A 71841-nucleotide genomic window follows, 5' to 3' on the forward strand; every position below is an offset into this window, starting at 1 on the left:
TGCTTGGGGATCTGGGGATCTCAAGCCGTCGGAAGGCGGCTGGGGCTCCGCTCTGTTCCGCTCCCTCCTCCCCCGGCAAGCCGTACCCCCAGGGACCAGGAGCCGGCTCCACAGCCCGGCTGTGGGGACCCACGAGAAGAACCACGGGCCCGAGCCGCTGGTGGAGGGAGAGACCGAGGGTGTCTCAGGGAGTGGGGGGATGGCGATGTCCAGAGCAAGGTGCGCCGGGGGGAGGAGACGCCGTCTGGGGCCGGTCAGGCTCCCCCCGACCCCCGCGAAGGAGTGGGAATAGATGGACAGTCTACCCCCGGGGGTGGGGAAGGGGCGCTCGGGGGCGGGGCCTGATGGAGGGGGCGGGGCGGGGGCGGGGCTCATGCTTTGGAGAAGGTGCCGGCCGCGGCGGCGGCGGAGGCGGCGGCGGGGGCAGGGCCGCCGGGCTCCTCCTGCCAGCGGTTCATGCAGCGGCGCCGCGCGTTCATGAAGAAGTTGCTGACGGTGTTGAGCTCCAGGCCGAGCTGCTGCGAGATGGTGACCTGCATCTCCTTGGACGGCCGCTTGTTCTCCTTGAAGATGGCGATCAGCGTGCGGCGCTGCAGGTCCGTGAAGACCAAGCGCTGCTTCTTGGGCTGCAGCGTCCGCTCCTTCTGCTGCTCCTGCTCCTTCCGCTTGCAAGCTGGGCGGCCGGCCGGCCGAGGAGGCGGCGGCACCGGGGCGGTAGCGACACGGGGCAGACGGGGCAGGGGAGCAGGGCGGAAGGAGCGAGAGGGAGAGAAAGGGGGGGAAGAGAGAAGCAGTGAGAGACAGAGACAGATAAAGGGAGAGAATGAGAGAGAGAGGAAGAAGAGAGAGATGGAGGGGGAGGGGGAGAGGGAGAGGGAAGAAAGGAGAGAGAGAAAGAGGGGAGAGAGAAGGAGGGAGAGGGAAAGGGGGGAAGAGAAAGACGGAGACAGATAGAGGGAGGGAATGAGAGAGAGGAGGGAGAGAGAGATGAAGGGGGAAGGGGAGAGGGAGAGGGAAGGAAGGAGAGAAAGAGGGAAGGAAAATACGACGGAGGGAGAAAGAGATGGAGGAAGGAGGGAAAGAAAGACCGATGGGATAGATGGGGAGAGAAAAACAGAGACAGAAACAGAGACAGACACAGAGACAAACACAGATAAGAGTCCAAGGAGAGACAGGGATGCACAGGCAGAGACAAAAAGAAGCAACAAGAGAAAGTCATACGTAACAGAGAGGCAGAGAGATCAGGCGCCAACAGAAACAGTAGGGGACACACAGAGACGTCAAGAGTAGAGAGAGACAGAGAGAAAGAGAAACAGGAAGAAACACCAAGACAGGGAAGTAGAAGGCAACAGAAGGAATGAGAGCATAGCACAAAAGGAGAAGGGAGGGAGGGAAGGAGAGAGGGAAAGGGGGGGAGGGGAAAGAGAGATGAATGAGAGAGAAATAGAGGTGTGTAGTGGGACAGAGTCAAAGAGAATTCATAAATTGGGGAGGAAAACCAAGAAACAGAAACACAGAATAGGATACAGGATGAAGGACAGGGTTGAGGCATGTTGGGAGGGGCAATGACATGTAGGAGACAGACACAGAGAAGAGAAAGAGAACAAGGACAGTAGAGTAAACTTCCCCTCCAGGGCCCCCCATCCTTCCTCTCCTTTTGTCCCTTCCAGGTGCCCTTTCAGCATGTCAACCCCCTTCCTTGGATCAGCATGCCTTCTTCCCAGCCCCCAAGTTAGCTCTAGGGCTTACAAAGTCTAAGTGGGGAGGGGTCAGAGGGTAGGAGCTGAGATAAGTTCAGAAAAGTAGTAGTTTCCCACCTCCATCCCACACCTCTCCTGGATCCCCCTGGCTGGCTTGAAATAATGAAACCTGCAGAGAGCCTCACTTCCTCTCCTGGGCTTCTGTGGACCCTGGGAGGAGGGCCCTTCTGTGGACATGGCAGGTGAGAAGGCTGGCAGGTTGGGAAAAAGGAGACTACCTCTCCCCTCCTCAATGCCAGACACTTTCTCAGGGTTGGCTGGGGCCCAAACACATTCAAGGGAACATTCTTCTCTACTCCCTGAAAATGTCCCTCTTTCACATGGTGTAAAGCTGGAGGCTCACTGTGACCCTCAAGCCCTCAGACACACGCTGAGGCCAAACTTCTTAGCATAGGACTCAGGGTCTAATGGGACCCCTGTGAGATGGTTTAGGTGAGGCCTCTTCATTATTCCTGCCCCCAGAACCTCTCCTCCACTCCCAGCTCTCCTGAGGGAATGACCATGCAGGGACTGTATAGGATAGAGAAGACTTCCTCTGACCAGGTCTTATCATTTGTAGAATCATAAGAACTAAACTTGGGAGTCAGAAGATGGGTTTGAATCCCCCTTAGTAGTTGTATACATCCTCAGCAAGTCACTTAACTCATGTGAACCTCAGTTTCCCCAGCCATAAGATCTAGAGGTTGAAATGAAGTGACTTTTAGCTCCAAAGGTTTATGGTTCTATGATCATTCCAGAGGTGACATGTTGCAGTGGGGAGTGTGCTGGTTCGGAGTCAGAGAATATGGGTCCGAATTCCAGTTCTGTGATTTATTAGCCGTGTACAACCTTAGGGAAGTCACTTTCCCATCCCAGGGTCAGTTTCCATATCTATAAAACAGAGACTAGACTAAATGTTCTTTAAGGGCCCTTTCAGCAGGATTTCCAGATCTGACTTAAATCAATGCCTTCATTTTACAGAAGGGGAAGCTGAGGCCCAGGCAGTCTCATCAGTTGACAGAGCTGTCGAATGACCCTTGTCTAATGACTCTCAGCCCAGGCCTCTTTCAGGACCAAATCTTATTAAAAACTGGGACCTAAGATGAGTTTCCCAACATAGCCTGACTGTAGCTTCCTTTGCTACCCTCCTCCCTGGGGTAGATGTATTTCAGGGGGTGGGGGAATATTACCACACGTGGAAACACTGTCCCTAGCTGGGAGAAAAGTCTGTTTCTCATCTAGGAATGAGATATCCTGATCCTAAATCTAACCCACCCCCACTCCCAATCCCTGACCCCAAAGGTTGACTGAAACCTTGGTCTTTATCTCTTCCCCATCCCAAATGGTATCCCTTGAATTGAGGGCCAGACCTAGGACCTTCTCTCCCTACCCTGCTCTCATGAGGTCCCTTGAGTTGACTGCCAGCCAAACGTAGTACTACTCCTTTGCTGTCCCAAGTTCCCCAAACTCCATGAGGTCCCCTGAGCTAGGACCTAACATTGATACTCTTCTCTTCCTTGTCCCCATAGGTCCCCTGAACTAAGGCATAAGTCTATGATCTTCTCAAGGAGTCATTTGAATTTATAGCTAAGGATAAGTCTTCCCCCATGAAGTCCTTTGAGCTGGGACCTGGGAATGGGACCACCCCCTCTCCCCCATGGGGTCCATTGAGCTGAGAGCCACAGGATGGACACACTTTGGGAAGGTTTGGGCCTAAATCCCTTATCCCAGGGACCCACCCCTCCATGGGGGCGGGGGGGCCTTTCCTTTGAAGTGAACCTCCCCACAGGGACCAGGGGTTCAGGGAAGGGCAACAGGGAAGAGAGGGCACAGGGCAAGACCTACCCTATGGGCATCAGATGCTTGCAAAAGAAACAAACAGAAGGAATGTTGTGATTGGATTTTGGTGGTATTTATGGACTTGTGCTGCCCAGCCCACTCCTTCCCTCCCGAGTGCTTCCCCTCCTCCCTTCTCTGCCCTGCTCTTCCAGCCCCCCTCCCTCCCTCCCCCAGTTCTATAGAAATCCCTCTGTGTCCCACCCCCACCTCCCCCACTATGGTTGGACATTAAATGCAGGCACTGTCTCCACAAGGCCCCTATGAAAACACTTAGCTTCTGCCAAGGAGGGCTTTGGTTAGCCTTTCCCACTAAGAGCAGCAACACTTGTCACACCTGCTTGTACTGCTAATAATTATTAACACAATAGACTATAATCACAATAGAAAATAATAGTGGTGACTCAGATTTCTCTAATGCTTTAAGACTTACAAAAATCTTTCCTCATAACAACCTAAAGTAGGTAGTGACCCAGAGAAAAGTTACCGGTTAATACAGTGTCAGATCTGAGACTTAAAGGCGGTTTTCTGGCTGTGATATACTGGGTTGGGGGAAGAGGTGGTAAGGGATGAGGGGCTGGACTTGTCGCATCAGTAACAGGGAGATGTGAAGTGGAGGCTGTGTAGGTCATTGATGATGGCTGTTGGGAGGGGTAGAGATAGAAGTAGGAAGGATACTGGAGACAGGCCCCATCCATTCTATCATTCTTGGTGACCTTTCTGTAGATGGAGACACCTGTGGGGCCCCAGATGTCACTACCCTTGACCAGGCTGAGAACAGGAGCCATCCTGTGGTCATAGCCTTCCAAAGATCCCCTCTCCCCTGTCTGACTGCCAGCTGGAATGCTGGGCGTGCTTTCTCAGCTCAGGCAGACTTAAGAAGGTAGAGGGAGACAGGCACTGGGACACTGAGATGATGTCCATGTCATTGGCCTGGGATCCTAGCACCAGATTCCAACATGGTGATTCTTGTTCTACTATGCAGATACCATACTTCACATTCATCCTGTTCTCTCCATTTAATGGGTTACAACACTAATTTAGGTTTTTATCATCTCTAACCTAGACTACACAATAATGGCCTAACTGGTTTCCCCTTTTCAAGTTTCTTTTTTCTCTAATTCCTCCACACCTCCCCCTCCCCTCCACAGTTGCCAAGTAGCTATTTCTGAAGCACAAATCTGACCATGCCACTCCCCTGCTTTAGAATCTCTAGCTCCCTATTGCTTCTAGGATTGATTACAAACTCATTTGATTGGCACTTAAAGACCTTCACAAGTCTGGCCCTGTTCCCCCTTTCCAGCTGGTTGGTTATACACCGTTCCCTTTCATACACTCTGGACACTAACCAAACTGACCTTGTGGTTCCTCATATGCCATATTGTTAACGTCATCACTTTTGCATAGCTTACCAATAATATCTCGTTTTATCCTCACAAGGACCCTGAGCACAGGTGCTATTATCATCTTCACTTACAGATGGGGAAACTGAGGCAGGTAGCAAGTCAGTTACTTGCCAAAGTCACACAGCTAGTAAGTGTATGAGGCTGGATTTGAGCTCATGTCTCTTTTGCACATTATGTCTACCATCTCAAAGCCCTTTCACAGATTGCTTGCTAGACCTGGAATGCTTTCCCTCACCTTTGATCTCTAGCTTCCTCCAGGGCTCCTGACAAGGGCCACCTTCTCCTCACCATCACCTTTGCCATCACCACTATCACTTTCACCGTTACCATCCCCATCCTCATCACTATCATCTCTATCACCATCCTCATCATCATTCTTGTCATTACTACCACCACCATCACTACCATCATCCTCATCACTGCCACTAATGTGATACGGTGCTAAGCTGATGGGGTGCCATCCATGCCCCAGAGCCAGTGCCTGTCTCACAATATAACAATGCCATGGCATTGGTGACACTACACTGTCACTATCCCCCATAATGACCTCAGGCCATCCTGTCACAGCTCCAAATAACAAAACAGACTCCATGTCATTTGGATGCCAAAATATCATGATCTTGGATATTATGGGATGGAACTGATGTCATGACACCCAATGAATCTTTGTGGGAAGGACAGCTCATGAGGGTTAGTGGACTGTAAGTTTAACATGAATCAACAGCATAATATACCATAGCCAAGGAAGCAAATGGGATCTTGGGCTTTCCTGGGAGGTGGGACATCCCAGGACTCAGGAAGTCTGTCTTTCCTGTGCCCTGGTCAGACATCAACTAGAGTACTGTGCTTACCTCAGATGAAAGTAAAGAAGCTAAACAGGTGTCAGGGCGTTATACAGTGGAAAGTGACCACAATGGGAAGGGTTTCTAAATTATGCCATAGACCATTTGAAGCATAAGGGGATGCTTAGTATGCAGAAGGGACTTAGAGGAGCTATGATCAGGGTCCTGGAGAATCTGGAAGTGGAAAGTGGCATCAGACTTGTTCTCTTTGATCCCATGGGGAAGAAGCAGGGGCAGTGGGTTGAAGCTGCAAAAAGGGAGGTTTAGATGTGATGGGAAAACTTCCAAATCACTAGAGCTGTCCATAAGTGGAACGGGCTGATTTGGGAGGCTTTTCCTCCCCAAAGGTCTTCAGTTGAGAGGATGGACAACCACTTAGGTGTATTGTGCTGTATTGTATAGGGGAAACACCTGTAGATTTGGAGATGATGAGGGAGATGGTAGAGACGTCAGTGATGATGTGTGGACTAGAAGATAGCTGAGGTCCTTTCTAAATGAAATTTTGTGATTCTGAGTAATCCTGCCTTGGTCCTGCCTGCCAGTGTCATGCCTCCTCCTCCCCAACTGTAAATCTGCTTTTGTGGGTTTCCAGGGGCTACAGGCACTCAGGGGGGGCCTCAACAAACCAGAGGCATAAAAAAACTTCTTTTCCTGCTGATGCAGCTAAATGTGCTCATTTTCCCCTCCCTTCCCCCCATTCCTCCCGTTCAATCTAATTACAGCTCCTTGGAACCAAAATCAATACCGGCTCAAGTCAGAGCTATTTACAAGAGGGAATGAGTGCCCAGCCTGAGGGAGCTTTTTCATCTTGGTCATCACCCATGGCTCCCTGCAGTAGCTTCCCTAGGTGCCCCTTGCTACTCCCAGAGGCTGGATGTATATAGATCTGTGGGAGGAAGTTCTGTCTAGGGCCATCATCAGAGTTAGGGTAACCCTCTCCCAGTGGCACTACATGACTCCCACCTTCTTTGACCTCCTTTCTGCATTGGGCTTCATTTTCTAATGTGTTTCTGGATTCAAGACCCTTTTACAGTCTGTTCTAGTCTACCACCTATCAATTAATAAGCATTAAGTACCTACTATTAAGTACCTTGACCTATTGTCAAGTACTGTGATGCTAAGCATTGGGGATACAAAAAGAAGCAAAAGATAGTCCCTGCCTTCAAGGTGTTTACAATCTAATGAGAGGGACAAAAAACATATCTATACAAAGCAAGCTCTATACAACACAAATAGGAAATAATTAACAGAAAGAAAGCACTGCAATTAGGAGGGGTAAAGGGTCCTTAAATCTTAGGATGTCAGAGGTCTTTTGGTCTAACTCCCCTTCCCCCCCCCTCAGCCCCCCTCCCTCCACCTTCAGGCAGAGGGAGGTCTAAGTCATCTTGGATAGTTACCTGTTCCTATAATGACACTCTGCAAACCTTTCCCAATCACTTTATTTCAATGTTTTATCCCACTGGTTGAGTGGAAGTTTTTGTTTGTCTGTCCATAATCTTTCCTGCTTTCACTTCCCCTCATTCTGAAACCCCTTATGTGGTTGAGATTTGTAATCATGGTCATCCTTTAGTGTCTTTTAGGAATAAACCAGCTTTTATCACCAATATCATACCACCGTACTTCTATAACATTACTATTCCCATCCCCATTTCCTTCACCACCATCATTGCTGCCATGACCACCATGCTCATTTTATCACCATTTCCACCCCTGTTTCCATGACTACCATCACCATCATTGTCTCCAGGCCTATCAACACCATCACAATATCACTAGCAAACTGTAACCAGGAATTCTGTCACCTGGGGGTGAATTCAGTTGAGTTGAAGGTGGGAGAAGTGGAAGACTGGAAGATAAGGCCACTTTTGTTCATGGTTGAGGCAGAAATCATGGGAGTTACATGTTCAAAGAAGGCTACATATGAAAGAAAAGAGTTTGGAGCCAACCACTGAACTTATTGGGGAAGAGGGAAAATGGCCTGGGGAGCCATGGTTGGCTACAACAAGGATCTAGACAAGATGGAATGAAGTTTTAAGAAGGAGAAGCCATAAGGTCATAGGAGCATAGATTTAGATCTAGAATGGGCCTCAAAGGTCATTGAGTCCAATCTCATTTTACAGATGAGAGGATTGGGGGTATTGACAGACTATGCAGATATGTAGGGAGGGACTTTTTTGTTATTAAAATTTGCTTAATAGGGAGATAGTAGGAAGAGAAAAATCATAAAAACACCTTCTTACTTGAAAAATTAATTTACAAATAAAACAAAATTCATACATATACTATAAAAAAGGAAAGAAAGTTGAGACCTAGAGAGCCTTGCCCTAGATCACTCAATTCTTAAGCATCAGACTACGATTCACTCAAATACAGCATCTTTTCCCAATATACTACGCTGTGTCCCAGTCTATAATTCTAATACTGTAATTGTATAATTCGATGAAAATTTATTTCTGAGTTTCTTTGAATATATAATTTTAATAGTCTGTAAGCCAAAGTTTCTGAGCAGTAGCTAAGGGGTAAGGGGACCTGAAGGGGGAAGGTATGCTCTCAAAGATTAAACTGTTCATCCAAACCTTAAGCACTCAGATAAGTTTATAGGATAAAGGACAAGTTTTCCTGAGTGGATGCTTGATTGCTAATTAATTAGCAGGTGAATCATTTACATATGGGAATGGAAGCTTTCCCCAGATCAGGGCTCTGTGCTGGACAGAGGTAGAGCTCAGGAAGGAAAGTCCCAGCCCTGGGAAATAGTCTCCAGAGTGATCAGACGGCCTTAGCCCTCCGCTGATCTCATGCCTCCAACATACAGCCCTGGTCCCTGTCGAGGCCGTTCCACATAGTGTGATGCTCCCATGCCTGCAACAAAGAAGGTGGAATTTCTGCTTGGTACATTGGAGTTCCTTAGTGACAAAAAGGTAAGAATGAACTATTTAAATGAGTTTGAAAAGATCCCAGAACAATTAAGGTCATGATCCTAAAAAACTGGAACAAGTAATGCTATAACTCAAAGGGACGTTAGAGGGCATCTAACCCAAGTCCTTTCTTGTACAGAGAAGAAAATTTAGTACCAGGGAGCGAAAGTGATTTAGCCAAAGTCACACAGTACCTTCTGAGGAGGCCGGAGGGATAATTCTGGGATTCTAATTCCCAGTCCAGCTCTCTTTCAATTGGACTATGCTGCAAGTGTCCAATGGGCCTGGATGGGTGAACCCAAAGGTTCCAAGCAATCTTAGCTGCTTCAGGCTAGAGCATCCTTAGCCTACTGGTTCCATCTACTGGCTGTGTACTAGAGACCTTGTGTTCCAATCCTGACTCTGGCTTCCGATTTGTTTTTCATCTTAAGCAATTCACCTCCATCCACACTAAAGGTGGGACTCAGTTTCTTCATCTGTAAAATGCGCCCTTGTAGGTTGATCTCGAAGAATCCTTCCAGCTCCGAGGTCCTGTGGTAATCGAAGTTCAAGGTGTCTCCAATGCTTGCGTGAAGCCCTGGCTGGGTAGCGAAACGAAGCCCACAGCCTAGAACCTGGCTGCTTTTCCTCACTGAGAGATCAAAGACCTGTCCCTCTCCCGAGAACAAGAGTAATGATGGCAGACTGGGTATGCTTCACATGACTCTCTTGAGTCTCTGATTTCCCGCCACCCCTCCATGCAAGCGTTTCCGTGGAGCCGAGGACTGCAGAGTTTAGCTCCAGAAGCCTCTGTTCACCGTCCTTACTTCCCCCCAAACCTCCCACCCTCCAGTCTTGCCCTACACAACCGTCAATTTTCTACCCACTTTTCTGAAGTGGCGGCGATTTGTTGGAATCACAAAAGACGGCTTTCAGCCGCAGTCGGGAAGTGGATCTGGGGGGTGTGAGAGGGAGAAAGGGAAAAGGGTGTGGGGGGAGGGAAAGGGGAAAGGGGAAGAGGGAGGAGAGAGGGAAAGCGAGGAAAAGAGAGCTAAAGGGAAGAGGGAGAAAGGGAAAGGCGCGGGCTCTGTTCCCTTTCTGTCTATCCCATCAGTGGGAGGTGGGACCAGAACAGGGGTGATGGGGAGCTTGGGGGAAGGGGCATGGGCAGAGTGCATGGAGGAGCCTGTCCACCAGGCTTGAGTCTCCTGCTCCTGGCTCTGCTCGGTTCTTCGTTCAGCTACTCCGCCATCCCTACTGTTACGTCCCTCTCTGGTCTGCTTTGAGCTTATGAAAAGGAGTGACGGTGGGAGATTTAGCGGAGCTGGACCGAGCTGAGGTGTGAAGTCGCCTTCAATTTGGGTATATTGGATGAGAGAACACAGCTGGAAGGGGCCAGGAGACACAAAACGTCAGCGTCGTTAAGGACCAGTGCAATCTAAGCTTCTTTTCGGCAAGGACTAGGGTTCTTATACACACACACACACACACACACACACACACACACACACACACACACACACACACACACACACATGCCTCTTTTGTGCTGGGAGGGTTCTTAGAATATAGAATGATAGAACAGGAAGGTTTTTTTATTTTTGATCACAGTATCTGAAGTATGAAGGTCTTTAGAACATAAAACATCGGAGCTGGGAGGCGCTTTAGAAGACGGAAGGTCACAATTACTTGGTGCCAAAGTTGGGTCGAGGATCTGAATCTCCCTCCTCCCAATCCCCTTCTTCTTGACTTATCCTGCTTAAGGAATAGGAAAACGTGTTCTTAGGATACTTTTGGAGCCAGTGACTGGCCTTTGTGCTAATTCAATTAGGGAACTCTGGACAGTTAAGAAGAGGGTCACTTTTTGGGGAAGGAGGTGTCCAGGACCCAAAGTCTAAGACATCAGTATAGACTTTTTAAAAAAAAGTTCTAGGGCAGTGGATACAGCACAGGAAGACCTGAGTTAAAATCTGGCCTCAAATACTTACTAGCTGTGTGACCCTGGGCAAGTTGCTGAACCCTGTTTGCCTCAGTTTCCTCAACTGCAAAATGAGCTGAAGAAGGAAATGGCCAACCACTTCAGTACCTTTGCCAAGAAAACTCCAAGTAGGGTCATGAAGAATCAGGTACAGACTAAACTACAACAAAAATTTCAAGTTGAGCTGTTTCCAGAAGTAAAAAATTGTAAAAAAAAAAAAAATCCCGGACATTCAAGTCTTCTGTGCTTCTTCTGTTTGGGCACCTCCATTTTATAATAGCTAATAATAATAATGGCATGTTTAAATAATGCTTTAAAGTCTGCAAAGTGCTTTACAAATATTATCTCATTTGATCTTCACAACACTGGATGATATATGCTATGATTATCCCAGTTTTATGGAGGGGAAATTGAAGCAAATAGAGATTAAGTGACTTACCCAGGAAAGCACATCTAGTAAGTGTCTGAGGCAGGATTTGAACTCAGGTCTTTTTGACTCAAACTCCTTGGCCCTCTCCTACTCTATTGTGTCACCTAGTGAGCCAGGGCAAATTTCTTCCCTTCTCTGATATTCAGCTTTCTCCTCTGCAAGTTTCAAGGGCTGAACCAGAGGATCTTTGAGTCCCCTCTTGCCTTAATATTCTGTGTTGCATGAATTCTGAGTGGCCTTGCTCAGTTGCAACGCAGAGTTTGGTAATTCACATTCCCAGCTCCCCTGCTCAAACCACTGAAGAGAAAATGCAGGGGCAGCCTTTATATAAACATTGTCCTTTCACATCTGTTCTATCATTTAATCCTTACTGGAGCCTTGTGAAAAGAGAGTTACAAATGAGGTAACTGAGGCCCAGAGAAAAGAAAGTGTGCCCAAGGTGGCACAACAAATTAATAGTGGAGTTGGGGATACCACCCTAGCTTTCTGATTCCCAGACTTAGGATCCTTTTCTGTGAAATAATCTGCTTACAAACCAGACTCTTCTCTCTCCTTTCCCTAGGGGAGATAACCTGTACTATTATTTACCCCTGATTGTCCCAACTTGGAAGGCTACCTACTCTTGCCAGGCCCTAGGCTAGTCAATGCTGCACTTTTTGATAAAAGCATGAGCCCACAGAATTCTGAGCTGGAAGGGACCATTGAGGATCATCTCGTTCCAGAAACATTGAATCTTTGAGTCACAGAAGGGACCTCAAAGGCCATCAATGCCTGAATTGAATCTCCTCTCCAACAAACCTGACAGGTGTGTCCAGCTTTTGCCCAAAGACCTCCAGTGTGGGAATTCCATCTATCTCTTGGGGAAACTTGATTCACTTTGGGAGGGTTCTGCCTTAGGCTGTTTTTCTTTACATTCATCCTAAGCTGGTGCTGCTGAAGCTTCTTCTACCCATGATTCCTCTAGTTTTGTCCTCTAGAACCAAACAAAAAATATCTTCCCCTCCTAAGTTTTTCAGCCTTTCTTCTCTGCACCAATCTTGTCTTCTTCAGGTCCTTCAACTACTGCTTGTCTGGCATGACTTTATGATTACCCCCCAATCTCCTGTTTTTGTTGATGTCCAGAGAGGGGAAAGTGTCTACACTTTTCCCATCCTCAGACCCAAGCTCTAGGTCCGATGCTGGAGGGAGAAAGACAGGCCTAGAGGAGGGAAGAAGATGGGGAAAGATGTAGACCAGGGGTGGGGAACCAACAGTCTTGAGGCCATATATGGCCCTCTAGGTCCTAAAGTGTGGCCCTTTGACTGAATCCAGATTTCACAGAATAAATATTGTTAATAAAAGAATTTGTTCTGTAAAACTTGAATTCAGTCAAAAGGTCATACTTGAGGACCTAGAGGGCCACATGTGGCCTCTAGATCATAGCTTCCTCACCCCACTGTAGACTATACTGGTCAAAGAAGTGGAAACTAACAAATCACATAATATAGGATAAAAAAATGGCAGCACATACATGGTTTCCCCCAATGGCATCCATGTCATTGAAGTAAATGTTTTCCTCTTTCTGCCTGACAACTTTTGCCAGAACTGAATGGATGATTGTTATCCACAGCCACCTGTGGCTGCCTGTATTGTTCTCAGGGTTGTTTTTATCACCATGGCCATGATGCTATCACTGTCTCTGTAACCTCCCTCTATCACCCTCTTCATGGCTACTTGTATCACAGCCTCGACAGTCACTGTTGCCACCATTATCATCACTGTCTCCATCACTAATTGGATCACCATCCCTGTGTTTGCCAGTAGGGTTACCCCCACAGCTATCTGGAATATTGTTCTCCAGACTGTCTGCATCTAGATCTCCCAAAAGACCGTCTCATTGTCCCCGTCACTGCCTTTACTACCATCTCCATGGATGCTGGCATCACTGGCCTTATGACTGCATGCAACACCATTGACCCAATGACTATATTACTGTCCCTTTGGACACTTCTCTCCTCCTCCCCAGGGCTCTCTGTAGCACAGCCCTTGAAGATTTTTCTATTACCTGCCTGGATCTCCGTTGCCCCAGTGACAATCACTGTCCCCCGGTCACTAACTGTATCGACATCCCCATGATTCCCAGTAACCCTGTACGTATAGCGGTTTGTATCCACATTACCACAGTGACATCATCATTGTTCTCATAACAACTGCATCACTAACCAAATTTTTGATGTTGTTGACTTGTTTCAGTCATGTGATGTTGGCAAAGATACTGGGGTAGTTTGCCATTTCCTTCTTCAGTTCGTTTTACAGATGAGGAAGCAGGGTAAATGGACTTGCTCAGGGTCATGCAGCTAGTATGTGAGGCCAGATTTGAAACTAGGTTTTCCTGACTCCAGGCCTGTGATCTATCCACTGTGCCACCTTGCTGCCCCATTAATCATGTGGTTGCCCATAATTCTGATTTTATAGTCATCTCTGTAACTTTCTGCATCATTGTTCTCAAGGTTGTTTGTATGAAAATTATACTAAAGACTGTATAACAATCCAATCGAACCCTGTAGCTCCATCCTTACGACTTTCTGTATCACCGTTCTCACATCTGCCTGTATTACCACTCTCTCCTTGGCTCTATTCAATACCATAAAAATACCAAGAGAATGTCCTTTGCTTACTCCATATCATTATCTGATGGTTTCAGATGATGACCGCCCCCAACCCTAGGCCCCATCTCACCAACCCCAGAAAACTGCGTCCATCTAGGGCATTTAAATGGGCTTAGGAAACTGAACATCCAACACTGAACTGGGTTAAATTTGTCAGTAATGAAAATTCCACTTGATTAATTCTCTATAACAAATGGGAGTGTTCATCATTGGCTGGAGGCAGTAGAACCAAGTTTATTTGTTTTATTTTCAAACATATTAAAGCAGGCTCAGCTTGGCTGAGCAGGGGGTGTCTGACTCCAATCAGGGGAATGGAAAAGAATTGGAACAGAACGGTAATGTCAGAGCGGGGAGGACCCTTAGAGCATAGAATGTCAGAGCTGGAATGACCTATAGAGATAATTTAATCCAGCCTCTTAATCGTACAGAAAAGGAAACTGAGGCCTATCAAAGTAAGATAACTTGCCCAAAGTCACACCTTGAGTCAGCATCAGAGAAAACTCCAAATAAAAATTATTTTTCTAATACCCTCATGTGAATAAAGGTTTTGACTTTTCAAGCTATTTTCACACATTATTTCGTTTTATCATCACAATAACTGTGGAAAGGTGAAAGACATTATCCTCATTTGGAATATAGGAAACTGAGATTCGCTCAGGTCCCAGAGGACTCAAACTCAGCTGACACTCTCTCCCCCCTTCCCTTTTCACTGACTGCCTGCCTATGTCTCCCATTCTTTTGCTGAGGACTATAGCCTGGACAAGCAATGTGTTTGCTGTGACTCTGGAAGAACTTTGATTCAGGAGGGGGTACCAACCTTTGAACTTGAACTTTTGAGATAGCTAGAGGGAGGAGAGTAGACTTAAGAAGTTTTTTGGGGGGTTGGCTATGTATGGGGATATGAACTTTCTCTCTTTCCCTTCCCTTCCCCTCTTGTCCCCCATTCCCTGCTCCCCTCCCTCTCTTCTCCACCCCTTCCCTCCTCTCTTCCCCTCTCTCATTCCTTCCCCTCCGCTCTCCTCCTCTCTTCTCTCCTCTTTTCCCCTCCCCTCTCTCCTCCTCTTCTCTCTCACCCCCTCTCTCCCCTTTCCTTCTCTCTCTCCCCTTCTCTTCTCTCCCCCACCCCCATCTCTGTCTCTTTCTCTGTCTCTCAAGAGCTTCTTTGAGGTAGAGGGTTTGGAATTCTTTTGCTTCACCCCAGAGGGCAGAGCTTAGTAATGCAGGGCAGAGGTGGGGAGCAGGAAAATTATGAGGAAGCAGATCTTGGTTCAGAACTTACCTGGTATCCTATGAACTTGGTTTTTTTAAAGAATATATTTTTAGAAATCCATTTCAGTATAATTGGTTTACTTGTAATCCTATGTGTTTTATTTTATAAAGACTATAAGAATATTATTTAAGAATATTATTATTTAATTTAAGAATATTAAGAATATTATTTAAAGAAATTAGAATATTTAAGAATATTATTTAAGAAAATTATTTAAAGAATGTTATTTAAAAAGAGTTCCACAGGTTTCATGAAATTGCCAGAGAGGTCCATTATTACACATAAATCTTAAGAGGTTTGTTTTAGAGATAGTGAGCTGCTTGTGACTGAAAGTGTTCAAGCACAGTCCATCTGAGCCCCTGTCAGGGAGGAAGTAGAGGGCATTCCTGCATCATGTGAGAGGTTGGGCTAGGTGACCTTGGAGGTCCCTTCTTATTCTGAGAGTCCATGGTTGGATGAGGTGGTGCCTCCTTCCCTTTCCCTCTCCTAGCAGGATGGCAGCTCAGTCAGGTGCCAAGACCTTCCCCCTGATTGAATGTGGCAGTTGGTAGTTAACTGGTTCAGATGTCAAGGACTTTAGCCTCTCCTTGATGTGTTTAGGTCAAAAGGGGGGATCAATACACTCAATATGTTCTAGGAGCTGGCCCAGGGATCTGCGGGTACCATTCCTGAGGATGGGGGGAGGCACGGAACAATCACAACCAGGCCAGAACGCCCAGGATCCTCCAGTGATTTGTGGTTAAGAGTGATGGGAAAAGGCAATTCTGGGACAACCATCCCAAACACAGGCCTCCTGCTCTTGTCTTCCCTTCCCCTGGGGAGATTCTCCTAGTCTAAACCCTCCATTCCCAGTGTTATCCTCTCCTTTTCTACTGACCACTAGAGGGGGTGTGCGCACTGTGGAGAAGAAATCTATATCTTCATAGACTAAGAGCTGGGAGGGCCCTTAGAACAGAATGTCAGAGCTGAGAGGGCCCTTGTAACATGGAATGTCAGAGCTGGGAGGGCCCTCAGAACACAGGATATCAGAGCTGAGAGGGCCCTTATAACATGGAATGTCAGAGCTGGGAGGGCCCTCAGAACACACTGTGTTAGAATACAGCACAAAATGTAGGAACTGGGAGGGACTTGATGGCATAGAATATAGAAAGGCTGTCCTGGAAGGGGCCTTACAATATAAAACATGGAAATTTTGAGCTGGATGTACCTTAGAACACAGAATATCAGGGCAGAAAGGGATACCTTAGAACATAAACCATAAATGTTAGAGTTGAAAGAAACCTTTAACATAGAACATGGAATATTTGTGTTGGAAGCAGTCTTAGTGGACCCAGAGTCAGGAAGACTTGAGTTCAAATCTGTCCTCAGACACTTCCTAGCTGCATGATCGTGGGCATTACCCTTTGTTTGATTCCATTTTCTTGAATGTAAAAATAGAGATAATAACCTACTTCGAAGGGCTGTTGTGAGGATCAAGTGAGATCATATTTGTAAAACACTTGGCACCATGCCTGGCATTTAGGGGGCACTATATAATTGCTCATTTCCCTCTGCTGTCCCCCTTAAACTATAAAACATGGAAATTCAGCGTTGGATGGACATTAGAATATAAGTGGTCAGAACCGGGAGGGACCTTAGAATAGAAGACCAGAACCGGGAGAGACTTAGAGCACAAGATCAGAGTTAGGAAGGACCTCAGAACATAAACCATGGATGACCAGGATGTGCAGTGGAAAGGATTCAGGATTTGTAGTTAAAAGACTTTCCATCCTGCCCCCCTCTCCGCCAAAAAAAAAAATCTGAGCTCTGCCACTACCTATGTGACCTTGAGTAAGTCACCAAGTCTCCTTTTCCTCATCTGTAAAACAATGGAACTGGATTGGATGACCTTGGAGGTTTCTAGAGCTGAGAGTCAGAATATGGGTATCAGAGTGGAATGGGTCCTTAGAATGTGAAGGTTAGAATGCCAGAGCTGCCAGGGTCCTGCCCTCTTTGTCTAAGAGCTGTGGACAGAAGAGGTGCCCTCCCCCCGAGGTCAAGGCAAACTGAGTTTACATGCCTTTTCTCTCTCCCCTCTCCCAAGGCAAGGCTGAGGAGGGACCCCTGGGGTGGGGGGGAGGAGTAGGAGGGGAGCAGCTCAACTTAGCTCAGCCCTGAATTGATCTGGGGGCTGTCAATTGCATTGGAACAGTCAGGAGCGACTTTGGCTCCAGGCTGCTGGATTTTGCAGATACAGCCTGTGTGTGTGTGTGTGTGTGTGTGTGTGTGTGTGTGTGTGTGTGTGTGTGTGTGTTCACAGTATATGTTGCACATTGTATGTGCATGCTTGATACCTGTACATGTGAATTGACTCCATGTGTGTAGTACATGATACCACACACGTATCATACTTGCATGCCATGTGTATTGTGTTCATGTATATGTGTTTGTATGTACTTGGGGTGGTAAGTTATGGAAGTGAAAGCCAATTTGAAGTGACTTGATACTGACTTTTGCTTCCGAGGTTTCTCCAGAGCCCAGCCCTACTCTCTGGGTAATTCCTCATAGTGTGGGGGTCCAGATGACCCAGGTCAATCACAGAACCATGGAGCTGGAAGGGATCTTAGAAACCATCTAGTCTAACTCCCTCATTCTGCATATGGGAAAACTGAGGCCCAGAGAAAGAAAATGCTTCACTCAGGGTTGCCAAGTAAATCCAGAAGGACAAGTAGAGGTGGGGACCCCTGAGGGCCAGGGATGCTATGGTCCCTGGGGAGGATGCTCATCATCAGTCAACAAGCATTTATTAAGTCCTTACTATATGCCTGACATTCTGCTAAGTGTTGGGGATAGAAAGAAAGGCAAAAGACAGTCCCTGTCCTCAAGCAGCTTACATTCTGATGGAGGAGCAATTAGGGGGCACAGAGGATGGAGCACTGGGCCTGGAGTCAGGAAGGCCTGAATTCCAATATGGCTATGTGACCCTGGCAAGTCACTTCACCTGTTTGCCTCAGTTTGCTCATCTATAAAATGGAGATAAATAACACCCTCCTCTCAGGCTTGTTGTGAGGATTAAATGAGATAGTAATTAAGTGCTTAGCATACTACTTGATATATAGCAAACACTATATAATGATAATATATTATCTGACCAAAGGGGAAGTCACTCTCCTTCCCCACTACCCCTTCTGGAGATTTCCTGATTCATCTGAAAAGTCAGAGTTGAAGGGGAGCGGACAAGGTGGGAGAGGGAGGAAGGATAGTGCTGAGAGCCAAGAACACACCTGCTGCCTTCCTCCAGTCACCTCCAGCTGTGCTCGAAATTGGTTGATCAGTTGCCAATCACATCCAGGGATCAGTTCAATTAAACAGGAACCCCCTACCCATGCTCTATTGGGTGAAAAACAGTTGGCACTGCATGACAGATATTTGGTCTGGGTGGTGTTTCTAGTCACATTTACGTCTTCCTCTCCCTTCTCCTCTTTCCCCTCCTGTCATATTGGATTTCTATTATTTTTTTTAAAAACTATCATACAGCCTTCTGTAGGAGAAACTAAGGAAATGGAGAACTCTGCTGGGATAGGCAAACCACCAAGTCTTCTGGAAGAGTAAGTACTTCAAAGGTCTTTGCAGCTGTTTTCCTGCTAGCCATTGAGACAAGCAAGACATTTAAACCATTCTTAGCTAGCCCTTTGGTCCTTTTAAAATACAAGTAGGAGTTTAGGTGAGAGAGATCCTAGAATACTAGAATGTCAGAGCTGCAAGATGGCTTAAGGTATAGACCCTGGAAGCACTTAGAGCACATGATATTCAAATTGGGATGGGCCATAGAATGTGGAATGCTAGAGCTGGAGTGTGGGGCGGGTGGGGGAGGAGGGCTTGGAGCATGGAATGTCAGAGCTGGGAGGGCCTTTAGAACCCAGAATGTCAAACCTGAGAGGGCATTTAGGACCCAGAATGTCAGAAATGGGAGGGCCCTTAGGACACAGAATGCCAGAACTGGGAGGGGCCTTAGAACATAAACCATAGAAGTTTAGAGTAGAAAGGAGACTGTTACATCACCATTTGACCTGACCTCCTCATGTTACTGATGGGATAACTGTGGCTCACATAAGCAGAAATCACTTACCTAAATTCACCTGGCAGGTCAGTAGTGGAGGGAAAACATGGACCCAGGTCTTCTGCTTCTCAGCTCCCAGGGACTGCTGCACATGAGGACTCACCTGAGGGTACTAGTACCAGGTTTCCAGTCCATTAAAGAAATGTGCATGTCAGGGAGATGAGATTTCTTCACCTTTTTTGGATCAAGGACCCCTTGGGCAGTCAGTTGGGTGAATCCTATGGACTCGTTAAAATCATGCTTTTAAAGGCATAAAATAAAATATATGGGATTGCAAAGGAAATATACTGTCATCAGAATTAAAAGATTTTTCAATAATCCAAGTTCACAGACACCAGGTTAAGAATCTTTACTTTAGGGACAGCTAGGTGACATAGTAGATAAGGCACCAGTCCTTGAATTAGAAGGACTTAAGTTCAAATCCAGTCTCAGATACTTACTAGCTGGGTGACCCTGAGCAAGTCACTTAACCCCTGTTTCAAAGAAGAAATCCTGCTTTAAGGAGACCCTACAAAGACTGGCCTCAGAGGTCATTTAGCCGAACTACTTGAGTAAGCTAGCTTCAGACACAAAGCTGAAGGAAGCCAGCCCTGATCCTGTCAGAGTAAGAATGGCTCAGTGCAACCCCTCCTCACTGCTAGAGAGACACAAAGTCAAACATCATCAGTACATCTGGAGACTAATTTTTTACAACCATTCATTCAAGCTCTACCTTGGCCACTAGGTGGCGCCATGGTACAGAGAGCACAGAGCCTGGAGTCAAAAAGACCTAAGTTCAAATGTCACCTTCCTAACTGTATGACCCTGGACAAGTCCCTTCACCTGTTTGCCTCAGTTTCCTTCTCTGTAAAATGAGAATGATAATAGCACTTGTTGTAAGGACCAAGTGAAACAATAATTGCTTAGCAAAGTGCTAAGGAGATACATAGTACTTCCTATATTCATACATGGTATTTCTATGTACATACACTGTATTTCCTACATACATTTCATTACAAGGTAGGTGCTATATAAATGTTAACTGTTATTATTACCTCCTGCAAGAGGTCTTTCCGGATCCCCCAGATTAGTAGTGTTTTTCCCCCAAATTGATTTTTATTTGTCATATACATGTACATATATGTATATACATATATACATACTTATACATAGATACATATATGTGTGTGTATATATATAATATTTTTGTATTCACTTACCTGTCTCCTCCTAGTAGGATGTAAACCCTACGAAAGCAGGGATGGTTTCACTTTTATCTTTTCATTTGTGCCCTGAGCACATAGAAAAATGGCCAGCACATATTAGGTGCTTAATAAATGCTTGTTGAATTGATTTGTTCACTTCATAAACATTGATTAAGCACCCATTACATGATGTGCTCAGTGCCGCGGGAGGTACAAAAATAAATAAGATTTGGTGCCCTCGCCATGGAGCTTTTCCTCTAAGAAGACCGATAAAATACTAAGTAATGCCACTAGGTGGCGCCGCGAATAGAGTGGTGAGCCTGGAGTTAGGAAGACGGGTTCAAATCCTGCCTTAACTTACTAGCTGTGACCCTGGGCAAGTCATTTAATCCCATTTGCCTCAGTTTCCTCATCTGTAAAATGAGCTGGAGAAGGAAATGACAAATCATGCCAGTATCTTTGCCAAGAAAACACCAAATGGGGTCATGAAGAATTGAACATGACTCAACAACAAGAGGAGCTGTGTGGTGCAGGGGAGAGAGAGCTTTGTCTTAGAGTGAGGGAGACCTGAATTCAAATCCAGACTCTAATGCATACTAGCTATGTGACTCTGGGCCCCGGGCAAGTCACCTCTCAGTGCTCCAGGGAATTCCTGGAGACTACAATTTGCAAAATAGATGCTAACTGAAATGAGATGTGAGAGAGAGAGAAAGAGAGAGACAGAGAGAGAGAGAGACAGAGAGACAGAGACAGAGAGACAGAGAGAGACACAGACAGAGACAGAGAGACAGAGAGACAAAAAGAGAGCGTTGGGGGCAGCATGCAGCTATGGGCAGAGCCATGGATGTAAAGTCAGGAGACCTAGGTTCAGATTCTGACTCTGACCTTTACTGGCAAGTCTTTTAACTTCTTAGCCTCAGTTTTCTCATCTTTAAAATGGAGGTAATGATACATCCATCTCAACTTGGTTATGAGGAGGGCCATCTGTAAAACTTGAGGTGCTCTAGAAATGAGAGCAGTCCTTAGTTTTCTCAGAGGAAAGAGTATTTATAAAATGGGGCCTTGAAGGATGGATAAGATCTAACAGAGAAGTTACTAGAGGTGGGGAGCCTCCCTTTAGAATTGGAACTCACTGCTTTTTCCCATCCCAGTTTTCTGAGGGTAGGAGATAGGAAGGGAGAGAGGAAGATATTTCCAAGTCTCTGCTGACATATGAGAGAGGGCCTGGACTGTGTTGCCCTTTGGAGCTGGAGTGTGTTGATTTCTCTGATTCAATCACCTGTCAGCAGGTCAGAATGAATCTTCTAAACTGAGCCAAAGGATCCCTCTCATCATCCCCTGATTATCTTCACTGAGTCAGGCAGAGCCAGGCACAGAGGCGAGACCTACACTTTTCAGTCTCCTGCCTCCTTCTTGGGAAGTAGGGATCAAGTGTGTATGTATGTATGTATGTGTGTGTGTGTGTGTGTGTGCCACTGTGGGTTTAAAAAAAGGAATGCACATATGTACATGTAAGACCATAGAGTCCTTGATATAGAGCTTAGAAGGAACCTTAGAAGCATTCAGTCCAGTTCCCTCATTTTACATTTGAGGAAACAAGCCCGTGGCAGGAGCATGAGGTGTTCTTATATGACTACATTTGTGTGTGTATGTGTGTTTGTCTGTATTGATACTTTAGTAGATCTGTACTTCCATCAGTGGGGGGCATGCCATCCAATAGTGTAAATCTTGAACCCTGCCTTGCCTTCCTCTAAGGCCTTTGTCTGAGTCCCCCCCAATAATTCTCACACTAGGATCCCTTGAACAGGCTGGGGACCTTTCTCTAAGCCTCTTGACATTTCTTACAATATCTTCTTTTTGATTTCTTGCCACCCACTGAAGATCATTTTGTATGTTTCTTCATTTTATGAGTTGCCATGAGTGTCATTACCAAATAGCTAGCTCCTGGGGACAAGCCTTTTGATCTTCAGCTAGGCTGGTCCTTGTAGAACAGGCTCCTTCTGTTGGTGGAACCATATCTGAAGCCTTTCTTACATGGCTAAAAATGCCTTTACCAGCCCAGGGTCTTGCCTCATAGATAAGTGGTCAAAGGATGTGAAACAATTCTTAAAAGAATAGCAAATATGAACAACCATATGAAACAGTGCTCCAAATCCCTGCCAGTAAGAAAAATGCAAGTCAAAACAAAACTTAAGTTTCACCTCACATTCAGCAAATCAGCAAAAATGACAAAAGACAGGAAGAGTCAATGATGGAGGGATTGTGGAAAGATAGGCACACTAAAACGTTGGTAAAGCTATGAAATAGTACAACCATTTTGGAAAGCAACATGGAATTATGCAAATTAAGTGGCTAAAATATACTATACTTTGACCTAGAGATTCCATTACTGGGTGTATACCCCAAGGAGTTCAGCGATGAAAAGAAAATCTCCATATACACCAAAATATTTATAGCAGCACTTTTTTGTGGCAGCAAAGAACTGGAAACAAAGTGGTACCTATCGATTGGGAACGGCTAAGCAAATTGTGGTACATGAATATAATGGAATATTACTCTGTTGTAGGAAGCAATGAATGTAATGAATATAGAGATTCATGAAAAGACATACATGAACTGACGCAAAGCGAAGTAAGCCGAGTCAAGAAAACAACATAGTCAATAGTTCTTATAATGTAAATGGGAGGAACCATAGCAAAATAATTTCTAAAAAAAGAATGATGCAAAACTGCAAAAAACAAGCTTGGCCCCAAAGGAGAGATGGGAAAAGACATATGTCCACTCCTCTTCTTTGCTGGGTGGTGGGGGAGGGTAATGAGTGTGGAATAATTCCTATATTGTCAGATTTTAAGATCTATTGATTAGTTTTAATCCATTTTTCTCTTAAAAGATATTATTTCTTATACACAAGGACTCTCTGGCAGGGGCCAGTGGAAAGGATACAGGAGAAAAACTAGGAGATATAAAAACAAAAAGATATCAATACAATTTATTTTGGAAGTGCTCACAGTTATCCTTACATCATGATAAGCCATTGAGTCAAGACTTTCTACTCTTGTTTAGTGATATGTAATTTTGGGGGCCTGATTGGAACCTGTCACTTTCTCAGAGTACGGAACTGCTGGAAATGAATTTCATGGTGCAAATATATATCCCATCTGTAGTTAATAGTGGGAAAGAATGGTCTGGGTCACTATAAGTGACCCAGGGTCACATAGCTAGCATGTGTCAGAGGCAATATGAATCCAAGTCTTCCCCACTCCAAGGCTGGTCTTTGATCTTTTGTTCCATGCTATTTCTCAGTGATAGCCAAAATTAGAGTGTGATCATAAACTGCTTGAGGGCAGGGACTCTGTTCTGTTGACTTCCCCCAGTTCCCAGGTGTTTAGTGGATGGGTCTTAGAAGAACGAATTAATATAATAGATGTCATCTATAATAGATGACAATTATGATGATGAATTCCTAACATACGTGAATATCAGAGCTGGCAGACTTTTGTTTATCATCCAGTTCAACCATTTCATTTTACAGAAGGGGAAACTGGTATCTTCATTGTGTGTGTGCATCTGGATGTATATCTAGGTTTTCCTGTATATTCTACACATGTATTTGTGTTTCTGTGTGGGAGAGGATTTGACTCAATAAGTCAATAACAGAGCCTGGTCTAGAACCTAGGACTCCTTACTCTCTGTTGTTGCTCAGTCATGACCTCCTGTGAGGTTTTCTTGGCAAAGATACTGGAGTGGTTTGCCATTTCCTTTCCCAGTTCATTTTACTAATAAGGAAACTGAGGCAAACAGGGTTAAGTGACTTGCCCAGGGTCATACAACAACTAGTAAGTGTCTGACATCCAATTTGAACTCGGGAAGAGTCTTCCTGACTCCAGACCCAGCTCTCTATCTATTTTGCCATCTAGCTGCCCTTAGGGGTATTTACATGTGATATTTAATCCATGTTAGCCAACTGTGGGTCAGGTCACTCTGCAAGCAAAACCAGCAATGGTTCTTTTCCTTTTCCTTCACTTTCTCCTTCTCTTCCTCCTCCTCCTCCATCATCATCATCATCATCATCATCATCATCATCATCATCATCATCTCACCTTTTTCGATGAGATTCACCTAGAAATAGTCCTAGGATATTGTTTTCTTCTCTTGTTTTTGGTTTTATATTTACTATTCTGTAGACTACTGCACAAGTGGATAAAATAATGCTTTCCATAACTAAGTACAATACTTTGAGAGTTCAGCTCATCTGTTGTAGGCTCAGACATCTTTGGGACAACTCCAGGAGCAGCCAGGATGAGGGGACTGAGGGTGAGAATGATGTGTACCTCATCTATTACTGCATGGTTTTGATTTCTTCCGCCAATGCTCAATATTTCGAGAGCTTTTTGTGTCACATGCCTTGAAGATTTCGACCATTTGATATAGTGCCATCTCTTTAAAAAAAACATTGTTCTTAAATATTACTATTGTTATTTGGATAATAATAACATTGTTCCTCAAGTGCATTCAGTTCAGTTTATAAATCCCTTTTCCAGATATATTTTCCTTTGATTTTTTTGGACTGGTCTCTTTTATGGGAGCCTGGGGCTATGGGTCTGTCTGTCCACCAGGAATTGTTCTGGGGTGTGTGTGTGTGTGTGTGTGTGTGTGTGTGTGTGTGTGTGTGTGTGTGTGTGTGTGTGTGTGTGTGTGTGTATGAGATGGGGAGGAGAGGAAGGCTTACTGATGGGATCCATTATCAAGAATTCCTCCTTGCTGCTCTAGTGTGGGCCAGAACCCAAACAGCTGGCCTGGAACCCAGCAGGGACTGGTGACTCCAAGAGGGGAAGGCTAGGGCCTGGCATAGGGACTAAGATTGGCCTCTGTGCTTAACTATATGATGAGCTATTGGATTTGCTGGAGAGGAAAAGTCGATAGTCAGTATGGGATTCCAGCTGCCTAGCTGTATAATGGTTTCCTTGACAACATGTCCCCGCCTCAGTCCTCCCACCCCCCCTATCTCCCTCCATTCCCTCCTCCTGCCTCACACCCTGGGGCTCTAGACACAGAGGAGGGGGAGCATGCTCCTTGCTTTTTTTCTTTAGCTTAACTGGACCAAACTGTGCTTTTCTTCATCTTCTTCTACCCACCCTGATAGAGGGATGATTTTCCCAATTTCCCTGAAAAAGAGACTGAGGTCCAAAGAGGGGCTCCATTTGTTCAAAGTCACATAGAGAATTAGAGACACAACCAGAATTAGAACTTGAGTCTCCAGGGCTCTTTCACTAGAAAGCAAAGCATACGGTCACTTAGTATCTATTTGTGAAATTAATTTGGCCTTTGGTCCATTCCCAGAAGACTACCTTTGTCTCCCTACATATGTCTAAACATCTGGATGGCACACAAAAGCATTTAAACCACCAACCAGTGGTTTTCCAAACCATCTGTGGTGATCTGGGAGTAATAGATGGGATGGCTTGTTTTCTTTCCCCCAGATGTTTGGGGATCAAATAGCCTTCACTAGCCACCCTCTCCACACTTTTGTCTGAGAAGCAGGAACACTACCAAATTCAAGATACAGTCATGACATGCCCCATAACCTACTGCTCTCTGACTCTGTTTCCCTACCTTGCTGATTTTTCATCTATTTTTTAAACAAGTTTTATTGATGTCTTCTGTTTTTTTACTTTACAATTATTTCTAGATTCAACCTTTATGATCCTGGCTTTGAACACTCATCTGTAACAAGGGAAACACATTTAAATAAAAACAACCAATATATTAACACTCTGACAGTATATGGGACATTCTGCCCCATTGCTCTGCTGAGAAGAAGGAGACTATGGTCCACAGAAGTATCTCTTTTTGTTTCTCTCTGCATCTCACAGAATCATACAATTAGAGCTGGAAGGGATGGAAGAGGTCATCTAATCCACCCCCTTCATGTTACAGAACAGGAAACTGAAGTTTTGAAGATATTAAGTGACTTGCCTAAGGTTTTCAGCACACCATGAAATCCACCTCTCTCTCTTTCTTTCTCTCTCCTCTCTCTGTCTCTCTCCCTCTCTCTGTCTCTCTTTGTCTCTGTCTCTTTCTCTCTCTCCCTCTCTCCCTTCCTGTCTCCACACTTCCCCATTTTCCCTTTACTTTCTCCCCTTCTTTTTTTCTTTGTCTCTCCCTCTTGCCCTTTCTTTCTGTCCCTTATTTGGTCTCCCTTTCCTCCTGTCTTTCTTTCAATACAGCCATCCTCTCTCTTCTGTGTGTGTTTGTATCCCTCTCTATCTCTCCATCTCTCTGTCTCACCCTACCCCTCCACCCCCAACCTGAATGTTTCTGGAAATTTCTTGTTTGCCTGGATCCCAGCTTGGCCCCACCTGCTATCTCCAGCCTGTGGGGTTGGGCCTGGACTCCCTGGGCACGATGGGATTTTAATGGAGGTATTTTCAAATTAGTTCTGGGCCTTTCAAGACTTATCAGTTAAATGGACTTTTTCAAATTGATTCAAAGGTCACCCAGAGAGTTCCCTGCCCTGTTTTCTTTGCCTTAGGGCAACACCCACAACTGGTGCCTTGGGATGAAGAGGTAAGACCCACATGCACACCCTGACATCTACAAAGATACATATTACTTTATGAAAACTTAGCTGATCACACTAACCTGACAAAATCAGAGATACACACATAAGGCACACACTGATGGAGACATTTTGATATAGCCTCTAACACCCACAATGACAAAACAACACACAAAGGAACACACACTGGCACACACATTGACGCAGGCACACTGGTTTAGACATACGTCACACGCAGACCCACATTCGTGGATAATACATCAGGTTTCCATTTTGTAAGTTAAATAGTAACAGCCGGAGGCGGTTAGAAATAGATTTGATAAAGATGACAAGAGGAAAAGAAGAATTTTTTTAAAAGGAGATAGAGAGAAAGGAGAAAGAGAAAGGAAAAGAAGAAAATGGGGAAAGTCTGGGAGAGGAGAAAGAAGAGAAAGAGTCAGATACAAAGGAGAGAGAAGAGAGAGTAGAAACAGAGAGAGGAGACAGGAGACAAAGGAGGGAGGAAAGGCAGAGAGAGCCTGAAGAGGGGAAGAGATAGAGGAAATTGAAGGAGAAAATAAAGAGAGAGAAAGGCAGAGATGAGAGATGTTAGAGGAGATGAATAGAGAGGGGAACCAAATATTGGAGAGATACATGGTGGAAAAAACCAAGAAAACAAAACAAATCTAGGCTGTTTCAAAAGGGAAAAAATTAAGAAAAGACCAATAAAAGAGGTAGAGAGAGGAGTGGAAGACAGAAAGGAAGGTCCCCATATTCATTACCACGGATGGCCCCCCACCTCATCCTGCCCCCATGAGTTTTCTCTACCCTCCGGTCCTCTCCCCTGCCCTTCCCTTTGCCCACTTCCTCCTTTCCTCCAGTGTTGTCCCATTGTTTACCATGCCTATTTCCTTCTTTCCTACTGTGTTGAGCCCTAAGCCAGGGCTGACCATCCCAGATCTCTCCTCTGGCCCAGTCCCAGTCCCCAGAAGCCTGTGGCAGTTACTTCTAGTGTCCCACTCAGCTGCCTTGGCACTCTGTGGGGTGGACTAGGGAGAACTGGTATCCAAGTCAGTAGACCTGGGTTCTAGTCCCGAATCTGCAGAGGCCTCCGTGTGTGTGTGTGTGTGTGTGTGTGTGTATGAGAGACAGAGAGACAGAGAGAGACAGAGACAGAAACAGAGACAGAGACAGAGAGACACAGAGAGACAGACAGACAGAGAGACAGAGACAGAGAGACACAGACAGAGAGACAGAGACAGAGAGCTTGGACAAGAATTAGTGAGGACGGCGGTAAACATGAAGGAGCCTGAGGTGTCACGGGAGGAAAATGGGAGTAATTTGGGTAATCTCTAAGAGCACTGTCTGGAATCCTGGGTTGTACTCAATGACCACCTGGGAGTCCTGCACGTCATGTCGAGAGATCTGGAGTCTGATTCATACACTGACGCTTACTACGTGTGTATCGGTGAGGCAAGTTGATCTCACTTCTCTGAACCTCATTTTCCTCAACTGTAAAATGGGAATACCCACCGGTGTGAACCTGCCGGGGTTATAGGGAGGATCAAAGGAGATAATACCTGTAGAATGCTTTGCAAATCTTAAGTTAATACTAGCCATGTAATCTTCCATGACGCACTTCCCCTCCCCGGGCCCCATTTTTCCTTCTCAAACTGGAAGTAATCTTGCGCACTATTTCAAAGCTATGGCGGGGAACACGCTTAAATCATGAAGATCTGGGAAAACCGTTCCCTTCTCTCCCCTCAATACACACCCACACCCACACCCACACCCACACACCCACAGACACACAGACACACACAGACACACAGACACACAGACACACACACACACACACAGACACACACACACACACACACCCGCAGGCCTCGGCTCTAAAGACAAGAACAATGGCCTCAGGCTGTCAAGTTGACGCATTAAGGCTGTGACTGTGCCAGTGATGCCTTCCCAGAGCCCTCCCTTTCTTCCCCTGGCTGCCCCAGCTGCTCCACAACCTGGGCTAAGGGAAGGGGATGGAAGGAGTGGGAGGGGGCAGCTCTGGGCGCCAGAATTGGGAGCATGGGTGTGTCTGGATGCCCCTGAGTGTCTCTTGTGTCCACAAGGTTGTGTGTCTTCGAAGTCAATTTCTGCTTAAATGTACTATATGAAAACTTGCCTGCATAGATGGGCTATGTCTACATGAATTATGTGTTTTGGGGTTTCTGTAAACATGCTTCTGTGTATGTCCGGGTCTTTGTCAAGAGAGGATGAGGTTTCTATTTAGAGAATATCTGTATCCATCGATGTTTCTGTGCAAATGTGCATGTATAGCCCCATATGTGAGACAGGAATGCACTGAGAAGGGTTTCTGTGGGTGCTTGTACACCTGTACATGGATACTTGTGCAAAAAAAAAGCCTCTGTGGACTGTATCGCACAGAGCTATGTTGTATGTAGACACAAGTAAGTATGTTGTGTGCACACCAGGATTTGGGCTTATACATGTGTCTGTGTTTAAATATGCCTGTGCAGACACATTATGTGTGCATGTGTTTCTGGGTGTACTGTGTAATGGGTGTTGATGAATGTGTGATTTGTTTATTCAGCTGCACATACGTGCATGTGCGTATTCGGTGTCTGTGGAAGGAAGAAGGTTGTGAGAAAAGTGCAGAGTGCAGTGTGTGTGCGTGTGTGTGTGTGTGTGTGTGTGGTGGTAATGAGAGCAGAGGACCTATTTCTACCTGGACTAACTGACCAACCTTCCCTCTCTCCTCAGTGGCAGCATTTCCAGGCTCTGGTTCTCACCTCTGACATGAAAGGAGGAAACTGAGGTATTTCTGGCATACACGATGCTGTTATCATCAGAAATACATTTATACTGAGACACACATAGGAGAACATCCATATGCTAAAAAATACATTCCAATACCTACAGAGATTCAGATACTGGGTACAAAATGACAGGTGCCTCAATTTCCTCATCTATCATATTTGGGGAGTTGGACTTGATGACCTCTAAAGCTCTGTTCCAGCTCTAAATCTAAGATCCTTGTGGGGAGGTCAGACAAGACAATCTTAGGTCATGAAAACATCAAAGGCCCCCCTCAATTCTAACATTCTATGACAATGAACACATACAGAGACTTATGGGGGAGACACACACAAAGAGACAGCCAGATACACAGACATACTCAGAGAGGGCAGTGGAGGGCAGTGAGAGGCCCTGTTCACTTTCTTTGGGGTAGATAGTGCTACTCCCTCCTGACCTCCCAGAAACCTTTTCTTCTCAGATGTTTCACCATCCCCCCCACTTCTCAGCACTGGGGCAGGAGACCTGAAGGAACTTAGGGCATCCTATCACTACACAACCTCTCTTCCTAAGAAGCCAAGATCTGCTGCTTTGGGGGAGGGGCATGCATGTTTTAGCTTCACTTTGGATGTTTCTTCCCCAATCAGGATGCCAAGCCTGAAGCTTTAACTCCTAAGTTTTTGGGGAGAGTGACACAACACATCCCTTTTCTCTACAGCTGTATCATATCAGAAAAATATAACTTCTTGCATTGGACTTTTTGAAATGCAGTGTGTTATAAAGGATAAAAAGTTGCAGTGGGAATCAGCCAACTTAGGTTCGAACCTAGCTGCGGACATTCACTGAGTGTGTGACCCTGGGGTAGGGGAGGAGAAAGCCATTTAAACTCTTAGTGTCTCAGGTAAGCTCTAAGACCACATATATTGCATGGATTTTTCAAATCCCAAAGTGCCAAATTTCTCATCTAGCCTAGTCTTGGATCTGTAACTCACCAGTGTGGCCAAGTCTCTTCATGTTTCTGAGGCTCAGTTGTTCAATTTGTAGAATGAGAGGGAGACAGGAGATAGTTTTAGGTGGTAGAAACATCACAGGATGCTCTTAAGTTTAACATTCTCTGTTCTAAGGGCCCTCCCAGCTCTGACCTTTTGTGTCCTAAAGGCTCTCCCAGATCTGAACACCTTATGTTTTGTGTGTCTAGGGCCTACCAGATCTGAAAGACATTCTATCTTCCAGCTCTGATATCCCCCAGTTAACTCTGAGTGCACTTAAAAGTGAAGAAAAGCACGGATTATTTTTCACCTTTTTTTTTAAGATGGAGAAACCAAGTCCCAGAGAGGAAGCAACTTTCTCTAGGTTACACAGTAAGTCAATGGCGCAATCTGGACTAGAACCCAGCTTAGTTTTCTTTCTGAGAAGCCTCCTGCTTTGAGAAGTCAATAATAGGAGACCAAATTTAATTGAAAGTGAAGTGTAAATGGGTCTGGTCTATGAACCAAAGATATTTGCATTATACTGTAAAGCCTCCTGTAACTGGAAGCTGGACACTTCAAATTCCAACCCTTTTTGCTTACTAGCTATGTGACCTTGGACAAATTGATTCGCAACTCTGAGCCTCAGTTTCCCTGTCCCATCCTATAAAGTGAGGGGATAGTAGAGAAGTACTTTCAAGAGAGTACTTTCAACTGTAGATTCTAGGATTCTCCCACTCTTTGGAATGGGACTTGAGCTGTAGTTATGGTCCCTCAGACCTTAGCTCTAGGGCCTCCCAGGTGAAATGCAGATCCTGAGACTTTTGAAAGTGATCTGGGAAAGAGGGGGCAGCCCCATGGTGCAGAAAACTGTGAGTTCATCCAGATCTCCTGGCTGTAGGGTAGACTGCACCGAAGCAGCCCAAGTCTGTCGATCAAGTAATGAGGGACAACTAGGTGGCATAGTAGATAGAGCATCAAGCCTTGAGTCAGAAAGACCTGAGTTCCAATCTGGCTGCAAACACTAGCTGTGTGACCCTAGGCAAATCACTTCACTCTGCCTCAGTTTCCTCATCTGTAAAATAAGCTGAAAATGGCAAGCCACTCCTTTTATCTTTGCCAAGAAAACCCCAAATGGGGTCACAAAAAATCAGACACAACCGAAAAATGACTGAAGAGCAACATTATCTGCTATATTCCAGACATTGTACTAGGTGTTGAAGACACAAATAAATGAAATAATGCCTAAATTCGAACAGGGAGATACCTGTTCTGTTTCAGTGGCATCCTCTCAGTGGAGACAGAATTACAAGGGTCTGGCGATGAGAGACACCTACAGCCAATATCTCTATCCTTGAGGACGTGCAGGAGTTTCCCAGAGTCCTCTTGGAGAACTGCTGCTCTGGGCCAAGTTCTCAGCAGCAGGAGGTCCAGGAGGGGAACTGAGCCTGCTCTAAGGATGAACATACACATCTCATAATATTCTCTGCAGAGACACCCACATCTAAAGTCAGAAATGGATATTAGAGGTCATCAAGTCTTAAGCTCTCATTTTACAAATGAGAAAACTGAATTCCAAAAAAGAGGAATGATTTGTTCCAGTTATCACAGCTGACAAGTAGTGAGTTACTCTTTCACTCTAAACATGCACATACACAACTGCTACACAGAACTTTGTCATTCTGTTCTATCTTGTTAAGGGGTAATTATATAGCATGGTACATTTTTTATGTGTGCTTTATTCTTGCCCCACCCCTGCACTTTGAACTCCATGAAAGCAAGGACCTAATTTATCTAAACTATTTATCTCCTAGAATGCCAAGTAAAGGCTCCGCAAACAGTCCTTAATAAATAATTTTTGAATGAATAAGTAATAGGTTTGTTATATATACTGTTTGATAACTCTGGTAGGATAGAGTAAAATGGGATGGGAAAGGATGGAATGGTGCAGATGTGTATACCAAGTGCCCTCAGCAGGGAGTGTGAGTACATATGCATATGTCAGAAGACTGTGTTCATAGACCTTCCACCCTAACAGTCTTTTGGCATTGCTGTGTTCCTCGCTAGTGGCTCACCTTCCAGGTTTGATCCTCTTTTCCAATTTGAACAGGATATGCCAAAGCTTGGGCTCCTTTGGCACAGATCAGACAACTCAGTCCCTTCTGCCCTGGAGCCAACCTAAGGCATTTGAGGAGGAAATTACACATCCATCCTTCACTGGAGTCCAGTTGCAAAGATGAACAATCATCTTGGCATGGCATCTAGCTGTGCCAGCTGAGCTCAGGCCTGATCCAGCTGAAAAACTTCAAGTACTTGCCTGAGTACGGATGTCATATCTGCTCTCTGAGAACCAGCCTAGTTCATTTTGGAGGGGTTCAGTGCCTGGCTTGGAGAAGAGCTGGAGGTGATACTTTCTAGTCTCAGCAACTCTGGATCACAGTTTAGCAAGCCATTCAGTGTATCCACGAAGTACTTAGGAGCAGGGGAACCACAGGGATAAAATCAAAGAAATATTATGCATAGTGTGCATATATATACATTATATGGTTTCCCTTTGAACATTATTCAAGTAAGGCTTGAATGTTCAATGGACCCTTAGTGGAGGGTTAAGTAGCCCAGCATATGAGATCATGGTTTTTCTCTGCATTGCTGAAAGAAACACCAACTAAGGACAGCAACAAGATAACAGATCCAACAAAGTGAGATTTTCCTCTCTGTGGAATCCAGCAGGTGCACTGGAAAAAAGCCCCACACTGGGAGTAAAGAAATGGGAGATTCTGCTCCCAGCTCCACCACTGATTCCGCAGCCAAGCCATTTCCTTTCTCTGAGTCTGTCTCCCCAAATGTAAAATGGGAAGGCAGGCCGCTGCACTGCCTCTCCCAGGGGGTGGCTGTAGGAAAGCTCTTTGTAGACCTTAAGGCTCATTAGAAATGAGAGAGAAGCAGAATCATTATGGGGGTGTGAAAGATAGTGAGAGAGAGAGAGAGAGAGAGAGAGAGAGAGAGAGAGAGAGAGAGAGGGAGAGGGAGAGTTGTGAGGAGGAGAGTGGAAGGGAGAGGCAGAGAGAGGAGAGAGGGAAGAGGAAGAAGAGAGAGAAGAGGGGGAGGAAAGGGGGATTGAAGGGGAGGGAGAGAGGAAGAATCTTATATGTTAGGAGGTGAGCACATACACATACATCCCATTCCCTATTGCCGCCCCGTGGGGAATGCGTCACATACAGATGCGTGAGTGTTTATGAACGCCCATACCTGATTCGGGGTACCTCGCTCAGTAATGCAACCTGAAGACAGAAGCAAATCTTCCCTTCCTGGACCTGCAACACCCACAAGCAAGCACCCTACCACCAGGAGGCGCCTATCCCAGGAGTCAGAAATGAAATTAAGACGTTCAGGGAAGTCGCTTAACCCCCCACCTCCAAATGCATCAACCTTCAGGAATGTAGTACAAGTTAGGGTTCCTAACTACGGTCCAATAGCTTGTTGGGTTTTTTTTAATCTGATAACTGTGCTTCAACATAATTGATTTCCTTTCTAATTCTCTGTATTTATTCCATGCATTTAACAACATGATTCTGAGAAGGGGCGTCACCAGACTGACCGCCAAAGGGACCCAGAACACAAAAAAGGTTAAGAATCCCCGCACTAGGAAAGCACCAGAAATAGTTCTTGGAACAGACAGTCAGCGAGGAGGTAGTGAAAAGAGAGGGGGAATTTGGAGGCAGAAGGTCTAGGTCTAAATCTTGGTTTTCCCTGCATTGAATAAATCTCTGCTTTCCCAAATCTGTGCAATCAGAGCGTTGGCCTAGGGATATCTGAATTCCCTTCCAGCTTTAAAGTGACTCGGGGTGGTGGGAAGAGGTGGGTAGCATGTCCTGACTCCCCAGTGCCCAAGTGGGCTCACAGCTTTACACTCTCCGATTGAAGGCGGAGGTACAGTGGGCTGCTGTGTGAGTCGAACTGGGCTCCCAAGGATGCGGGATTCCTTGCCCCAGAGAACCCACTGAGCCTCTCTTGCGGGACTGGACTTCACCTGCAGACTTCCAGTTTCACATCCGGACGATGCGAGAAGCAATCATTCCTTCCCTCCTTCCCATCCCCAGTGCAGGGCCAGACCTCTGAGTCCCCGAAACTCGGCGATTTTTCCTAGTTCTGCTAACCTCTGTCGGCGTCCGCCCACTTTGCTACCCCAGGCCCTGTATCCACCAACCCCAAACTGGTTCTTGCTTTAGTTTGAGGAAGGACTTTTTCTTGTCCACACCCTAAGCCAGCAAGGTCCGGTCCTGCTTCACGGGTCCGGTGCGTAATGTCTTGCTGCGGGCTGAACCGGCCCGTGTGCCCGGGCGTGCGTCTCGGAGATGCTCAGCCGGGCTGTGTCCTTCGGCTCGCTGTGAATGGTCCATCCGTCTGTCTGTCCATTAGGTCCGTTAGGCCTCAGACCGCTCTGACTCCCGAGGGATTTTGGACACCTCCGTGTTATTGTTTTAAAGTTCCATTGCCGCCCAAAGGAGAGGCAGGAGCCCTGAATGCTGCCGCAGGAATCCTGAAGTGCGGGCTGCTTGAGCTCCCAAAGTCTGGGGCAGCGGCAGCGGCGACTGTTTACCGGTTCTCTCAGTCTGAGGACCTGTCTCTTTTTTTATCTAGCGCTGTATATAACTTAACATTTGACAGAATTTAACATTTGGCAGAGAAACAGCCTGAAGTTGTGGGCAGAAAACCGGCCTCAGAGAAAGGAAAAGGACACCTGCGTTCAAGTCTTGCCCCTGGCACGTACTGTGTATCCCTAGGCAAGTCAATTAACTTAGCCCAGGCAACTGTCTAAGGTTTTGAAATTTAGAACAGTTGCTGAGCATTGTTAGAGTTTTCTCAATCTAGTACTAACTATGCACTCAGGAAACTGATATTATGAATTGCGTTTATGTAAAATTAGGGGCTCTAGGAGAACCCTCTAAGACTATCCCATTCAATCCTTTTGTTTAAGAAGAGGAGGAAAGAAAAAGACCTACTGAGGCAGTTCTGTGACTTTGAGCCCGAACCTCAGTTTCCTCCTCTGTAAAATGAGGATGTGGGAGGTAGAGTAACCTTAGGGTCTCTTTCAGCTTCAGCATTATGAGTCCTGTGTGCTAAAATTCCTTCCAGCTCTGACATTTTGCATTCTAAGACCTTTCTTAGATAAAATATTCTAGTTTCTAAGGGCCCTCTCAGCTCTGACATTCTAGGTTCTGTGAAAGTAACTACCTATGGTCACACAGCAGGGTCCCCAGGGTCTCTGGTTGCCCAGGAGGCATTTTCCCCAGTTTCAGGCCCAGGCTTACACCTCTCTCAAGCACCTTGGTGGTACCTGGGAGACTCCTTGGGAGGCCAGGACCAATAGGTTTCCTCTCTCATTCATTGGTCAAAGGTCATCACTTTCTTTAAGGAGATGATTGGATGGAGGGGAGGGATTTTTAACATCTCCCAATTGTCCAGAAAGGAAGCTTTGGACAGGGATTCCAGGCTCCCCACTGCTTCTCTCAGGAAGGCAGCCAGGATTGCTCTCGGTCTAGGACTGAGTAGAGAGGTGGGGAAGGGGTGGCTTGAGTGGAGAGGAGGAGGAGGGAGGGGTAAGGCTGTGCTAGGAGAGGGGAAGACTAGTTTGAGCAACCGAGCAAGCAAAGCAAGGAAGGGGATCGATACAGATTCAGTTCAAACCGGCTCCAGATCGGTTCACTAACAGCGAAGCCGCTGCTGGGCAGGCCAATGACACAGGCAGCAAGGCCCCAGCTCTGGCAGCCCCAATTCCCCAGCACTCTGAGCAGAAGCCCCCAACTCCCTACCCTCCAACTGGCCGGGGGCTGGTCCCCTGCATACATACAGTGCACACCCTCACTGTCATGGCACATACTCTTAGTGTTGCACAATCACTATGCACTAATATGCTTTGGTTCACTAACTAGAATAGAGAATGTTTGAGCTGAGAGAGACTTTAGCAAATCTTCTGATCATCAGATCTGGAGCTGTAAGAGAGGGTGATCCAGTCCAACACGCTCACTTTAAAGATGAGAAAGAAGGAAGCCTAGAGGTGTGAAGAGACTTGTGTAGCAAGGTGGAGAGGCGGTATTCTACCTCCCCATCTTCTGACTTCAAACGATCTTCACTGCCATGGTCCAAATGGGAATTAGCCTATTTCTGTGACAATTCAGGATTGACAAAGCTCTTCCTCTACAGTTCTGTGAGGTCAGTAGTGCAACTATGATTGTAGCCATTTTAAAGAGAAGGAAACTGAGGTTCAGAAAAGAGGAAGTAACTGGGATCCAAATAGGACCATGATCGACTATATTGTCACTCTCCTGGTATCCAGTCAGTCAGTACCTTTCCTAGTATACCATGGACCAGGATGTAAAGACAGAATTTGAGCCCCTTCTCCTTTGCTCCCAAATCTTATGATCATTGCACCACATTGCCTGCTACTTTTAATCCTTAAGTAGCAGAAGATCTACATCTTTATCAAGTGTAGTCTCATTATTGTTACCTCCATTTTAAAATAAACTAAGGTTTATTGAGGAGAAGTCTGAGTCTTGGCTGGCTTTGTGGAGAGCAGATTTCTCTCTGGAATGTCTAAGGTTGTGGGTATGTCTGTGTTGAGGGGTCATGTTTGAGTGTAAGGCTGCCAATGTCTTCAGAGTGGGTGGGATCTATCTATCTATATATCTATATTTCTGTCTGAAGGGCCAATGGAACTGTGCAGAAGCTATGGGCTTCCAAAGCTGTATTTCCTTTGCAAGGGTGTAGAACTATTCATTTAAGATTCGGTGTGTGTATATTGTGTTTGCAATTCAGGGGTTGGATGTGTCTTTGTAGGGAATGTATTTGTGTGTGCATATTGCATCTAAAGCTGGATGTGTATCTATACGTTTTTGTGTGTTGTATAACTATGTGTGGAAAGCAGTCTGTGTGTGCATGTATGTGTGTGTAGTTTCCACGTCTAAATCTTGGAATTCATACCATGTGTATGCAAGTTTAAATGTGGTGTAACTGGGTATGGGTTGTGTGTGTGTGTGTGTGTGTGTACTGAGTGCATCTAATTCATATATAGTGTTCACAGGACAGTGTTTTGTGTGCATTCACTAATATACTCTCAGTATTTTCAGGCTCTCCTCCCTCTTCAGCCCTAAGCCAGGGTAGCAAAGGCAGGGTAGGTGGGCTGACCTGGCTCCTATTCAGGCAGAGATGGGAATATTGGAAGGAAGGAGGGGAAGGAAGAAAGAAGGAAGGAAAGAGAGAAGGAATGGAAGAATGAAAGGGAGGAATAAAAGGAAGGTAGGAAGAAAGGGAGGGAGCAAGAAAAGAAGTAAAGAACCAGAACAGAAGGAAGACTGAGAAATGAGGTAGTTGCAGAACCCTGAAACCTTACAACATTTTCCTACTTGGGGAAGGAATGAAGTATGTAGATTCAGTAGCTGCCTGTACCCTGTCCAGTCAAGAAAAGCCCAAGGATTTATGGGAATAAAAGAGGGCCAAGGGCATTTTGGACGAGTGACAGGGCAGAGCCTCAGAAGCAAGTGAGGGAACCAGACCAGATGGACATTTCGATATGGAAAAGCCATGCTTTAGCTACTATCTGTCTCCGCAACCTTTCCTCTTTTGCTTTTCTGTCTAAATTTGTCTCCAGTCAAGATTGTGTTTTCTTTCTATTCTTCTCATTGTGTCCATCTGTGTGTGGTCTCTGTCTCTTCGTCTCCCTTATCTACGTGTTTCCTTTTACCCTTCTTTTTCTTTCCTCCTCCCTCCATCACGTCTCAACTCTGGCCTCACCAACTCCCCCCGGCCCTTCCTCCATCCACCTGCCACCCCCTTTCTTCACCCTCAGCTTTATGTCAAAGGGACCGAAGCTTGGGGAAAAGACTCTCAGATTCTGGTCCCAAAGTCCGTGCCTCTCAACCAGTACAAATTGACCTCCTTCTCCATCCCCTTCCACACATAGTATCTATAATATAATTAGAATTGAATAATTTTGTGAGACAGGAAAAGGAATCTTGACCTGGGAGTCAGCATATGTATAGGTTCTGTCATTTCCTTTTTCTGGATCTCAGTTTACTAAACTGTCAAATGGGATAATAATCTTCCTCCCTCACACAGCTGTTTGTGCAACTCAGACAATGGCTTAAAAAAAAACCCCAAACTTCTTCATAAACTGTAAAGTTCCAGATACAAGTAAATATGATATGATATGATTTACTCTTATTGATCAGTCCTGCTCCATAATATAATAATTAATGCATGTATGGGTGGATTCGAGGAGAGAAAGCAGGAGTTTTGTCTGTTTCCACAGTCAGTTTGAGAATTACTTTTCCCTTCACCGAACCAAGTTGTTGTTTCAGCCTCTGGTAGAAGTGGCCTCCCCTTGCTTCACATTCAGCTAAGGACCCAGTGGCTTAGCTGTGGACAGCAGAGGCTCCCAAAGACATTGGTTCAAACCTTCCCAGGGATTGCTCCCCGAGTGGCTTTACCCCTTTTTTCTTTCCGTCATGGATTTTGTTTTTTATATTTTAGATTTTGATCAGTTACAAAAATAGTTTGAGTCCGGAGCTGCAATTCCGACAATATTTGAAGCGGGCCCGAGCACGATCGATCTGCGTGACGGTGATGAATTAGAGATAGTAATTCGAATTTATCGATTTTGCGGCCTGAAGGAGCCCTCCCCCCCACCCCAAACCAATTCCACTTTCCATATAATTACTGTTTTAAATGTAATCACGGAAAGGAGGCCCCGAGTCTGTGCTAGATCGGATCTGCTGAGGGACTGGCTCACTGAGGAAGTTCGTGTGAATGGGAAGTGGGGAGGGGGGGAGGAGAGGAGACTCAGATAAGAGGTGAAAGGTGGGGTAGGGTGGAGTACGATAGGAAGGTGGGGATGGAGGTTCCAGCTCAGGTTCTGCTACCGGTTCAATGCATGAGTTTTACCACAGTTTCTTCATCTGCAAAATGGAGGAACACAAATGGTCCCAATGCTTTCTAACTTTGACATTCTGTGAGCTGACACCTCCCAGCTCTACCATTCTCTGTTCTACAAACCCTCCCCATCTTGGACGATTTATGAATCTAACCCTAATGAGGGTGGGGGATGGATGAAGTCCATATTATATTATTATATCATGTACATTTTGGTGGGAAGGGAGGAAATGAGCCTAGCTAGAAGCAATTCCATTCGCTTAGGCTAAAGCCTTGTCCAAGGTCTTCTCTGCCTTTCCATCCGCCAGGCTTTTATAATTTGCAAATGTGCCAGACCCTGATATACATATACTGTACCAAATTTTACCATTTCCAAAGTGCTTTCTTATTCATTATTTTATCCTATTGACCCTTACAATTTCTAGAGATTAGAGAAAACAAATTAGTTAACCTATGGAAAGCGTTTGCAAAGCTTAAAGCACCGTATAAATTTTAGACTAGCCATTATTTTCCTCATTTCACCAAGCACATTAATACACAGAAGAAAAAAGTGATTTGGTCAAGTTCACACGGAGAGATGGTGTGGAGGGTGTGTGGGGGGGGTTTAGAACATAGGATTCTTTCTTCCGAACCCTTTAGTGATTAGTGTTGGGAAACGCTTGGTCCACACCGGAAGCTGCTAGCCTGGGATTCTGCACAGCCAGAATTCATCCGCAGGGTAATTTAGGGAAAGAAATGGGCACAACCGACTCAAAACAACTACACCACTCGCAAGAGCCCAACACCTTTAAACTAGATTATCCACATTGCTCCGCATAATCAAGGAAGCTTGGGAGCCTGAATGGCCTAATTCGGGGTGGGGAGAGGTGGATGCATTAACTCTCGAGAGGCTGGGTAGAGTTCTTGCTTCCTCTTTCCTTCCCTTAGGTCTGCTTCTCCTCTAGTGCGAAACTCCCAGGCTGACCTAAATTGGAGGATGGAAGGTAATGAAACTGTCTTTTTCCAAGCCATCTGCACAGCCCAGGAGGACTGAAACAAGGGACCTGTGCCCTCCAGAAGGTGGTCCTCCCTTACCTCGACCCTGCCCAAGGAGCTCCATCTGCTCTCCCACTCACCTTAGGGAAGGAGCCTGGGTCGCTTCATGCCCAACTCACAGGGACTGGAGCCTTTGGGGCCCTCGGGACCAATCTCGTGATTTGACCTTTTGCCCTCTGGAATCCTAACCTCTTCCTCCTGAGGATTCGCTGGAGGGCCGAGGGGAGGGCAGGGGAAAGTCAGGTGGCATGTGCCCACTTTAGCCTGCCTTCGGGAAAAGGCCTTGCTTTCGTTCTCACCCCTTCCCTTCCCCGCCCCGCCCCCGCCTTCTTTCCCCTTCTCTTCTCTTCCTTTCCTTCCTCCCTCCCCTTTTCTTCATGTTAGTCTTTTGTCTTTGGCTCTGGGGCTCTCTGTGTACGGCTTCTCATTTTTCTCTTATTTCTGTCCATTCCTCTATTTCTATGCCTTGGCCTCTGTCTTTTCCTTCTGTCTACTTTTTTCGGTCTTCCGTGTCTCTTTGTGTATGTTTCTATTTCTCTGTCTCTCTTCCTTCGTCGTTCTTCCTTTGCTGCATCTTCCTGTCTTTGTCTCTGTTATCTTTTCCTAGTTTTTCGAGTTTCTGGGCAAGCGGGGCGTAAAGATGAATGTGGGAGCAGCGAGGGCTACTGGATATGCAAGACTCTAGCGTAGTGTTAACTGTTGACTCTAAGGCTCCGTCTCAGAGAACCGAGGCCCAAGGGAGGTTCCGCCTGTCTAATGTTAAGGGAAAAGGGAGTCCTAAATAGGAGACAGAGTATACCCAGGGTAGACAGGAGAGACAGCCTTGTGTCTATGTTTGATGTGTGTGTATGTGTGTGTGCGCGCGTGTGTAGTTGGGAGGAGGAGGGAGGGAGCTACAAAGCTCAAGTCTCAATCACCCCAGAACTCTGGTTGTATCTGAGGCCTGGTCCGTCTTACCATGGATGTGACTTATTTTCTTGGGGGGGAGGTCCACTTGGAGGAAGAGAAGGAAAGGATCACATTCCTTGAATGGATCCAAGGGGGCGAAGGCTATGGTCCACTCTGTCAGGATTTCTTCTTTTCCCTCCCGTCTTCAGACCTTTGGTGGTGGTGGCGATGGAGCGGCTGTCTATATTTCTGTCCCTGTTCCCACCCTGAGCTCGGGTTGGAGATAAAGCAACCGATCACCAAGTCCAAAGACCACCTCTAGGGACTGTCAGCCACTTCCCCCGTGCCCACCCCCAGCTCAAAGCTTCGGGATGGGCGAGCTCTGGCTGTGGTGGCGCTTAAATCTCGATTTCCTCGGGCCTCGTAAAGCCGAAAGCGATTTGCATTCTATTAACTGCTTTTCAATAGCGCATTGACCGGAACTAAAGGATTGCGCGCGGGGTCTAATTACCAGCCACCCGCTCGCGTAGTAGTCGCTCTGTCCAGCACCCCTAGCCCAGGGCTCTGGACCCTTGCACTCCTGGTCAGCTCCGGACTCTGCCCGGTTCCTAAGTTATGGAAAACGGGGACTGCGAGGCCTGGGGATCCTGAAGAGAATAAGCAGAGGCCAAGATTCGGGAACCCAGGCTCCAGGTCCTCGACATATAACAACAGTTTGATGGAGAGGGAGGTTCCCGTGTGGATCGTGAGAGTGTCTATCACCAGGGATATGTAACGAATGTAGCCCGTACAATAGCTAATTTTAAACACATTCTCTAGAACTGGGACTTTATAATGTCTACGACTGATTCTGTGAGCCTGAAAAAGTTCCTTCCTCTCCCGAAGCCTCAGTTTCCTCGTCTGTAAAATAAGGAAGTAGAACTAGATGAGCTATTATGTTTAAAGTTCCTCGGAGCTCTGACAATTCTTCGTTCTAAAGATCCTTTCTGACTCAAAGATTTTTGTTGTATGCTCTAAGTAGTTAGTGAAGGCACCCACGTTCTGTGTTCTGAACCAGCAGTTCAACTCCGACGTTCTTTGTTCTACGTTCTAAGGTTCATTTCAGCTCTAACATTCTATGAGCTAAGGCCTTCGCCTGCTCTGGCATTCTGTGTTTTACGTAACCCCTATAGCTCGAACGTTTTGTCCCATATTTGGGACATGTCCGTTCCAATTTAGAATTCTGTCTTCTAAAGTTCCTTCTATTATGAGCCTTCAGTATGATGTAGACTTGGCGATGTGGGATATATAATAATGTAATAATCTTTTCCCCCAAAACAGCAAATTCAGTAAATGTGGAGCTTAATACATCTTATATCATAGAATATTAAAAGATGTGATATGCAATATATAGTATACAGCAGAGTGCGAAGTAACATGTAATTTATATTAAAGGACACAGAATGTGTAACAGATATTTAAAAATCTATAACATAATGTATAATGCAAAGGTTTAGCGTGCCCCATAACATATAATACATAACTTAATATTTAGCCAATTTAATATAAAGTCTCTACACTGTGATGAAATATGTAATGGGGAGCAAGAGTGCTATTACAAACTCTATCTATATAATTATGAGAGATTAATTAACTCTATGAATAATGGCATGAATATTAGTGACTGGAGTTTCTGGTCCTCCAAGAAAGCAACGGGGGAACGGATTGAAGTACAGATCTCTCAAACCTCAGGTCAACTTCAACCTCTCTTTGCTCCTTTTCTTTACATTTTCTGGTTTGGGCAGTAATATGAGGTGTGCATATGTGTGTGTATGTTTGTAAGGTGATGCTGAGGGGGTTCGGAGATTAGAGAAAGTCTAGTCCTCATCTCTCAGTCCTATTGGACCTCATTTGTTGGGGGGGACTAGGCTCTGATCCATGGGGGAGCCTGGGTCCTCGGGACCCAAGTCAGGCCCCCGCCCCCACCCAGGCCTAGAGACAGGGCAAGCTGTGAGCAATCATCGATCGGCTGCCGAGCAGAGCTGCGGCTATTGTCCCCAGCTCCCAGCGGGTCCCCTGGCCCAAGGTCCCCGAGAGCGGAGGAGGGAGGGATTGGGACTGAGGGGAACATCCCCCCGCAGAAAGGGGTGCCCGTTGTGGATATCACTTGTGGCAGGATTTGGGAGGGAGGTCACTAGGGCCAGATGTTGCCCCCAGATGTTGACCACTCAGGAAATCTCTCCTGGGAACTGTGACCTGGTGTGTGTGTGTGTGTGTGTGTGTGTGTGTGTGTGTGTGTGTGTGTGTGTGTGTGTGTGTGTGTGTAAGGAGGGGGGAGAGAGAGAGAGAGAGAGAGAGAGAGAATTCAGTTGCCTGAATTTATATTCAGAGAGACTGAGAAAGAGAAAGGAAGATTGAAGGAAGGCAGACAAAGAGAAGGGATATTCAGATTTAAAGATATTCCGAAAGAAAGAAAAAACTGAAAGGAGACAAAGATTTAGAGGAGAAAGACAAAAAATAGATATTGAGAGAAAAGATAGAGATGGAGATAGAAAATAGGTGTGGGAGAGGGAGAAAGAGGCTGTGTGTGTGTGTGTGTGTGTGTGTGTGTGAGAGAGAGAGAGAGACAGAGAGAGAGAGAGAGAGAGAGAGAGAGAGAGAGAGAGAGAGAGAGAGAGAGAGAGAGAGAGACCTGTGTCTGAGGTTGAATCTAATGTATGTGATCGGTGGGTTCGGCAAAGACACACTGTCCACACGTGTGCCTCGGTGTCAGTGACTCCAGATGCATGTGGGTGTCCCTTGTGGATTCATGCCTGGCGTGCCTGTCTTTGTGTGTCGATTCTCTGGGCACTTGGGGGTCCTCTCTCTGACTCCCTACCGAAGCTGTCCTGTCTCCACCCTCGTTCGTGGGCTCTCCTCTGACCTTTGTCGCTGGCCCCGGGGCTCTGTGACTAGGCGGCCCCGGGAGGCCCCAGAAGGCGCCTCTCTCGGCGGGCTGGGGGTGGGGATTGATAGCCGGGGCCATTTGTATAGAAAAGATGAAGCCAGGGGATCGATGGAGGGGAGTATGAAGGGGTGGGGATTGGGGAGAATAGCGACAGTGAATCCTTTAGAGCCAGGCCCAGGAGAGTAGAGTTGATAGGCGTTAGGGAGAGGGAAGCCCTCAGGCTAAAACGCGGCGCCGACAGACCTCTCCTTCCACAAAGATCCTGTAACATCCTAGCGCACCATTCGCCAGTCCAGAGTTTCTCTGGGTAGCCAAGCTTACCTCCTTCCTCTGTCTCAACCCCCTACCCATCTCCATACAATTCTCCCAAGCAGCTCTGGCCTACAGCACCCCGGGGCACCTTTGTGAGGCTCTAGCTGAGTCTCTTAATTTGAAGTCGAAAAGAAGAGAGGAGAGAGCAAGCATGGGATGGGGGACCGGACAGATCCAGGGGGTTGGGTAGGAGGAAGGGCGTCATAGAGAAAAGGGAGAAAGACCTTCCCACCAAGGGGTCCTGTAACCACGCTGCGAGCATGGGGTACGTGAAGGGGAGGATTCACTGCCTAGTCACCTCATCCCCTGCCTCTCCGTCAGTCTCCCGGACTTACAGGGCGCCTGTTCTGGTCTCAGTCCCGGACTCCTGAACCTGGCAGCCACAGTACTCGGCCGCCTCCTTTCCCCAGTCCCCTAACTTCCTTCCAGTTTCCAGATCCTGGCCCCCTCGACCACCTGTGAATCTCAACGTTTCCTGCCCAGTCCTCGATCCTAGCCCCATCGACTGTATGCCTTAGGGTTCTCCTACCCCGCCCCAGCCTTCCCTCCCGTCCCTTGCCCTGACCAAATCTCCGTTTAGCGCTCCCCTCTCTGTCCCAGGGCTAGCTAGGAGTTTTAGCTCTTGCCCGAGCCCTTCCTCTCACTTCCCCCCAACGGGCTCGGATCTCCTTATGCCTGTGATTCTCCAGGTTCCCTTTTCGCCCTGCACCCGCCCAGGCCCCCTACCTGCGAGTCTGAGGGCCGACATTCTCTGGAACTCAGGCTCCTGCAGCCACTTCCACATCCTGCGGAAGGTCTCGCGGCCGGACTTGAGCTTACTCCACGGTTTGGGGTTGCGCAGCAGGTCGGATAGGGTGCCCTGCGAGCGGCACAGAATGCGCTGGGCGAAAATGGCTTGCGGAATGCTGTAGCGCTTCAGCTCCGCAGTGATTCTCTGCGCCACCTCTTTGGTGTTGATTTCTTCCACCTGGCCCGAGCTGCCCGCCTGGGAACCCGACGCGGCCGCCGCCGCCTGTCGCTCGCGCTCGGCCAACAGTCCCCCCCCGCCGCCGGCGCTGCCACCGGGACCCGCGTGGTGCCCGTGCGCACCTAGCCCGTTGAGCGGCGCCATCAGACCCGCTCCGGGTGCCCCGAGGCCACGGCCCAGTGGATCCTCAGCCCGGGCCAGCATGGCCGCGTGCGGCTCGAAGGCGGCCGCAGACAACATCTTCTCCCCGGCCAGGTGCGGCCCGGTGCCGTAGGTCGCCAGCGGGGGCGGGGGCGGCGGGGGCGGCGGCGGCGGCGGCTGCTGTCCGCCGTGCAGGGGGCCCAGCCCGTTGGCTAACGGGCTCAGCGGCTGCCCCATAGTCGGCACGTCCTTGGCATAATGGCCGTAGAGATTGCCCACGGAGGCCAGCCCCCGGTCGTCGCGCATGAGGGTGAAACTGCCGCTGACGTTTGCGGGCAGGCGCTGGTGGGGGTGGGCTCCGTGGGGCGGGGGGCCGGCGGGATGGTGCGGGTGCGGGTGGTGGTGTGGGTGCGGGGGTGGGTGCGGGTGGAACTTGTCGGAGACAGCAGAGATGGGTGGCAGATGCTGGAGCGGCGTGAGGGTAGTGTAAGAGCCGCTGAGGCTGAGGGCCGGGCCGGGTGAGTCGCAGGCCAGGCTCATGGCTGGGTGCAGCGGGGCGGCCAGCTCGGCCCGGTAATCAGCAGCTCCGCTCTCCAGCAGCGAGGCCACGCCGGATACCATAGCCGGCCGGGCCGGTCCCCCCACCAGGCCGCGATGTGGGCCTGGCCGCGCGTGGGCTGGACTCAGCAGCTCCCCGGCCGCCTGCGGATGCGCCAGCCCGCCCAGGTTGTCCAAGCTCAGCTCCATGGCGGCCGACCGGCCTCCCGCCGGCCCGCCGGCCCCCCGCCGCCGCCGCCTCTGGCCGCCCTCCGAAGGCGCGCCCGCCGCTACTCCATGGGGCCGGCTGGGCGCACTGGCAGGCGGCGGCGACGGCAGAGCGCGGCCCGCGGGGACCCCGGGCACGGCCCCCGGTCCCTGGCCACGATGCTCCGGCCTCCTGGCCCCCCCGGCCCCGGCCCGAGCCTCCCAGCGCCTCTGGCTGCCCGCCCGCCCGCTTCCCCGGGGCTCAGGGATGCAGCTGCGAGCGAGCCCGTTCCGCCCCGGCCAGCGCCGAAAACGATGTGGCTGCCGACCGCCCGCCAGCCTTAGCCTCGCAGCCAGCGCCGCCTGACGTCAGCAGCTCCCAGCTCATCAAGGCTCTCGCTCGCCTGCCCCTTTCTCTCTCTCTCTCTCTCTCTCTCTCTCTCTCTCTCTCTCTCTCTCTCTCTCTCTCTCTCTCTCTCTCTCTCTCTCGTTTTGCTTGCTTTCACTGTTTCTATCAAGTCTCATATATTTCTCTCCTTTCTCTTCTCTGTCACCGCCACCCTCACCCCCATTCTCTGTGGCTTACCTCCACTCACCCGCAGTCCTTGAACATCAAGGAAAACTAGAACTGGGAACACTGGGGGGAAATATCGACCTTCTGGGGTTTGTGGGCAAGACTGTCGCTCCTGCCTCCCTACACCTAGCTCGGACCCGGGACTCTGTGTATGACCCCCGCCTGAGAGGGAAACCAGAGCTAACTGTTCAGTGTAGGAATCCAGAGTCCCGAATCCCAACCTTCCAGTGAGGGGTATTTGTGTGTGCTTATGCGTTTAAAAGGAGGGGTTGGGGGAGACAGATAGAGACAGAGGTGCTCCGGGATTCAGAGACAAAGAGGATTAGAATGGATTTCGCTCTTTCGTCTAGAGGGGCACAGATCTCCCTGGACAACTTTTCCCATAGACATGACCAGTCATCGCTAAGTGTTATACACAGTAATCTGTGATGTTTATGTCCGAGGTGCTTCTGCATAGTCTGCATACACAGATACTTACAGACATAGACATCTGTTGATAAAGACACACATAAGCATCCAGAGGTTTTTCCCCTTCAAGATGGACAGAGGAGGGTCTCTCCCTTCCTAACCTTCCTTCCCAGGGTTCAGGTGTGTGTGTGTGTGTGTGTGTGTGTGTGTGTGTGTGTGTGTGTGTGTGTGTGCGTGCGCGCGCGCGCGTATGCATGCGGTGGTGGCATCTCTGTCCTTACTCCTCCATGGATTGGTAAAGGAAGAGAGGAGAGTTTGGAGGATGAGAGTGGCCGAGGTGCTAGATGCTACAGTTTAAAAGGCATCTGGGACATCAAGGGCTTGTGCAAAGCTAGTTCTGCCATTGGGATGTTTCCTTTATTTAGCCTCCCCTCCCCCCAAAGCTATGGTTGTGTGAACATGGGTGTTAGTTTGTGTCTGCATTCACATATGTGGATGTACGTTTGTGAATACTTGTGTTTCTATATGCAGGTGTATGTATGATTTTGTGTGGAAATGGTTATATGTATTTGTAGGTCCCTGTGTATTATGCGTATATAGGGGCATAATGATGTCCCTAGAGAGACCCCTTCTAAGCACTTCTAACCCTCCTTGCTATCTATTGGCTCATGGCCATACTTTGGACTGAGTCACAAAGGCACAGAATCATATCCATTCCTAAAGATTTATGGAGAAATTAATCTTCCTGTAATGCCCACATAACTAGCTGGTAATGCAAAGGAGGCTTCGTCAACTCTTTTGGGGGCTGCTGGGCCAGGAAAGGGTACTCGCCTGGGAGTGAGGAAAGGGTCCTAGCCTTGGTTCTAAGCCTCTAACAGAGCACTAACAAGGGAACATTGGGCAAGGCATTCCCTTTTTCTGGGTCTCAGTCTTCCCTCTGGTGAACTAATGGGAATGGACGAGATGATGTTTAAGTCCCATCTGTGCTGACCTTTGGTGGTTTTAAGAATGGGCTTCCCCCACTACACTGGGTTAGGGTAGATCTGGGTAATTCTAGCCTTCAGTAGATACTGCAGAGAATTTGGATCTGAGCCACTTGCATCCACAACTTATCAAGATGCCTGGCCAAACAAAGCTCTCTCTCTCTCTCTCTCTCTCTCTCTCTCTCTCTCTCTCTCTCTCTCTCTCTCTCTCTCTTTCTCTCCCTCTTGGGGGAGGGGCTATTATTACAATTTACTCATCATTCTCTTCAACATCTAAACTAATTTAATTGATGTAAAAGTGAATAACTTGACTCAGTTACCAGCTTCTTAATTCCCTTATTTTACAAGAGCTTGGAACTCACCCCCAGGTTCTGTGGTTTACTGGCCAAGTGTAGCTTAGCGATTCCCTCCTGTCCCATGGGTAGAAAGACAGGTGGGCAGAAAGACAGACTAATATCATGAATATAAACAGACAGCTAGCTGGACAGATAGACAGTCAGACACACTACTGTTATAGAAAGGTGGCCTGAAGGCTGGAGCGCATAAAAGCAGTTGGAGAAATCCTTTCCTTTTCCCAAATGCTCTTAAAAGGATATTATATGGTGAGGGAGACAGTCTCAGCTTAGGCCTTCTCCTTTTCTTGGACTTCTCTGGTCTGCCTGGAGAAGGGCAACAGCAACTGGGCTGAATGGGGCTGGAGCTTTGCATTTTATGTGGAAATCAGGAGGCCAGTAGAGATGATCTAACAAGGTGAAGAGGCTGGAGGAGGAGGTGGGACCTCCAGCAGTGGAGTCTGGATTGGATTTTGCAAGGAGCTGGGAAGCTGAGGTGCCTGCTGCCAGGCCCCTTTAATTAGGAAATTCTCCTCCTAGCTTCCCAGTTCACTCTGCCCAGAATTCAGAAGTTCATTGGACTCTGAGTTGGTGTCTTACCAGCAAAAATAACAATTTATGGATGCCTGGAGGGGAGCTTAATGGAAGGCGAGGTCTACCATAGGGATGGAAGAAAGAACAAATTCCTTAAGCATCTGCTGGGGAAATGTGAACACGGGAGGAAGGAGTGGTACCTAGACCTCAGATTTGGAAGGGATCCTTAGAACATAAAATGTCAAAAATGGAAGGGACCCTGAAATATGTCAGAGTTAAGAGAGCCCTTAGTGATCACTTAGTCTGGCTGTCACTTCATGAGGCTGGGGTTGTGTGTACAATGCTTTCTCAAAACTGCACAAGGAAATGGGTATTTGAGGGACAGGTACAGGCCCAGAAAAAACATTATCATTCGATTACAGCCTCATCCACACATTTCAGGGCAAGGTAGTGCAGCAGAAAGGCCTCTGAACTGGGGAGACCTAGATTTCTGATCCTAAGGTCTGCCTTTGACTGGATGTATGTATGACCTTGAGCAGGTCAATTCCCTTTTCTATCCCTTGTGAAGTGACAGCCAGACTAAGTTCAGAGCAGCTATGTTCCAAGTTGGGAGAGATACAAAATTTAAATAAGGGTTCCAGAGCTGACAATCTTGTGTGGGGGCGGGGAATAGGCTACTTATTACAAAGGTACCTATTGGAGACAATATTACATAATGTTATCAAAGCTCTTCCTTATTCACTCTCTTCCTAGTTTCTCTCTCTCAAGCTACCATGAGAGTCCTGAATCATGGCATCTCAAAGAATCTTAACCCCACTTTCTCCAGCACCCTCCCCACAGCTATTCTGTGAGACTGACAGATTGAAAATTATTGTCCCCATTTTACAGCTGAGAAAACTCGGGCTCAGAGAGGGGATGTGACTTACCCACAGTCAGTTAGTCAAGTCAATGAGTATTAAGCTCCAAGCTAGCAGGTAAATAGCAAAACCTCCAGGCTATGCCTAGGACCTCTCTTAGTTTCCTCAGGCTGCCTATTTTAAAATAACAGGGTCTTAGCTCAGACGTGTTGGAGGCTGCTGGCATCTCCTTTCCATCTCTGCCTCTTTCTCTTCTAACCTAGAACTTCCCTTGAACCCAACTACCTCCCACTGGAGGCCACCACTGATCTTCTCCAACACTTACTGCTCTCTCCCTCTTGAAATGGTCCTTGTTTAGAAGTAGCATGGTAGAATGGAAAGGGTTCAATATTTAGAGTCTGCAGTCCTGGGTTCAAATTCTCACTCTCCCATTTGTGTGACTGGGCAAGCCCCTACATCCCTCTGGACCTTCAGTTCTTTAAGGGGTTGAATTTTATGAACTTTGGCATGGCTCAAAATCTCCTATAGGATGGACTTTGTATTTACTTATCTGCCTATGTGTTCAATTCATCCCCCTCCCCTTCCTCTCCCCACCCCAGAAGACTGTAAACTCTCTGAGGACTCTCTGTTTTATAGATCTTTCCACTTCCTATACCAGTGCCTTGCATAGTGCCTTGTACACAGCAGGCAAGTGACAAATGTTTGAGTTGAATTGGATTCCTGCTTTGAGATTCTGTAGTTCTGAGATGCTCGAGTCGCTGAACACTGCTAGTGATAGAAGGCTCAGTCCATTCTCAGAACTCACTTCTCTATTGCTGAACGGCTCTTGGTCCTTAGGAAGCTCGGGCCTCTTCAGAGTTGAAATGTGCCTCCTTGGTATCCCCACGCCCACCCCCTCCCCACCCTCAGCTCTTGGAGCTTTCTTCTATAGAGTATTACTGAAGTTACTATGAGCTTGGGTTGGGGATGAGGGAAGGGGCCTTCCCCTCCTCTCTCCTTCTCTGCCAGGAGCTGGGTGAGCAGCCTGTTAGTAATTAGTAAAATATAATGGAGAAGAGGGAACGAGCGTGCCGGCTCTGCTACACCCAGCGCCCCCACGGATCGATGCCACGTCATTAGGCAAATTGCGGAGCCTGAGTGGGGGAGGAAGCAGTGGGGGTTTCTCTGTTTGAGGCCATAGAGGGCAAGAGCCCCCTCTTCACAATTAGCCTCAGGCCCCTACCTCGGTTTCAGAAATCTGTCTATCCCGCTTCATTCAGAGCCCAGAATCCACAAGGCAGTCTCCAATTCCCGGTGGTCCAGACTCTTCCCTTGCCACCGTCATAGTGCGCAGCCTAATCCAACCAATTTTAGAGACAGAGCGATTTCGAATCTCAAGCTCCCAGTGCGCTGGGACATCCTGGGCCAGGCGGCCACCATCTCTGGACCCGGGGCCCAGATCTCTGCCCGCGGTACCCGTTCATTCGAAGGCTGGGAAGAGTTTAGTGCCTTTCGATTAAGAAAAATTGGGCCGAGCCCAAGCAGTTCCTGCTGAACGTGGTGAGGCAGTTTCCTAGCGACCCCCTATACAAGGTCCCCAAACTGGTGTGTGTCCCTCCCATCTCAAGAGTCATAAATTTTCCAACTCCAGAGAGCTTGATTCACGCTCCCCTCCCCTTTCTGATCAATATTATTTCTTTCTCTTTTCTTGGGCAAAGGCTGCAGTCTCCTGCGGGTCCCAGAGCTATCCTTTTATTTTGGGAGAAGAGAATAGGTCCCCCAAAGTTTCTGATTTAAGGCCTGTGCACTCCCTGCCTCTTTCCCCTACCTTCTCCCTTCTTCCGACCCGGAGATCCGGAGCCGGCCTCAGATCCCGGCTCCCTCGCTCCGCCGCCAAGCCTGGCTTATTGGATTGCTCTCATGTAAATGGAATTAAGAGGCCACCCCCGCCCCCTCCCCCAGCCGACTTTAATTACGGCTGGATTTTAATAAATAGTGGCAATTTAAAAAACACCGAAGACCCAACCCCGCCGTGGTTCCAAACGAAACCCTTCCGTTTCTGCAGAGCATGAAAACATTCGAAAACGAAAGAATAGAGAATTTAACCAGCCCGGCTCAAGCATTCGGGAAGGGAGGGAAAAACGTCTGTTTCTGCACTCCTTTTTCTCCTTATTGTGAGAAAAAAAAATCCACATTATATATAAGTATGTATATATACATACATATATAACAAAATAGACATAATATAAACGAGCGATAAAGACTTTATTTAGATAATTTTGTTTGGAGTTTTAGACATTCCTACGTTCTGAGATTCTGGTGTTTATTTTCGATGTTTGGATGTTAGAATGTTCTGATATCCAGACAGTCTGATGGCCGGAAGTTCGAACGTTCTGAGACCCAGATGTTCCGAGACTCGGAAGTTCGGAATTTTGAACGCTCTGGGGGTCAGTCGAAAGTTCGGAAGTTCCAGTGCTCCGACCTGCTACCGAACAGGTTTTCCGATGTAGAACGTTCGGATGCTTTGGCTTCCAGGCCTCCCCGGTGCAGCCCGCCAACTCTCCATTTCGGCCAATCTGGGGAGATTGGGCAGCGAGCCCCGCTGGAGCTGTAGCCGGAGCCGGCCACAATTAGTTCGAATGTAGTTCATTTTCTTTGCTGTTTCTCCGTTCGACAGCTGCACCCTATTGATTCCCCTCTTTCTCTCGGTCTTTTCCCCCCCCGCTTCACTTCCCGTCTCTCTATTTAATCCTCATCTCTCTCTATTCTCCGAAGCCGAGCCGTCATCTCGGCAAACAACTGGATTGTTTGCGCGAGGCGGGTGAGGCTGGACTGAGGGAGGGAAGCTTCCTGGTCCGACTCCCACCCACTCACCCCTAGGTAGGCTAGGGGACACCAACAGAAAGGTGAAGGATAGGTGGGGCAAGGGGATGTGAGGGTGGGGAAAATATTGGAATGATCTAAGAGTGTGTGTGTGTGTGTGTGTGTGTGTGTGTGTGTGTGTGTGTGTGTGTGTGTAGGAGGGCTCGATTCTCTTTAAGGGTTAGGGGATGGTGTGCAGGGTCATGGAACGAACTGTAACTTCACCTGACTGAGAAGTGCTGGGCCAGCCTATTTCCCCTCTCCCGTGGTCACTGTTCCTGGTCCCTTTGCCAGTACCCCAACTGGGGTTCAGGAGGAGTGGGGAGAAGGGGACAGGAATTGGTAAAAGGCCTTACGGCCTCCTGGTTACAATTTCAAGTGGGAGCATCAGTATCCTTTTCTCTATCTACCCCCAATATGCTTTCCCACCCACCCCCAACACAGCACCCCGTTTGGCCATGACTGTTTAGCCGAGCTCCGCTTGGAGGCCTGTTTTCAGCCGCAGTTCCCTGTCCGAGTTCTTCCAGACATTGACAAAACCAACTACGCAGTGCATCTTGACTATCGATTTTCCGGGCCCGAGGGGGGCCTACAACCGGGCTCAGAGGGGACAGTCACCTTTAAGGAGGGGCTTTGGCGATCGATGGCTCAGACAGGGGAACCCGGGCTTGGTTGCCGCCATGCCTCTCCCAACCCCAGTGTGCCTATCCCAGTTGCTTCTCACTCAGGGGCCCCTCTGAAACGTCTGCTTCCCTCTCTTCCTCACCTCCTCGGCTCTAGGGTTGGGAGGGCGCGGGCCTAGGCAGAGCAAGGAGCCCTAGGGCTCCAGCCTCCGAGTTAGCAGCCACACTTGCTGCCACCTTTCCCAGCGACCAAACTGCTCCCTCCCGGGTGCCCACCTGCTTCGTTTACCCGGAGTGGAAACAGGCCTTTACCGGATCTCCTTCATTTCACCCTCTCTTACGCATTATATCTATTCACAACTCCCTCCAAAGCACAGGATTCGGGCGAAAATGGAGTCTGTGGCGGAGTAGGCTGGGTAGGCGGAGAGGAGGAGGCAGTTGTAAATTTCTTTCTAATCCTTTTCCCCACCCACTCGGCCAGGGCCCGAGGTGGGTTTATGAAAAGTGAGTTGGCAGTTCCCTTTCTTCCGCGGGGTGTTTAAGCGGGCCGGGGACCTGTCTGATGTCCCGCTCCCCGAGGGCCCCCAGAAAACTTGACTGGGAGAATGGTAAGGAAGGCCGAGAGGTCGTACTCTCCCTCACCTTGCAGCATCTCCAGCGTCGCCCTTCCCTTGCTGTCCCAGGCACTCCCTAGGCCCTTCATGGTCGCCACCCGCCTGGAGGTGGGACTCACCGCAGGAGCAGTTACAGAATCTTAGAATGCCACAATCTTAGGTAGATTCTTGGAATCCTAGAATCTTTGAATCCTAGAATTTTAGAAACGAAATGTTAGAATTATAGACTGCCAGAAAGTAGAATGAAGTTTTAGAGCGCGAAGGGGCCGTAAGCATTCCGTATAGTCCCTTATTTTACATATGAGAAAACTGAACCCCAGGGAGTGGAAAGGGCTTTCCTAAAGTTTTCCGTCTGGCAGCAGACAGAAAACAGAGAAGTAAACAAAACCAGGTAGACCAAAAGGTAAACCATTCTTCCCCCTTCCCAAAGGGTAAAAGGGACCCTGGCACAGTGGGCTTTCCCCACTCAGGAAGTGTTCTGTGGTAAAATGAACACCAAGCCCTGAAAAAAGGAAAAGTGGACCGAGCACGGAGACATTAAACCTAGAGGACGCCTCCCTTCATTGTTTAAGGTGATTCTCCTTTTCAACATGCCCCCAAATTTTCAATCATGTGGAGTGCTGTGGAGGGGAGAAGCTGGAATCGGACCTGGGTGGGGATTGGAAGGTTCTGAGGCCTTCCAAAATCATTATCCTTCTGCTTTGGTCTCCTCCCCAGTGCTCCAAATCTAAGTTAATTGACTCCTCTGTCTGCTCCCCGTTCCCCATCCCCACTTCCCTATCCTTTTCAACTTTTCAGAGAACCTTAGAAATTCAGAACTGACAGGGACCTTAGAGATGTCATGCACAAGCTCCTTGTTTGATTTACGAATGAGGAAACTGAGGCACGAAGAGTAGAAGGGATCGGCGCAGTTCTCCCTCTCTTCAACCTCTCTCTGGAGGGGAGGAAATTGAGGAGGACAGAAAAGACGGTCAGCAGGAGGCTCACTGGTTCTTCCAAAGGCAAGCCTATCTCCCCTCTCCATGACTCAATTTTTTCCTGCTTCCAACCAGTTTTCTTCCCCTCCAACTCGGAGGGGGAGTAGCAGGAGCCAAGATGGTGGTGGTGTGGAAGGAGTGTAAGTGTGGGAGGAATATGGACTAGATCAAGTGAACCTTGATTTTGGTCACCTGGGGTTGGGGAGGAAGTTTATGGATGGCTCCTGTCCATTCCTCTCTACTGTTGGCTTGCTGACCTTGGGGAGGAGCTTAGGGTTAGGAAACCAGGACCTTATTAGTTAATCATTAATGTAACTAGAGCTGGGAGAAGTGGTGTGTGTGTGTGTGTGTGTGTGTGTGTGTGTGTGTGTGTGTGTGTGTGTGTGTGTGAGAGGAAAAGTGTTTGGGCTTTGCCATTGTGGGGTGGAGCTTACTTACCCTTGTAAGCCTATAAGCAGACCATTTGAAAGTACAGGACCTCCCTATGCTGTCCCCTCTTTTACGCACACTTCTCCCATCTATGCCCTCTCACTTCTGGGCTTCCCAAATTTCTTCTAAGCCTCACAGCTCTTCTTAGGTCAGCCCCTTCTTTGACGTGTCTCTCCTGAAGGACTTCTATTGGCTCTTACCTTACAGGTATATCCTATTCCAGAGAAAACAGGGCAGATCAAAGAGAGCTGGTCAGTTCATTTTTTAAACTGATTTCCCCACTCCTTTTTACATACCTAGCAATTCTGCTTCAACCAAGTAAGATTCCACTTAGGTAGATGTTTCAGAAGTATATCTAGGAAGAAAGTGAGGCCTCTAAATAACATGCGCTCTCACTTATTATGAGAGAGGAAGGTAGGCTGTAGTACAAAAAGCATTAGATTTGAATTCTGGAAATCAGGATTCTGATCTCAGATCTGATACTGACTGGCTGTCACTTCCTGGCTCTGTGACTCCATTTCCTTTCTTTTTTTTTAAAAGACATAGTATTTTATTTTTTGTCACTCTCAAAAACCTGAGAATCTCAATTTCCCAGATTGGAAATGTGCGACTTTGAAGCATTTTACTCTGATTCAATAGGATTATGAAGGATCAGAAATTAGATTACAATTAGGATTAGAAAATGCAATCTAATCCACACCTTTCATTTTACAGATGGAGATCCTGAAACTCAGCAAGATTAAATCACTTGCTCAAGGTCAAACAGGAAGTAAATGGCAGAGATGTCTCTGGTCCTCTTACTTTATGTCTACTTTTCCACTGTCCCACATTGCACAGGTCTCTCATAATTTAACTTTCCAGGTGACTCAGTTTTCTATCTCTAAAATGAGGGATTTGGAATAGGTGATCTCTCAGAACCCTTCCGGTCTTGCATCCTCAAGGGACAGTTTAGGAGGAACCCAATGAGAAAGGATATGGAGGCCAAGGCTAAAACCTAGCTGAAGGATGGAACTGAATTGAGGCACTAGACATGGGAATCATCTGGTCCATTACTTGCCATAGAACTTGATCCTCTGTGTGATCCTTCCTCCACAGGGCCTGTCTCCACATCTATCAAGTAAGAGGGTTGGCTGAGATGATTGCCATGGGTCCTCAGGAGTCTGACATTCTATAAGTCTTCCATTCTAGGTCCATCACTAACAACTATGACTGTTACAAAACAGCTTGATGATAAATGTTGAAGAAGATGTGGAAGAGTTGGAACACTAATTCATTTTTGGGTGGTGCTGTGAGCTAATCCAACCATTCTGGAGAACAATTTGAAACTATGCCCAAAGGACTACAAAAATGTGCATACCCAGCAATATTGCTTCTAGGACTGTATCCTAAAGAAATCATAAAAATGGGAAAGGGTACCAAAATATTTATAGCAGCTCTCTTTGTTGTGGCCTAGAACTGGAAATTGAGGGGGTGCCCATCAACTGGGAAATGGATGAACAAGTTGACGTATATGAATGTAACAAAATATTATTGTGTTATAAGAAATGATGAACAGCAAGACTTCAGAGAGGCCTGGAAAGACTTATATGAACTGATGTTGCGTGAAAGGAGTGGAACCAGGAGATCATTGTACATAGTTACAGCCACTGTATGCAAGGAATTATTCTGGTGGACTTATCCCATCACAGCAATGCAAGGACCTAAAACATTCCCAAAAGACTCTTGAGGCAAAATGCCATCCACATCCAGGGAAAGAAATATGGAACTGGAATGCAGAATGAAGCAGAATATTTCCTCTTGTGTTATGTTTTGTTTTGTTTGGGTTTTTCTCATGGTTTCTCCCATTCATTTTAATTCTTCTGTGCAACATGACTAATGTGAAAAAAAAAAAGACTTATGGAAGTGATTGCTGAAAACTGAAAACAAATAAATTAATTCAATTAAAAAAACAACTATGACTATTTAAAGTTTCCTAAGGGGAACTAGACCTCATTTCCCTGGAATTCTACTCCTTTTCTAGAAGTTAATTTGCCAGCTTTCTTTTTCTTTTTTGCCTTCCTCTCTTTCTCCTCTTCCTATTTCTCTACCTGTTTATTCGCTTTTTTTCCTATCTAATTTATTATGAACTTGGATGAAAGTGACTGAGGGCAGAAGACAGATTTGTGACCATAAATGGCAATATTTGCCAACTCAATGAAAGAGAAAAAGGGATAATAAGATTGGTGGAGACACTTCATCCTGAGCCTATTCCATTGTGAGTGGTGCCATCCTCATCCAAAATCATCATCCCTCTGCCTCAGTTTTCTCATCTATAGAATGAAGGGGTTGTTCTCGGTGGTCTTCAAGGTCCCTTCTGGCTCTAAATCTGTAATCCCAGTGGTCTCCACTGCTCTTGACTCTATTTCAGCACTTCCACCCCAACCTAAATTGGGGGTTACAGATTGGAAGGCATGATGATCCAAAGTAGAACATTAAAAAAATGACAGAAATAATGTCTTCTCTCAAACCACCAAGGCAACTAGCAGGCCTGAGAAGTATCCCATGTTCATCCTATTCCTTTCCTGGTGTATGACAGAAATGACATCAAAAGCAGTTACTTGGGAGGGAATCCTGGAAGAAAAAGAGAAAGAGAGAAGATGAGAACTCATCGAATGTCTGAGCTAGAAGTGTCCTTAGAACAAGAAATGTTAGAGCTGAAAGAGACCTCAGAACATAGACTGTCAGAGTTAAGATAGACTTCAGAAAATAAATGTCAGAACTTAAAGGGATCTCAGAATTTAGAATGTCAGAATTGAGATTGCTTTAGAACATAGAATGTCAAAGCTGAGATTGACCATAGATTATAGAATCTCAGGGTCCTTAAAATATAGGATTCAGAGTTAGTGGTGGGTCTTAGATTTTAGAGCTTGGAGGGACCTTAGAACAAAGAATGTCAGAGCTGAGAGAGATGTTAGAACAAAGAACATATGGTAGAGTTAGAAGAGACCTTAGAACATAGAATGTTATAGAATAGGAAGGACCCTTAGAGGACATTGAATCCAGCTCCTTCATTTATAGATCTGGATAAGTATCCTCTGTACTCAGGTGACCTGGGGTTTAGCAGGACAATTAGTATGTTGGGGCAGAAAAGGATTTCCAAGAAAATGTATTTGCCATGATCCTATGATCTGTGGATAAACAAGAAATCCAGGGCACTCTGCACAAATGGAATTTCCACGGGAGTCTTTACATATCTTTGTTTCCTCATTCTACCAATGGGTTGGCTTGCTCTCTCTATGCCAGAAAGTTGAGCCATGGGATCAATAGAAGGATGAAAGAACTCCCAAGAGCACTTACCATTAAGTGAAAGGGTCTAGGATTCTTTTTTCTGCCTTCTAAGATTTGGGAGCTTCTTTATCCTCTCTTTAGCCCAGCCTCTAACATAGCCTCTGGACTGGATAAAGGAAGTACATACATGTCTATGAAGGAAGCTGTGTGGCATAATTGAGAGAATATTTATTCAAGAGACCTGGGATCAGATCCTGGCTCTGTAACCTCAGGCAAATCCCTTTCTTTCTCCAGGAAACAGTTTCCTGATCTATGAAAATTATAAGGCTAAATGATGATCTCGAAGGATTCATTTAGTCCTAAATTGTATTAAATATAAGAAAGGCAAGTTGGGGAAAGGAAGACAGGTAATATGTTGCAGGAGACAGTTTTTTTGGCGGGGGAAGGGTGCAAGTTTATAAGACTTGTTTTCCTGGGTTACAGTTCTCTAGGAAGAAGAAATGGGGCATATAGTAAGAGATAAATACATTTTTGTTGCATTATTGAAAGGCAATTTCTGCTTCTGAGAGACAGAAAGAGACTGATGGAGGCAGTTTGAGGGAGACTGAGAGAAGAACCAAAAAAGACGCAGAGAGATTCGATCTCTGCTGCTTACTTCCTATGAGAACCTGGGTAATGAATAGATGGACAAAAAAGCATTTATGTGCTTGCTCTTTGCCATACAGTGCGTCTGTGAATACAGATACAAAAAGCAAGACCATCTCTGACCTCAAGGGGCTTATATTTCTAATAGGGGGAGAGGACATGTGTATTTTACTATCTCTAGTCACAGGAAATAGCCTTCCTCTCTGAGGCTCAGTTTCATCATCTATAAAGTGAAATGATAAAGTAAATGATTTCTAAAGTCATATCGAGTTCTGAATCCTTTGACTGGAAACAAAGAAAAGATAGAAAGAAGCAGAGTGGGACAGAGGCAAAGAAAGAGGGAGGAAGGGAGGAGAGAGAGAGAGAGAGAGAGAAAGAGAAAGAGAGCTGAGAGAAATAGAAATAGGTTGAGATTGAGAGGCAGACAAAGACAAAGAAGCAAAAAGAGACATAGAGCTTGGGAGAGCCAGGATAAAGACAGTGGGAAGGCAGGGAAGGGAGAGACTAGTAAGCCCCCAAATTCAAGAGAGCAAGAAGTCTCCATAGCCCTACACAGAGTGAGTGAGAGCCTGAGCCACAGCTCCAGGGATTGATTGGAAATTGATTCTGCTAGGAGGGGAGTCAGGAGCTAGAGAGAGTTGGTTGTCAGGGAGAGGGGGGTGGGGAGGGACTGTTGCTGAGGAAGTTGAGGGAGAACCTGAGTGGGGAGAATTTACCAAAACTGTCCAGAAAATAGGTTGAGCAGGAATGACTTGGTGGGGAGTGGTATTTGGTTGGTTTTTTTTTGGGGGGGGGGCGGGGAATGGAAGGCAGTCTGGTTGGATGATGACATACCCGTTTCCTTTCATGGACACTATGAGCTATGCTGTATTTGTGCTCTTAATAGGCACTGACACCAATGCAAGTTTCTGGTTTTTGTGCTTGAGACCCTCCTTCCTCACATACAGATACATATCCACTTCAAAGTCTCCCATCCTTCACTCATATTACCTTCGTCTCCTAGGCTGCCACTTTCAAATTTAACCTCTTATTTTGTCTCTCAATGGTTGCCAGGGTAGGTCTGTTTATAGGAAGGAGAAAGATTCTTGAATCCCAAGTTTAAAATCTCTGAGCCATGTTAGATGGCCAGTTCTAAGAAATTCACAATCATCAGAGTCTGGGAACCATAAAAATTTAAAATCATCATAATTTGAAATAATTATAGTTCAGAACTATTAGAATTTTGGATCTTTAAGTTTGGAGCTTTCAGAATTTGAAAACACTGATATCTGAATCTTAAGAATTTGGAATCATTAGAATCTCTACCTATTAAAGTATATTTTTGGGGAAGCCGTTTATCAGACTAGCCCTAGATTGAGCTCTGACTCTAACTCCACACTGAACTTTGACCCCATCCTCTTACTGAGATCTGACACTGGGAATCTTACCACTATAGGGTATTGGGGAAGGAGTCAAGAAATCCAAAGGAGAGGAAATTTGGGAAAAGAAGGCAAAAGTATAATCACTCTCATAGATCACATAGGGAGTGGCATCTCTGACAAGAGCCTTTCCTTCTGAGCCTCAGTTAACCACTCTCTGAAGGCAGTGCCCACTCTCTGAATTTCAAATCAGTTCATTATCTGGGCATGGAAGCAGGCTCCACTTCCATGGGAGTTGCCCGTCAGAAGTCTTCAGCATTGAGGGGAACTCATATTCCCTGACCATCCCCACATCCCCATTTTACAAACATATGAGCGTGAGTCTTTGGTCACAAGAGATTGGATGACTAAGTGCAACCAGTATTTACTGCTGGTGATAGAGTTAAGGGTCCATGTCCTCCTAAGGGAGGGGGTGAGTAGGAGATTCATCTTCCTCTTAACAGTTTTTCATCCAAGGCCACTCACCATTTTCCTCTCCCTCAGGGCTATGAGGGTGTCTGTGGTTTGGAGCCTTTATAATGATTCTGTTTGGTTGGTTTTTAAGTCACAGAAGAGCTTCTGGAAATTTTCTGGGGATTTGGATTCAGATGACTCCTAGTATGGCCCTAATAGACTTGTTAGACTCTGGGGTGATGATAATGAGATGGGATTCCACAGCAGCCTGTTCTATCCTACCATATATTTGGGGAAGGCTCTCAGGGTGGAGGGGACCAATTTCTCTCCCTTAACCAGGACCGGCCTGCTTGGATGAACTTTTCCTAGTTGGATTTCATTCAGGATTCGGGACCACCACACTTTCTGGCCACAGCATTTTCTACTCAGCCCACAGATCAATGCATGCATGTAAAGCATGTTTGTAAATGGTTATTTATGATTATTATCCACTCTTCAGACCTGTCTCCAAGTTTAGAACCAGAAACAGGAATGTGTGTATGCCAGGGATACACTTGATTCCTGGTATTTGTGCAGGTGTACTGGCGAGCAAAAGCCTTTACATAAATATTTGTGACTTGCATATGTGTGCATATGTATAGATTATTTCAAAGAATCCTCCCGTCTCTGACATCCTGTGTCCTAAGGGTCCTCCCAGCTCTGACATTCAGTGTTCTAATATTCTGTGGAATTCCCACTTCTGGCACATTCTCTATTTAATTGTTTCTTTTATCACTGACATCATAGAGAGGCAAGGAGCCAAAATGGATAGTGCTGGTCTTGGAGCCAGGAAGACTCTAAATACAACCTCAGACAGTTAGTAGTTGTATAACCCTGGTCAAGGAACCTAACTTCCTTCAAATCATCTAGAAGCAATTATTAGTCAACTACTATGTGCCAGACTCTGGGCTAAGTGTTAAGGATACAAAGAAAGACCAAAATAATGGTCCCTGTCCTCAAGAAACTTACAGTCTAGTAAATGAAATAATATGAAAGCAACTATATTCAAACGAGTTATATATAAGATAATTTGGAGATATTTCAAAGGGGAGGCACAAACATTAGTGGCGGTATTGGAAACAGCTTTTTGCAGAAGATAGGATTGTAGTTGAGATTTGAATGAAGTCAGAGAAATCAGGGAGGCCAGAAGGTGGAGATGAAGAGGGAGAGAATTCCAGGCATGTGAAGAGGCACTAAAAATGCCCAGAGTTGGAAGATGGAGTGTTTGTTTGAGGAACAGCAAGAGGACCAGTGTCACTAAAAGGATACCTGCCTCACAGGATTGGCATGACATTCAAATGAAATAAAGCATATGAAGTGATCTACAAACCCTAAAATGCTAAATCTACAAACCCTAAAATTCTTGTTACCATCATCATCATTATTACCATCATAGTCACTGTCATCATCATTTTCTAAAATCCGTTTCAGTTGTGTCATTCTTTGCTTTCAGGATTCTTTCAGTTCCTACATTCTAAGTGCTGAGTTTCAAGGCTTCTTTCATTTCTGATATTTTGTGTTTGATATTCTAAGATAATTTCAAGTTCTAACATTCTATATTCTAAAGTTCCTTCCAGTTGACATTCCATAACATTATCATTGAGTTTGTTTTTTCGTTATTAGAATATGCACTATTAATCAAATTTATAAGAATACAAATCATTCCCCAATTGATAAATAGTCAAAGGATATGAACAGGTAGTTGTCAGAGTGAGAAATGAAAGCTATCTATAGTCACATAAAAAAAATGCTCTTAATCACTATAGAGAAATGCAAATCAAAACAACTCTGAGGTACCACATAACACCTATCAGATTGTGTAACATAACAAAACAAGAAAATCATAAATGATGGAGGAGATATGGGAAAATTAGAACACTAATTCATTGTTAGTGGAGTTGTGAACTGATCCAGCCATCCTGGAGAACAATTTGGAACTATTCCCAAAGGGCTATAAAAATGTGTATACCTTTAACCCAAGGATATCACTTCTAGGGCTATATCCAAAAGAGATCATAAAAATGGGGAAAAGACCCAAACGTACAAAAATATTTATGGCAGCTCTTCTTTTGTGGTGGCCAAAGAACAGGAAATTGAGGTGGTACCCATCAATTGGGGAATAGCTGAACAAGTTGTGGTATATGAATGTAATGGAATACTTTTGTGCTATAAGTAATGACGGATAGATGGACTTCAGAAAAACCTGGAAAGACTTATGTGAACCGATGTTGAGTGCAGTGAGCAGAACGAGGAGAACATTGTACACAGTAACAGCCACATTGTGGAATAACTGACTTTGATGGACTTAGCTCTTCTCAGCAATGCAAGGACCTAAAACAACTCCAAAAAACTCACGATAGAAAATTCCATCTACATCCAGAGAAAGAAATATGAAGTCTGAATGCATATTGAAGCAAACTATCTGCCCTCTTTTTTTGTTTTGTTTTTTCTTTCTCATGATTTCTCCCATTCATTCTAAGTCTTCCATACAACAAGACTAATGTGACAATATGTTTAATAAGAATAACTTATACCAGATTACATGCCATCTTGGGGAGAAAAGAAGGGAGGGAGGCAGAAAAAACTTAAAACTTATGGAAGTGAATGTTGAAAACTAAAAATAAATAAATTTTTTAAAAAAAGAACATGGATTGTACCTGACTATTTCAGAGCCTTTAAATGGATACTTTGCAGTATGGGAATGATGGAAAGAATATTAGCCTAGGAGTCAGGAGATCTAGACCCTAGTCTCTACTCTGGCTCTCCTATCCCCATCTCAGTTTCCCCTTCTATAAAATAAAGAATATCTTTCAGCCCTTTTCCAGTTTGAAAATTTGCCAATTCCCTGGTGGACCACAGGCAATAAAGGACTAAACCTCCCATACTGCATTGCTCCCCTCCCAGGCCCCCATCCCAGGCCCCTTCAAACACTTGGGCGGTTTTCATCCCGATCACTCCTATCGATGTGGGGGAAGAAGCAAAATTAAAAATAACTTTAAAACGTATCGATGCCTAGAGCCGCCAGCAGCACCATGCCTTCATCCCTGCCAGGATTAATAAAATCGTTCGGGGCTCCAGCAAGAAGTGTGAGCATAAAGGCTTCTTGTGTGGTGGGAGGGGAGGGGGTGCAGAGCTGCCGCCACCACATTAACCCACTCAGTTATTATAAAAACAAAAGCCGCTATTTGGCTGCAAATGGATTTGCTGCTAATGTGCGGAAGGGGGATGTTGAAGGGTGAGGTGGGGAGGGAAGGAGCAAACCTATTAGGATGGAGTATTGCTGAGGAGGGGGTAGAGGGAGGGAGAAGGAACTGGCAGTAGAGAATATATATATATATATATATATATATATATATATATATATATATATATATATATATATATATATATATATATATATTTACAAAAACCATCACGATCGAGGAGAGGAGGAAAAGACACATGAAGCCCATTATCAATATTTTGCCTGGAAAAAATAGAGAAAACATTTTCTTGCCTGAAAAATTAATAACCTGGCTCTGGTTGAGATGGGCTAGTTTTGGGACTCTGCACTTGGCTCCCTACCACTTGAGCCTTCTCCTCCCTCTCTTCACTTTCCCCCAACCTCCATAACCTATTCCAGGCTGTCGATCAGAGGAAATGGAGGGGATAGCCACAAAATCAGCCACAGATCCTTGACAGGGCTTTTTAATGTCTGTGCATAGCAGACATCTCTTGGACTGGGACTAGGGGTCTTCCAGGCCTGCAACCTTCTCTATTGGACTGATCTTCCTTCCAATTATTGTCTGGGATGGGAAGAAGTAGGAAGCAGAAGATATAACTGATAAGCATAGGGCTGAATTATGGCCAAGATCCAGAGGCTGGCCAGGGAGCTGGTGAGAACCAAGATGTAGACCCAAGTGGGAAACCACAGTCTCCCTCCATCAATTTCTCCCGTGTCAAATGAATGGGGCTGACTAAACTGTCTCTCAGATTACTTCCAGTTCTAACGTTCTTTGTTCTAAAGTCTCTTCCACTTTCAGCATTTGATATTCTGTATCCTAAGTCTTACCATCTCTGACATTCTGTGTTCTAAGGTACCTTCCAACTCTGACATTCCATATTCTAATGGTCCTTCCAATTCTGACATCCCACATTCTAAAGACCCTTCCACTTCTAATATTTTATGTTCTAGGGATCTAAGGCTCTCCCACCTCTGTCATTCTATGTTCTAAAGTCACTTCCAGCTCCGATACTTTATGTTCTATTTTCTAAAACTCTAATATTCTGCTTTGTGTATTAAGATGGACAATATTTTCTGTTTTTTAATGTTCTATGATTTTTAAATTTCCATGGGTCTTTAATTATTGATCAAATTCTATTGTACTTTAGTTTTCGAAACACTTTCCCCATGACTGTCCTGTGAGGTAGGTGGTGTAACTATTACAATTCCCATTTGACAGATGATGTCACTGAGGCTCAAAGAGGGAAGTGACTTACCCAGAGTGACACAACTTAGCAAGTATTAGACCTGAGTTTAGAACTAGGTCTTTTGATATACCACCAGTTTTTCTTCCCTACCTCTCATGCCTCTGATTTTTTTAGGGTTTGTCCATGGTCACAGCCTTTTTGTCTCTAGGGCAAACACTTTATCCATGTCACTAATTTAGCCTAGAGAAAAGGATACTTGAGAGATATGACTTCTGCATCAACTATGTAAAGAGGAATCATAGGGAAGAGGGCATCAGCTTCGTCAAACTAGGAGTCATGAATAAAAGTTGAGAAGAGAAAGATTTGCGCTAGTATTATCCCAAAGTAGGATGGGTTGGCTTAGATCAGGAGACCTACTATGTCTGGAGGTTTCTTCAGATTTAGAGATGGAAAGTGCTTTCCAGATCATCTAATACAACCTCTGTAGTTTACATATCAGGAAACTTAAAGCCAAAAAGGGGAAGAGATTTTCTCAAGGTAATATCACATCCTCAGGTAAGTCATAGAGTTTGGATTTTGTATCCAGATTCCCTGTCAGAGACTCACAAATTCTCAGAGTGGGAAGGGAGCCCAGAAACCCTCTGGTTCAACTGGATGAAAAAGAAGTCTTGCTTTAATATTTCTGACAAGTGACCATCCAGCTGCCACTTTAAGATCTCTGATGATGGGGAGCTCACTACCTAGCTGATCATTAGTAAGTTTTTCTCTTCACCAAACTTAAATCTATCTCTCTGAAACTGCCTATTCTTCCTTAGGCTAAACTAGTCCAGTTCCTTCAATGAATCCTCATATTGCCTTGCTCTTTGGAATGCTTTCAAAAGGATGGAGTTCAGAATTAGGACTGATATTATCTGACCAGGGCAAAGGAGAACAGACAAATCACCTCCTAGCTCAAGATCATGTTAGCCTTTTGTCTGTCATGACATACTGTTGATTCAAGTTTAGCTTGAAGTCTATTAAGACTCCTAGATCTTTTTTTCACTGATCGTTTTTGCTATCTATCCGAGCTTCCCTTATCCTGGACACGTAGTTTTATTTTTGTTCCCACCCCTGTTAAATCATATCCCTATTAAATTTCTATTTATTAGATTCAGTCCATGTATCTAGTTGTCAAGACCTTTTTGGAACCTGGTTGTGTCCTCCAACATGTTAGGTATCCCTCCCAGTATTCTGTTTGCTGCCATTTAGAAAACCAGGCCATCTATGCCTTTATCCAAGTCATTGATAATCATGTTGGACAGCACATGGTCAAAGAAAGATCCTGGATCACTTCACTAGAGACTTTTCTCTAAGTAGACATTGACCCATTAATAACCACTGTCCCTTTGAACTTTCCCATGATGCTTACTGTCTGTATCTTTTTGATGTATAGAGCCAGTGTAAAGTTATGGGTTGAGTGCTGGACCTGGGATCAGGAAGACCTGAGTTTAAATCCTGTTGTTGACACTTAACTCTGTGCAATGTTGGGCAAGAAAAGTTAGCCTCCCTGAGTCTTGCTGTTGTTCAGTCTTTTTTAGTGATATCTGACTATTTGTGACCCAATTTGGGGTTTTCTTGGCAAAGATATTGGAGTGACTTCTCCAGCTCATTTTACAGATGAGGAAACTAAGGGAAACAGAGAAGTGTCTGAGGCCAAATTTGAACTCAGGAAGAGGAGTCTTCCTGACTGCAGACCCAGGGCTCTGTTCACTTCACACCTGTACAGCTAGCCAAACCTCAGTTTACCAGAATATAAAATAAAGATAATGACTATCACACCTACCTCTCAGGATTATCATGAAGCACAAATGCATTATTCTATTTAAAATGTTACACAAATTTTAGATTGCTACACTCTTAAGTTATGATGATGATATACTTACCTCAGGAGATATCTAGTACATACTCCTACTCATGTCATAGATTCCCCACACAGACATTCTGCCCTCCACAGTTGTTATCTCCAGATTGTTAACCTTCTGAGAGAAAGGCTCATATAATATTCCTATATCTCTTCTTCAGGGGTCTGGACATCCCAGGACTCTGGCACAATTTGTCAAATTGAGTTGAAGAGAATAAAAGTGCCACTGTGTGTAGGGGAGGAGACGAGGGGAGGATGAGTGGAGATAGGATACAGGATAGGGTGTTTGCCTGTGGTGCGAGGAGCTGTCTGTGGTACTGAATCTCAAATGAGATCTAGGCACAAATTGGAAGAAAGGGAAAATAATTGTAGATTTCATAAGACTGGGAAGAACCTCTAAGCATCTCCTTGAAACCCAGCATTTTACAGATGGAGACACTGAGGCTCAAAGAGGTTAAATGACCTGCCAAAGGTCACACAGCTAGTAAGAGCTAGAGACTACACCCCAACGCAGGTCTTTAATCCCCCTGGAGAGGGTTTGTTCTACACTGATAAAAAAGTGGAGAATCTGAGCCCCAGTTTCCTCATCTTTAAAATGGGAGTTATCATACTTGAAGTGCTCAATAAATGCTTGTTGGTTGAGCAATTGGTTCATTGATTGTTGCATAACTTACAGGGGATGTAGTGAAGGAAATGCATTATTAACCTTAAAGGGTTATAGAAAGGAAATCTGCTATTATTAACATTTCATCTTTTTTACACCTTCCAAAAGACAAGTCTGATTTCTTTTTTTAAAAAAGCCGTGCTTATGAACTCACAGAGGAGATTGGAAATGACCAAGTTAGGAATAGTTCCCACTCTGATGGATACTCTCTCTTCCTGCTTTGGTCTCCATCAAAGGGAATGGCCCCTAATTTTATAACTTTAAGTTTTATAATGCAATTTCCTTTCAACCACTCTATAAGACTCAGAGATGTGAATTGACTTTTTCAGGGTCACACTTGTATTGAGAAGCATAGCTAGGGCTCAAATTCAGGTGTCTTGACTGTGAGTCCAGGGATCTTTGCACTAAGTAGCAATGACATGGTCAAAAAATATGTATTTTTACTCTTTCCCCAGAACTGAAGAGCACTATGACAGGATCTCTGCCTTTTGAGGGATCCAACTTCAGCTGGAGACAGGACTTACATACCTGTGATAACCGAAGAATAATTAAAGGCCTGACTGGTGATGACTGTAAGTATACAATAAACTCAAAGCAATGGAGATCAGTTTATATTGGAGTGATAGAAGAGGTTTCCTGGCAGAGGTATTGTTTGTGCTGTGTCTTGACATGTGGGTAGGATTTAAAGAAGGGGAAAGGAGAGAGTAAGGATATTCCAGGTCAAAAGAATTATGTATGCAAAGGCATGGAGGCTAGAATGAACCTAGGATAAGCTCAATTCATAGCAACAATACAATCATGGAATCTCAAAGTTGGAAGAGACCTCAGAGGCCATATAACCCAATCTACACCTGAACAAGGATACCCCCTAAAACAAACCGGGCTAGTGTCTATCCAGCCTGTGCTTGAAGACACCCAATGAAGGGGAGCTCATTACTCACCAAAGTAAGTCATTCTACTATTAGCTCTAATTATTAGGAATATTTTCCCCTAAATCTTAAATCTGCCTCATTGCAGCCTCCACTCATTGACTTCTACCCTTTTGGGCCAAATAGAAAGAGTCCATTTCTTGAATATTTGAAGACAGCTATCAAGTACTCCCTAACTCTTCTTTAGGTGAAAGAATCCTCAGTTCCTTCAATGGATCCACAAAGCATTAACTTGAGGCCCTTTGTAATCTAGTTTTCCTTCTTCTTTGTGATAACTCTCCAACTATCATCACCCTTTCTAAAATGCATTATTTGGAACTGACCGTCAAAGGAACTAGGACTAAAACCAAGAATCACCTACCCAGCAAAACTGAGTATAATACTTCAGGGGGAAAAATTGGTCTTTCAATGAAATAGAGGATTTTCAAGCATTCTTGATGAAAAGACCAGAGCTGAAAAGAAAATTTGACTTCCAAACACAAGAATGAAGAGAACCATGAAAAGGTGAACAGCAAAGAGAAGTCATAAGGGACTTACTAAAGTTGAACTGTTTACATTCCTACATGGAAAGACAATATTTGTAACTCTTGAAACATTTCAGTATCTGGGTACTGGGTGGGATTACACACACACACATGCACACACGCACACACACATAGAGACAGAGTGCACAGAGTGAATTGAAGAGGATGGGATCATATCTTAAAAAAAAATGAAATCAAGCAGTGAGAGAGAAATATATTGGGAGGAGAAAGGGAGAATTGAATGGGGCAAATTATCTCTCATAAAAGAGGCAAGCAAAAGACTCATTAGTGGAGGGATAAAGAGGGGAGGTGAGAGAAACACATGAAGTCTACTCTCATCACATTCCACTAAAGGAAAGAATAAAATGCCTACTCATCTTGGTATGAAAACCTATCTTACAATACAGGAAAGTGGAGGATAAGGGGATAAGCAGAGTGGGGGGGGATGATAGAAGGGAGGGCATGGGGAGGAGAGTGCAATTTGAGGTCAACACTCATGGGGAGGGATAGGATCAAAAGAGAATAGAAGTAATGGGGGACAGGATAGGATGGAGGGAAATATAGTTAGTCCTATACAACACAACTATTATGGAAGTCATTTGCAAAACTACACAGATTTGGCCTATATTGAATTGCTTGCCTTCCAAAGGGAAGGGGTGGAGAGGGAGGGAGCTAAAGAAGTTGGAACTCAAAGTGTTAGGATCAACTGTAATGTTCTTACCACTAGGAAATAAGAAATACAGGTAAAGGGGTATAGAAAGCTATCTAGCCCTACAGGACAAAAGAGAAGACGGAGACAAGGGCAGAGAGGGATTATAGAAGAGAGAGCAGATTGGTCATAGGGGCAATTAGAATGCTTGGCGTTTGGGGGGGGAGGGGAGAAAAGGGGAAAAATTTGTAACCCAAAATTTTGTGAAAATGAATGTTAAAAGCTAAAAAAAAAAAATAAAATAAAATAAAAAAAAATAATAAAATAAAAAAAAATAAAAAAAAATATTTGGAACTGACCACAATACTCTGGCATGCTCTGACCAGGACAGAGGACATTAGGAGTACTGTCTTTCTGACCCTGGAGTCTAAGCTTCTCTTAAGTCAGTATGACATTGCATTAGCTCTTTGGGCTACCTCATCACATACTCACTTATACACCTAGATCTTTTCTGAATAAATTTCTATCTAATTAGGCATGCCTCCCCCAATTTGTAGTTGTGAAATTCATTTTTTGCTTTAAATAGTATTTTATTTCCCCCACAATTACATATCAATAAAAATTTTAGCGATAATTTTTATTTATTTTAAGTTTTCAACATTCATTTCCACAAAATTTTGAGTTCCAAATTTTCTCCCCATCTCTCCCCTCCCTCTTACCCCAAAATGCCTTGCATTCTGATTACCCCTTCCACCAATCTGCCCTCCCTTCTAACACCCTTTCCTTCTCTTATCCCCATCTTCTCTCTTGTCCTGTAAGGCAAGATAAATTTCTATACCCATTACCTGTATTTCTTATTTCCCAGTTGTATGCAAAAACATTTCTCAACATTCGTTCCTAATACTTTAAACTGCAACTTCTCTTCTTTCCTTCCTCCCCACTGATCCCCACAGAGAAGGGAAGCAATTCAATATAGGCTATATACTTGTAGTTTTGCAAATGACTTCCATAATGGTCATGTTGTGTAAGACTAACTGCATTTCCCTCCATCTTATCCTGCCCCCCATTTCTTCTATTCTCTCTCTTGATTTTGTACCTCCCCAAGAGTGTTTACTTCTAATTGGTCCCTCTTCCTATTTGCCCTCCCTTCCATCATTCCCCTCACCCTGCTTATCCCCCTCTCCCACACTTTCCTGTGGTGTAAGATAGGTTTTCATACCAAATTGGGTGTGCATGTTATTCTTTCCTTG

At 45.8% G+C, this 71841-nt stretch overlaps 1 protein-coding gene and 1 long non-coding RNA gene across 4 annotated transcripts; one reads left to right on the forward strand and one right to left on the reverse strand.

Annotated features, from left to right (window-relative positions):
- Nucleotides 1-371: 371 nt before the first annotated feature.
- ONECUT3 (one cut homeobox 3) lies at nt 372-46584 on the reverse strand. The gene is made up of 2 exons (XM_072601542.1): nt 45456-46584; nt 372-673 (listed from the first exon to the last, which is right to left on the reverse strand). Exons 1-2 carry the CDS (start codon nt 46582-46584, stop codon nt 372-374), a joined length of 1431 nt encoding a protein of 476 aa, XP_072457643.1.
- On the forward strand, nt 5096-9436 carry LOC140499736 (uncharacterized). Of its 3 annotated transcripts, none has more exons than XR_011965529.1 (3): nt 5096-5671; nt 8636-8741; nt 9236-9436. It is a non-coding gene; the product is annotated as an uncharacterized lncRNA (long non-coding RNA). The 3 variants fall into 3 exon arrangements; XR_011965527.1 differs by having other exon boundaries at nt 5097-5682; XR_011965528.1 differs by lacking the exon at nt 5096-5671 and adding an exon at nt 7273-7875.
- Nucleotides 46585-71841: the final 25257 nt, after the last annotated feature.

The sequence above is a fragment of the Notamacropus eugenii genome, chromosome 4 (assembly GCF_028372415.1).
Source record: "Notamacropus eugenii isolate mMacEug1 chromosome 4, mMacEug1.pri_v2, whole genome shotgun sequence".
Lineage (NCBI taxonomy): Eukaryota > Metazoa > Chordata > Mammalia > Diprotodontia > Macropodidae > Notamacropus > Notamacropus eugenii.

Excerpts from the sequence above, each read along its gene's own strand:
- ONECUT3 (XM_072601542.1), bottom strand. The coding sequence starts at position 46,584 with ATGGAGCTGAGCTTGGACAACCTGGGCGGGCTGGCGCATCCGCAGGCG. Across the intron at positions 674-45,455 it reads GTCGGCCCTCAGACTCGCAG|CTTGCAAGCGGAAGGAGCAG; the intron begins GTAGGGGGCCTG and ends CCGGCCGCCCAG.